Source organism: Homarus americanus, unplaced genomic scaffold, assembly GCF_018991925.1.
Source record: "Homarus americanus isolate GMGI-L3 unplaced genomic scaffold, GMGI_Hamer_2.0 scaffold51859, whole genome shotgun sequence".
NCBI classification, from domain to species: domain Eukaryota; kingdom Metazoa; phylum Arthropoda; class Malacostraca; order Decapoda; family Nephropidae; genus Homarus; species Homarus americanus.
Genome location: NW_024711292.1, coordinates 13,688,615 through 13,755,966, shown reverse-complemented (window position 1 = coordinate 13,755,966; position 67,352 = coordinate 13,688,615). Strand labels below are relative to the sequence as shown.

The 67,352-nt window shown below is 41.9% G+C and overlaps 1 protein-coding gene across 1 annotated transcript; it reads right to left on the bottom strand.

Moving 5' to 3' along the window:
* Nucleotides 1-9,989: 9,989 nt before the first annotated feature.
* LOC121880417 (xylose isomerase-like) lies at nt 9,990-39,954 on the bottom strand (the record flags this gene model as incomplete). The annotated part of the gene is given in 7 exon segments (XM_042387643.1): nt 9,990-10,157; nt 11,334-11,454; nt 14,360-14,570; nt 31,297-31,502; nt 31,653-31,818; nt 39,240-39,353; nt 39,769-39,954. Coding segments are annotated over 7 exon segments (1,149 nt in total), but the record flags the coding sequence as incomplete, so codon positions are not given.
* Between the last annotated feature and the right edge of the window lie 27,398 nt (nt 39,955-67,352).

The window sequence follows — 67,352 nt, the reverse complement described above, 5'->3', positions numbered from 1 at the left end:
TGTTTTCATGTGTGTACATGCGCACCACATCGAGATCTCTTTTTCTTTACCATTATCGCTACTACTTATTGTTCCATTTATTAACATTAAATAACATTACTTTAAAACAACCATATAAATTTACTACAGCTACAACCAAGGTCAGATTTTCTTCAGTTTTATATGTAGAACCAGTCAGTCACTGGTTTTGTAATCAAGGAAACAATGCTGTGTCATTTCCTCATGTGTTTTAATTTTCTATGTATTATTAATGAATTGTATTGCTCATTTTGCACACATAAACATTAATTCAATAAAAAGACATTCAGTAATAAAACAATAATGAATCTTTTGTACATAAGAGAAAATGACGCTGTTTACATGATTATGCCCGCTGTCTGCACGCTAGGCCGCTCAAACCCTTCGAAATTCAAGTTTCCGCCACAAATTTTTTTTATTTATTTATTTTTGTGTGTTCCAATAAAATACGCAAGAATTAAAAAACTCGCGAAATTTCAGAAGCTACTATACGACATTTAACCTTCAATATGTCTTCAAAGAGACCATGACGCAGAGAAAATGGTAGGCTACTAGTGCTTCCAGGCATAAGCATAAGTCACTATCTATCCAGAAAAGGTGAATTTCCATGGTCCGGCACTTCATGGTCCGCACCGTCAGGTCCCGAGGTTGTGGGACTAGAGAGGTACAACCTGTATATGCATATATATATATATTATATATATATATATATGCATATATATATATATATATATATATATATATATATATATATATATATATATATATATATATATATATATATATATATATATATATATATATATATATATATATATATATATATATATATATATATATATAGTTGTACCCTACTTAACGCTAAGTCATTGAACCCAGAGGGTCCTGTTAAGGAACTGCTAAGTGAACAACAGAACATATGGGATTAATTCTAATAGAAACCGGCCTGACCCCAAACTCCACTTTAGGCACATACCTATGTTGTAGTAAAAATAACATCTTAATTTTATGATGGTACATGCACAATTAATACTTAAGAGAAATACAGTCGCTAAGTTAATGTCCATTCAAATAATGGACTCAACCCCCTCCCTCTCTCACACTACACTCGCTGGCTCTTCCTCTCAGAGAAATTTTGGGGAAAACCACTAAATTATTAATAAATAATACCTCAAACTAAAGTTAGATAATACATTGACATTGCTGGATTCTGTTTTGAATATAACAATAGACACAAAAGATAACATAGTTACCTAGAGAAAATTTGTATCTAAAATTTGTATGTTTAATGAAAATATATGATGTTTATATTCAAATGATCACCAATTATAAGAATTCCAGCAGAATTGACTGAGCAACAAATATCAAAAAATAATTCACACTATCTGTCAATCAGCCCCACCTGCCTCCTTCCAAGTCCCAACCTCCCCCACCCCACCAATCCCCCCTTTAAATGTCATATATTTTGCACAAAAGATAACATAGTTAATTTGAGGAAAATTTTATCAAAAATTTGTATGTCTAATGCAAAAATATGATGTTTATATTCAATGATCATCAAATTATAAGAATTCCAATTATCAGTTAATAAAAATAGTAACAGATGGTCGAAACTTCTACCCCCCACCAACCGTCCCAAGGAGATGTGTGGATAACCACTCAAATTTTAATAAATAATACCTCAACTAAAGTTAGGATAATATAATTGACATTGCTGGATTCCTTGTAAGACTAGGAATATTTGAATATAAATGTCATATATTTTGCACAAAAGATAACATAGTTAATTTGAGAAAATTTTATCTATTGTATGTCTAATGCAAAAATATGATGTTTATATTCAAAATGATCACCAAATTATAAGAATTCCAGCAATGTAAATTATATTCTGGCCGGGTAATTTGTATGAATTTTATGAGCTAAAACAGGCAGTCAGGCAGGGTGGGGCAAATTAAAAATAGCTGCCTCCAGCGGACACTCACAGCGTATATGTGGAAAATCCGTTATGAAAGTCTTATATATATATATATATATATATATATATATATATATATATATATATATATATATATATATATATATATATATATATATATATATATATATATATATATATATATATATATATATATATATATATATATATATATATATATATATATAATATATATATATAAATATATATATATATATATATATATATATATATATATATATATATATATATATATATATATATATATATATATATGTACAGTATACAGTCAACCTCACTTTACGCTGTCCCACATTCCGCGCTTTCCACGTCTACGCGGTGCCCTGCCAGAACCCAGGACTACATTCAAGCGGTGGGTGTACCCTTTACACGGGTGAAGTATAATTTTTTTAATTTAGCTCATAAAATTCATACAAATTATCCCGCCAGAATATAATTTACATTGCTGAATTCTTACAATTTGATGATCATTTTGAATATAAACATCATAGATTTTGCATTAGACATACAAATTTTAGATATAATGTTTACTCTTGAGTAAATATGTTATCTTTTGTGCAAAATATATGATATTTATATTCAAAATATAACTGTCTTACAAGGAATCCAGCAATGTCAATTATATTATCCTAACTTTAGTCTGATTTATTGTTTATTACTAAAAGGTAAACAGTCTGTTCCCCACATTTATCTAGTAGGGACGTTGGTGGGGTGGGGGGAGGGACCCAGACCGACCATCTGCCGGTGAAGAATATTTTTCTTATTAACTGAAGATTTTATTTTAGCTCATAAAATTCATACAAATTACCCGGCCAGAATATAATTTACATTGCTGAATTCTTATAATTTGGTGATCATTTTGAATATAAACATCATATATTTTGCATTAGACATAAATTTTTAGATAAAATGTTTAATCTGAGTAAGTAAGTTATCTTTGTGCAAAATATATGACGTTTATATTCAAAATATTCCTGGTCTTACAAGGAATCCAGCAATGTCAATTATATTATCCTAACTTTAATCTGAGGTATTATTTAATACAAAATGTTAAAATCTAAATTTTTCACCCAACATCTCTTGAAGGAGGATTGGTGGGGTGGGGAGGGTTGGGACTGACCGCGCGGTTGGCAGAGGGGAGGCAAGGTGGGGTACTTTGATTGACAGATAGGGTCGTGAAGAATATTTTTTTTTTTATTAACTGAAGATATTTGTTTTAGCTCATAAAATTCATACAAATTACCTGGCCAGAATATAATTTACATTGCTGGAATTTACAATTAGGATCATTTTGAATATAAACATCATATATTTTGCATTAGACATAAAATTTAGATAAAATGTTTAATCTGAGTAAGTAAGTTATCTTTTGTGAAAAATATAGAGATATTATTCAAAATATTCCTGGTCTTACAAGGAATCCAGCAATGTCAATTATATTATCCTAACTTTAGTTTGAGGTATTATTTATTTCTATACCTGGTTTTCCAAAATTTCTTCAGAGGGAAGAGCCAGCAGTGTAGTGTGAGAAGAGGAGGGACGGTCCATTATTTGAATGGACATTAACTTGGCGACTGTATCCATTTCTCTTATGATAATTGTATGATACCATCATGTGTCAGATGTTATTTTATCACTGACGCCGCTGCCTCCGAGTTACACAACTGCAAAGGGAACTGTATATATATATATATATATATATATATATATATATATATACTGTATTATATATTATATATATATATATATATACCGTATTATATATTATATATATATATATACAGTTAACCCTCACTTTACGCGGTTAATGTAACCCGGAGGGTCCCGCGTAAAGTGAGAAACGCGTAAAGTGAATAACATAACATATGGGATTAATTGAAATGGAGTCCGGGCCGATCCCCAAACTCCACTTTTTGACGACACACAACTATGTTGTAGTAAAAATATTATGTTAACTTTATGATGGTATGCACACACAATTAATAATTAAGAGAAATATCAATAATATTAGGTTTTTAACACTTACATTAGTAGAAAAAATGGCTGGGCACACGGGGATGGGCGGTTGGTTCCGAGGCAGAGGGCAGATTATTGGCCCTCACCTGTGTCACTTGTATCAATTGTATCACTATCCACCACAGAGGCTTGCAGGGCCTCTTTGTCAAACTCCCCAAAGTCCATATAAGTCCATATCCTCACCATAATTATCACTATCACTGACTTGGGCCGGCTGTGGTGGGTGGCGGATGAAGAACTGGTAATGTTTTGATGACTGGGCGACCTTGTGCGCACCATGTTCGCGCAGCTTACACAACATGGCGGATGGCGGGAGGTTTGGATCCAAAAATGGGCGGCTCGCCAGCCGCTCTCCGCGTAAAGGGGTACACGCACCGCGGAATGTGAGCATCCTGGGTTCCGGCAGGGCACCACGTAAACGTGGAAACGCGGAATGCGGGACCTCGTAAAGTGAGGGTTAACTGTATATATATATATATATATATATATATATATATATATATATATATATATATATATATATATATATATATATATATATACAGTATTACCCCGCCTAACGCGGTTTCACTTAACGTGTTTTATCATATACGCGGTGCCTCGCCAGAGCTGAACTTTCACTTAACACGGATTTTTTCCACATATACGCGGTGAGTGTCCGGCTCAAGACGCTATTTTTAGATTTGCCCCACCTGCCACCCTGCCTGACTGCCTGTTTTAGCTCATAAAATTCATACAAATTACCCGGCCAGAATATAATTTACATTGCTGGAATTCTTATAATTTGGTGATCATTTTGAATATAAACATCATATTTTTGCATTAGACATACAAATTTTAGATAAAATTTTTTCTCAAATTAACTATGTTATCTTTTGTGCAAAATATATGACATTTATATTCAAAATATTCCTGGTCTTACAAGGAATCCAGCAATGTCAATTATATTATCCTAACTTTAGTTTGAGGTATTATTTATTAAAATTTAGTGGTTATCCCACACATCTCCTTGGGACGGTTGGTGGGGGGTGGGGGGGAGGGAGGGACCGACCGACCATCTGTTACCCAGTGAAGAATTATTTTTTTTTTTATTAACTGAAGATATTTGTTTTAGCTCATAAAATTCATACAAATTATCCGGTCTGAATATAATTTACATTGCTGGAATTCTTATAATTTTATGATCATTTTGAATATAAACATCATATTTTTGCATTAGACATACAAATTTTAGATAAAAATTTTTCTCAAATTAACTATGTTATCTTTTGCGCAAAATATATGACATTTATATTCAAAATATTCCTGGTCTTACAAGGAATCCAGCAATGTCAATTATATTATCCTAACTTTAATCTGAGGTATTATTTAATACTAAATGTTAAAAACCCTGGAAGGGAGGATTGGTGGGGGGTGGGGGGGAGGGTTGGGACTGACCGCGCGGTTGGAAGATGGGGGGAGGCAAGGTGGGGTACTTTGATTGACAGATAGTGTTGTGAAGAGTATTTTTTTTTTTTATTAACTGAAGATATTTGTTTTAGCTCATAAAATTCATACAAATTACCCGGTCAGAATATAATTTACATTGCTGGAATTCTTATAATTTGGTGATCATTTTGAATATAAACATGATATATTTTTCATTAAACATACAAATTTTAGATAAAATTTTTTCTCTAGGTAACTATGTTATCTTTTGTGCAAAATATATGACATTTATATTCAAAATATTCCTGGTCTTACAAGGAATCCAGCAATGTCAATTGTATTATCCTAACTTTAGTTTGAGGTATTATTTATTAAAATTTAGTGGTTTTCCCCAAAAAATTTCTCTGAGAGGGAAGAGCCAGCGAGTGTAGTGTGAGAGAGGGAGGGAGTTGAGTCCATTATTTGAATGGACATTAACTTGGCGACTGTATTTCTCTTAAGTATTAATTGTGTGCATGTACCATCATAAAATTAAGATGTTATTTTTACTACAACATAGGTATGTGCCTTCAAAAAGTGGAGTTTGGGGGTCAGGCCGATTTCTATTGGAATTAATCCCATATGTTCTGTTGTTCACTTAACGCGGATTTCACTTAACGCGGGACCCTCTGGGTTCAATTGACCGCGTTAAGTGGGGTACTAACTTGTATATATATATATATATATATATATATATATATATATATATATATATATATATATATATATATATATATATATATATATATATATATATATATACAGTGACCCCTCCGTTAACGAACTCAATCCGTTCCAGAAGGTCGTTCGTTAACCGAAAAGTTCGTTAACCAAAACCATTGTTTCAATGGGTTTTTGGGTAATTGGTTCCAGCTCACCGAAAATTTCCTAAATTCAACAAAAATGGTAGAAAAGTTCACTTACGTTGAGGTGTGTATGTAGAAGGCTCCTGGATGATGATGATGATGATGATGGGAATTAGAATGGGGGTGGAGGAGAAGGAAGAAGAGAAGGCATTGGGGTGGAAGAGAAGTCACCCCATGGCGCCATTTCACCCATAAAATTTTAGCTCTCTTGGTGTAATTCAAGATTATTTTCTTTAAATCAACACTGCACTGCATTATATTGTCAATATGTAAAATATATTTCAAAATGACCAATAATTTGCTTGGAAACACAGAAAAAAAGCGTTTAGTTGAAGAGAGTCTCAAGCAAGATGTTACCTCCAGTGAAAACAGAGAGAGACTAACTCCTGTTTGCTGTGTTAGGAGGCTGCATGCCGTGCATTAAACTAGTCACTTTACCTTCAATTATGTTCAATAATTGTTAAAATGACTAAAAAATTGAATATTAAACTATTAAAATTATTGAATAGTATAAACTTCTTGATATTTACTAAAATAGTAAGGAATTTAAGCCCTAGAACCGATTAATGTATTGGCGGACTGATACTAAAGCTGGTTGCCCGGTCAGTGCAAGCGAAAACATGTTGAGGTCAGTTCGTAAGAACTTCGTTAACCGAATTTTTTTTCGTTAACCGAATTGAAGATCCTTATGGAAGGCAGTTCTTTAATTGAAATTACGTTAACCGAGGTGTTCGTTAAACGAGGGGTCACTGTATATATATATATGTATATATATATATATATATATATATATATATATATATATATATATATATATATATATATATATATATATATATATATATATATATATATATATATATATATATATATATATATATATATAGTCCCCGACTTACGACTGCTTGGACTTACGACCGTCGGGACTTACGACCGCCGCAGTTGTGACCATTTTTTCTTTTCTTTTCTTCAAATGACGCACGCATTTTCTATACCAAAATGTTTCCAGTTAATGTAGTCTCCATGTATAATTAGAAAATTATGGGGGCCCCATGTGCATTCAGCTGACTACATTAAAGGTAAGTGCTCAGTCACACTGTATCCATTCCTCATTATTTATTACTTTTACTGTACTGTATGTCATTGTAGATTTTTCATTTAAAAAAAAAATTATTTATTTATTTATTTTTTTTAATCTATGTCGGACTTACGACCAATCGGACTTACGACCTGGATTTGGGTCCCTAACCCCGTCGTAAGTCGGGGTCGAGCTGTATATATATTGTGTGACCAACACAGTAACAGACTGGCTTGGCGTCGCTTAGGGACGTTGTGACGTTCCGCGAGTGAGGGCACTGCGCCGAGCCGAGAGAGCGTAGTGCGGCCAGACGAGAGCGGGTGATGCGCCGTAGAAAGTAGTCTACGACAATGCAAAACAAGGTAGTATCGGATCACCGAGACGTTAAACAAATTTTTGGTCTCTAAAGTTCAGCGACGTAGTACCGAAACAAAGTTAAGCTGGACGATTTTAAGAGAGAAATTATTGTATTTAATGTACATTTCACTTTTTCCTAGCAAGCTCAACCTATGATTAGATTGTAACAATAAATGTAAGAAATTCACCGTATGCATGACAATGAGTTTCTTAGCAAAATGTACAGCAACTGATTTATATGGAAATTCTGTCATTTACGAGACTAGCCCTTCCGGCATGTCCGGCACAGACCCGAGTTGCCAAGTAGCTTGCATATAAACGAGTGCACGAGGAGGCCTCACTTTCTAGTGATGCTTCCTCCCCGCCTCTCTCAGGTATGTTTCTCACGCCTGCCATGTTAACTCATTGTGTTAACTCAGTTGAATTTTGTGAATATCAGTGTTCATGTTTTAATACAGTGACAAGTGAGATTAACGTAACATAGAAATCGTCTGTGCCGATGCCAGACGTATGATAGTTTTTTATTCAGTTTAGGCTTTTTTTAACATTCTAGTCACGTTTCCTTCTCGCCCCTCTCAGGCACAGAGTGCGTGTTAGCTGAATACCTGGCAGCTACCGGGGACCCGTAGCTGCATACTAGCTGGTTGCCTTGCAGGATGTCTTTAATTCGGCACGATTAAATTCAGCGAGTCCCGCACCTGAGAACTAAGCTCATGAGATGAACTCCCTTGCACTGTGTCGGACTGCAACCGACCCTAACAACATGCTTCATTTGTTGGTGTAGCACCAGTGACTGACCCTGGTGTACTACTCACAATTATATGTGCAAAGAAATATTGCTGTACATGATTGGGGATAATTAGCAGAAATAATACATTTATCCCACGTTGAGTATTGTAACCACAAATGGTGATATTACAAGTAATAACGTTGTTATGTGGGTTGTGAGTATACATCATTCATATGTACTACCAACTGAGTTCTAGTAAATGTTCCATGTTGTTCATTCCGAAATAACATGAGGTTATAAGTGATGGGTTAATATGTGTTGCTGACACGTGTGTAAAATAACCATCTTATTTGTCAAAGAAATAATATAACTGTTGTTTAATGTTGGACCAAATAATTGAAAATCTATTTTGTTAATTGTAAAATAAGACCTAAGTGTCTAGTCTTATCTGAGTGTGTTAAATTGACATCTTAGTCACTCTTGCTTTTAATAAATACAGTATTGATTTAGTAATTTGAGAGTATCACCGCTTATTTCCTTCTAATAATTGATTCTCAGAAAATACCCAAGGTAACTCACGTGCCTAAGCTTGCTACCACGCTACCTAACAGTTGATGATATCAGTTATATTCTAATAAAAGCCTGGGTGGTGGCAGTCTACTTGTGTAACTATAGTACAGGTAATTATTTTACTAGGTGATGTTAAAGAATGAAATGGTTTTCCCAGGCTAATCCATTTTATAAAATATAACTGAGCCATAATAAGAAATTGAGAGAAAGAATTAAGAGGTAAATATGAGAAATAAATACTGACATTGAAAGAAGTAAACAATAACTAAGAAAAGCAAAGTATTGAAAATAACCAGATAGAAAAATATAAATACATGGATAAATATAGAAAAGGAAAAAATACTGCATAACTCAGAAAATTAAAGGTTATATAAGACAGAAATAACATAGAAAATACAATACTGATAATATAAATAGAAACACCAAGAAGATAAGATAATATATAATAGGACAAAATATAGAAATAAAAAATAAAATTCTATTATTATATATACAGAAGAAAAGGTTAAAAAGATAACTCTTACACAAATATAATAGATAAAAGAAATAAGAGTAGAATAAAAAGGAAAAACCTTAAAACAGCATCCTTACATCGCAGCTCGTTAACTTAGTGTGTGGTTGTTGTGTTGGTGACACTTTCTACACCTTAAACAAATTCACGCCTAGGTGACCCTTCGGCTGGCTATCCTCTTTACACGAGGGACAACCATTATTATATTATTATTATTATATGTGGGGAGAGAAGAAGGAGGTTAATATGGAGTTTATTGGGATAAACAAATTTGTCTTTAAAGATATTACTGATTAAGGATTCAGCTATGAGTCTATGAGACATTCATAACTGAAAGTGTATAAATTAAGTTTATCCAAATCCACAAACATTTCACTTACATTGAGAGACTTCTGTAAAACTCCCTCAGAGATGATATTGGCAGCATTTTTGAGACCTCTGGCAAAAGAATCCATGGCACCAGCATGGGCAATAAAGAGATCACGCAGCTCAGTGGACTCACGACGAACTTTAGCGTCAAAGTTCAATCCACCAGGTGCAATTCCTCCCTGTGAGGTGAGTTGGGTTACATGTAAGATTCTCCATTTTTATTTTTTCTTGTTTCAAGTGTACTTTTTTTAGGACTACATCATCACGATTAAACTTGGTTTTAATTTTATTTTATCCTAAGTTCCTAACACTGTCCACCTACTGCTGTGGCCCCCAACCTGTAGTTTGCAGGCACCTGAACCATATTATGGAGCCTGCAAGGGTTTATTATTTTTTTTTTAATAATTGGGAATCTCTACCAGAGTGAAAATAATGAAAATATGTAATAACGTGATAAGATTTTAGAGAGGAACCCTGTTTGTCCCGAATCTACCATGTACAGGACATGTGTATTTACCATATCCCAGGCCCAGACTGAGAGAGAGCTAGCATGATCCAAGAGTAAATGTAAACAGATTGTAACTGGTAACAGTTAAACAGTTAGACTTGTTTTAGAAAAGCTGCAAATAAATGTATACAAGTTTTTTCTTTTTATCTTGAATGTAGATCCAAGGTTTTGGCATCCTCCACTGTATTTACAATGATAAATGTCGCCCAGAGCCAAATCCTTTATTTGAAGATCTGACATAAATTCTTGAACTAAAGTTGGCAGCATCACTACCGTAACTAGTTATTCACTAAAGCATGTTTAATACTCATCACTCGTATATGACGTTATGTAATATATTAACCATCCATTAAAAAAAATGACACCTAGCATTGCTACAGATTGTTTAAACATGTTGCATTGTTCTATGCATGAGGATACTGCTGAGATTTGGTTGCAGCTAGTTACATAAACAGTTCACCGTACTCATAACTGAAAACACTTACGTAATATGATACAGTTTGGCATGTACTGTGAGGAGCCCACCTTTATCAATGGAATATACATGTATGGAATACCTAGCATAATCCCTGTGGCCAGAGTGCAGTCTCCCTAAGGATACTGTACTTGGATGACTGAGACCAGTATAATTATTGCACTGCACTATCTTCTATTTATAGTGTCTAAATATAGAAGAATATTTCATACGAAGTGTGAAACAAAGAATTAAGTGGTCAAAAAACAAGGTTTGGAACAATACACTACCACCTATGAAAATTCTAACTTTGAATATTTCTCTAAAATTAGCCAGACACCCTCTATAGACATTATAAGTTTAAGACTGGTAAACTAACAACCAACAACCAACCTGTTCTACCACTGTCCTCATGACCATGGTACAGCTCCGAATATCCATTGGGAACTGATCTGTGTCCCAGCCCAAGTCTGGCGATCCAGTGTTGGCATCAACACTCCCAAGCATGCCATACCTGTCACAATGTCCAAATTTTAGATGATATAACTGCATGACTTACATACATCAGGTACACAGTAAAAAGTATCGTAACATTAATTAATAGCCAGTCAGCTGTAGGTTTTTTTTGGGGGTAAGGAGTGCATTTGGATCAGCTGAAGTTTAGCCCTTCAGCTTATTTCACCTTAAGATTAATCACTCTAATGCTAACCTAACCACAAGTGTTAGATTGTTTAATAATCAAGTGAAATAAGCTGGGGCGGCTAATCTTCAGGCGGTCCATACGCAGAGTTGTAAAGTAATGAAATAAATTTATTTGAGTACTGTACTCAAGTAACATTTTTGGGATATCTAATTTTTTAAAAAGTAATAAAAATTGATAGTACTTTTACTTAAGTACAGTATGGTTTTCTAATACTTTTACTCCAATACAATTGAAAAAAAAATCGTTACTCGTTACATGCACCAAACAAACAGAGTTTTAATGTCTGTGGCAAATTAATAATACCGTATATTCTTTAATTACTGAATTAATTATTAACCATAATAAAAGAGTTGTAGGGGTGGCGGGTATGGTGTGGGGAGTGACCACTCGGTCACTTACCTAGAGGTCTCCTGAGGTCAGGTTAAGTCAGGTCAGGTGGCAGTGGCCATGACAGCAGACTTTCCATTTGATCTTCTTGTGCACATTAGCACCTTGACCACCCACCTCACCTAGCCTACCCTCTTACTTTCCCATCCCCCATTGAATCCCCTCTCTTCTCCCCCACCTTTCCACTGGATATCAGTTGCTCTTTGCATATACCTGTACCTAAAATGAATTTCAGAGAGGCTGCTGTGAATTTCAAATTCTGCTTAAATGACTAAGTTCCACCCCCCCCCCTTGCCAGCTCCCACCAGATGTTACGTGGTGCAAAAAATTTAGCCACACCCCAATTAGAGAGACAGTTCACAGTGAGTCTTAGTCAGACTCAGTCTGTCAGTCAATATGGAGGCAACAATCATCCACAAACTCCTCAACTAAAGGAGCTTGATGGCTACTTGGTAGGCCCATGAGATGGAATGGAGCTGCTGAGGTCTTTCCCAACATTGTGTGACTTATCTCTCAAAGCTTAACACCCCACTACCTGCATCTACTGCTTGTGAGCATCTGCTTAGTCATGCTGGGCTTATCATTTATTTAATTAATTTATTACACCCCAGGGGGCAACAAGCCTGTCACAAGACCATGTGGTTAAACATTAATACATTGGCACTTGCGTCTCACAGGACACGCCATGACTTGTAATGTGGAAACAATATTGATATAATTTAACCCTTAGGCCCTGGGAATGTTCCAGAACATCCGCCTAGTCCCGGTATTTTATTTATTATTATTTTTTTATAATTTTGGGGGGAAAAGTTGATTTTTTATCGATTTATCCCTGCAGGGGAGGGAGAAGGGAGGTTACTGCCAGCAGAACCCTAACCCGGGGCTTAAGGGTTAAGGACAATGGGAGTTAGCACCCACCAAAGCATGGGTAGCATACAAAAATTTAATCTAAATTATTACGAATAAGTAGGTGGTGACATCATGCTTAGTGACTCTCCCTGACAGTGCAAAAGTCAAGGCAATAGTGTTGAAGGGTGTTAGTGTTGGGACAGTTACAGAGTTTACAGGAAGAGAAGTGCGGGTCATCCCCCACCAGATAGGTCTATATCCTAACCTAATGCAAGCAGAAACAACATTATGTCTGCAGACCATAAGTCGACGTCAACGATATTTGTGTGGATAAGGAAGAAAGTGATCATAGTGTTGGCCGGATATATTTTCAGCCCATTCACCATCCCTGCGATGGATTGTAGGGCGAAGAGCAGCTGAACGTATTCTCTTTTGGTAGGTCATGCTGGGCTTATATTTAGGCCTAAAAGATTCTGATTGGACAGCCATAATTTTGAAAATCAGTTATTAATGAACCTTAATAGAAAGATTTGCAAATAAATACAGTGGGGTATGCTATAATGAATCTAATTGGTTCTAGAACCTTGTTCGCTATAGCATTCGTTCGTTATAGGATTAATCCGTTCCAGGCCCCCAAATACAACCACTTAACACTGAAAAATATAATATAAAATTGTAAAAATTGTAAAAAAGTGCATAAATATGCATCTAAACCCCTGAAATAAAGAATATCATTAATATTTGTAATAAAAAAACAATAAATTAGAAAAAAAAAAATTAAATAATGTTCGTTGTAGGAGTTTCGTTCGTTATAGCATTCTCAATTTTATAGGTAAAACCGTTCGTTATAGGAATATTCGTAGTAGGATCCGTTCGTTATAGCATACCCCACTGTATGTGTAATGCCATCTTTTATTTTATATTGTATTTAGTTCACTATTTTTGTTTAATTTACTGTGGATTTATTTTAATATTCGAGACAAATAATACATAATTTTGTTGTTACTTTTTACTTTCAGTACTTGAGTATTTTAAGAATGAGATACTCTTTTTACTTCTACTTGAGTAAATTGACATTTGGATACCTTTACTTCTACCTGAGTAACATTTTGCCATTGTAACAATACAGTACTTTTACTTAGGTAACAAAGTCCACTATTTTTTTACAACTCTGTGACCATAAGTTTAATTTACTCTATAAGATATTTACTACAAAAATATTTTGTAAATCCATTTCATTCCATGTTTATCACTTTGGAGTTAAATGTCTCAAATATCGTTCGCTTATCAAAATGTATATGACTGCTCAGCAGGATACTCCAACAATACTGATGAATGATAAAAGTTTTGACAATATACAGTAAAAGGCTATTGTTTTTATGAAAAATCCAATTAATTTATAGAATAGTACAGTATATAAACTACCTAATCATCTTCCACACCTAGCCATCATTCTCCAAGATAATTAAAAGTCACATACGCAGATGAGAAGATAACATCATGTTCGTATGGGTGGCCAGCTAGAGTGGTGTGGTTGGGTTCAATGTTGAGCTTGAAATGTTTTGTGAGTCCATATTGATGCAGGAAGGACATCACTGTCTGGGCATCAAAGTCATACTGGTGACGTGTGGGTTCCTTGGCTTTTGGTTCAATCAAGAACTGTCCTTTGAAACCAATCTTCTCCTTGTAGGCTGAAAAATAAAGCATTATTCAAATTGGGGGAGTCTTCTCTGGGGGATGATATTTACTCATCATCATCATTATATGTCTATTTTCCATGCTTGCATGGGTTAGCCATGATTACCTCATGGCAGATGTTGAGTATAATCTTAACAGGATGCCCCCCCTCCCTCCACAAATTCATTGTCATAAAGATATGCCTTTGATGGTCAGGAATTATGTTTAAAATTTTTATTGTACTGTATTATTTTCTGTATACATGGGGGAACCCCCATGATTTAATCCATGATGTCTTTGATCTTTACAGAAGTAATAAATTTACTTACTTCGTTTAAATACTGATTTAATAGGAAATAAGATTTAAAGTTTGTGGCAATGACAAACCAAAAACTGTCTAAAGAACAAAATCAATGATGTTATTCTAATCCAAAACTTTTCAGGTAGTGCTTCAGTACAGTAATTAGTTATATGCCACGGGTTATCATCTACAATTTGGTCAAGAATTGGAATTAATGATATATTCTATAGTATTTCCACACTAACCTGGCACGTAAGCCACGCCACTTTTCTAAAAAAAATAGTTGATTGATTAAAAAAAAAATGTTCTTGTAGCTGTCCATTTATTCAAACTAAATATGTTCACAATTGGTAAGCAGAAAGTTATTCTTTGAAATAATGTCAAATATCTGGACTATCAAAATGCATATGATTTCATGGCATTAGCACTTCAGAGAGGTTGCTAGAAAATTTTAAATAATTATCACAAAAGGTCAAAATCAAAGATGAAATTCGCTTTCGAATTAAAAGCACAAAAAGTAATGAACAAGAAAAGAAATTATCATAGTAATACTAAAGATTATTATCATTATTATCAATCCGATGATTAGAAGTATTGTATATATCACTTTGTAAATTGGGTTTAAGCCTAAGAAGATTCTTAGAGGTGCTCCAATCTCTCAGGGAAGTCGAGGTACCGAAGCGCAGGCACCAGTCTGTTGGCCCTCCTTTGAACATTTTCAATCAGACGGGGTGACAGTACTCCAGATGGGAAAGCACTTCACTCTTGAAGATCGTTATGAGGGACAGATCGTCTAGATATCTGAACGACCTTCTTATAATACCTAATAATTTATTTGCCCGATTTACCTTCTTCTCGCAATGGCCCGAGAACTTCAGCTCATTGTCAACATACACACCTTGGTCCTTCTCACAAACCGTCTCAAATAGTGCAGTTTCTTCATCCCGTTGGGACATAAGATACGCCTCCTTACCGTTGGTACGCCGCAGGTGCATCCTCTTACATTTCGTGACATTGCATCTCAGCAGCCATTTCTTCGACCATTCTTGGAGCTCACAGAGATCCTTCTGCAGCTCTTCACAGTCCACATGGTTCTTGATTTCCCGAAATAACTTGGAGTCATCGGCAAACATTTGTATGGAGGAGTGTACAACGTCAGGCATGTCATTTATGAAACAAACAAACAACAGCGGGTCCAATACACTGCCCTGTGGTACCACGCTTGTGACAGGTACGGATGATGATTTCGTGCCATTAATCACCAAACACTGCTTGCAGTCATGTAGAAAGTCTTCTATCAACGCTAGGACATTTCCCAGGATTCCGTAACGTTGGTAAGTCCAAGTGGGGTCAAGGGCAGTGGTCACACGGGTCAAAGGTAAAGGTCTCTTCCTTGTTGACAGACTGTCTCTCTCCATAGTACAATATACATGTGTCTATAAGTTGTTTCATTGTAGTTCCTCATGCGCCAAGATTAGCACTGGTATTATTCTGGTGGGTGTGTCTCATAAGTAAGAAAAAATGCTGTAACTGTAGGAAAAATCAATGTATTCACCGACTGCCAAGAAACATTAACATATTACTTACAAAATTATTATGATCGATTTGTTTCATAAATGGGAAAAAGACTGTGATTGTAAACTGAAAATATCGTAAGGTGGACGTGATAATAAACTGCTTCACTGTCCGTGCTAATACAATATTAACATTGCTTTTGGGTTAGGTAGGATATAAATTTGGGTGGGTTGGCCTGCAGAAAAATTCCTAAATCGTAATGCGGCCCATGACTGAAGAAAGATTGCCCATGCCTGCGGTAAAGCATGAAGGCTGTTGCTGGTATTGCCCTAACTGCAAAATCAAAGTAAACGAGGCGTTTGCAGATCACAGGGTAAAGAGATACTTAGAGACAAAAATAGAGGAAGCTAAATCCGTGTTGGTTGCCAAGGTGGAGCAGGTTGGGAGAGATCCACACTAAGAATGGGGAAATAGCTAACAGAACAGAGGAAGTAGTTGCTCAGGTTATAGCAGGTCCCCCCCAGCAACTAGGGACTCTGAAGAAGTGTGTTGAAGAGTTGATAACTAGTAAACCCACTGATACAGGAAAACAGGAGAAACAGGAATTTTCAGAACATAGAAACAAAATAATAGTATTTGGAGTCCCTGAGAGCCAGTCGGAGGAAGCTGAAACTTGGAAAATGCACAAGTTGAAATTTCAGAATATTTGTGATGAGGCTCTAAAATTATTACCTCCTGCTCAGGACGTGAGGAGGCTAGTACAAAGACAAAAGGACAAGCCCTGCTCCCTCAGGATCACACTAGTGAGTGAGGGTAAGAAGTGGGAAGTTATTCAGCATGCAAAAAACTTAACAAGGAGCGATACATTTCGGGCTACATTCATAAACCAAGATTGCATGGTAATGCAGAGGGAACAGCACAAAATGCTCCTGGAGTTCTTGAAGCAGAGGAGAAAAGAGTCGATGAGGAATGGCAACGGACTTACATGGGCTATATACAGGGGGAAGGTAGTGGAGGCGTGTGCACTAGTTCAGAGCCAGGGGACAGCGGGACACCCCCCTCTGCTCTACCTCCCACCCAGGAAAAGTAAAGCACCATGTAAACAATGTCATCTCTGACCACACCCCACAAAATACAAAGGATACAGTAAACGAGTCAGCTGCAGAGAATGGAAGGGGCCGGAGTCAATACCAAGACGTGAGACATTATTGAGGACATTTTTCAGCTTGAAAGTCATGTACACTAATACTGACACGTTCCTTGACAAGTTAGCGGAGTTTTAAACACTACTGAAGGCACATCAACCCGATATAGTAAGTGTTGTAGAACTGTTGTACAAAAACATGAAAATCGAACCGGAGAAATGCGAGTTCAATATACGAATCTAATTGGTTCTAGAACCTTGTTCATTATAGCATTTGTTCGTTATAGGATTAATCCGTTCCAGGCCCCCAAATACAACCACTTAACACTGAAAAATTTCTGTTGAAATTGAAAAAATACGGTACTTTATCTTACCCTAGTGTTGTTCAGCATGCAGGACACCTTGCTTTGCTAAGTCTAGAGATTCCCTTAGCAGCTTGCACAGTTTTTATCTCCTCTTTATTCTTCAAAATCGTACATATACATTAGTCGATTTAGCCATCCCATATTCATCACTAAGTTTAGCAATGCTTGTTCCATTCTCATGTTTATTTATAATTTCTTTCTTAGTTTCAAGGGTTATTAGTTTTCTCACTCGCTTTTGACGATTCATTGTTACAATTGTACACTTGTATAACAAAATAGTTATAAAAATAACAAGAATTTCCACATCAAAAGACAAAATTTTAACAAGTTCAGTGGTGCACTGACTACACAATGAACCAATATGGTGCCTGACGCTCTTGCTGTGAGCCGCGGTGCAACGATATTCATGAGCAGGACGACATAGTCCCGTATTCATCCGCATTCGTTGTAAGTTTCGTTCGTTACAGCATTCTCAATTTTATAGGTAAAACCGTTCGTTATAGGAATATTCGTAGTAGAATCCGTTCGTTATGGCATACCCTACTGGGCATGGATATTAGGGTGTGTCATACGGAGGCGAATTTTTTTTTTTTGAGTTTGAAAAATCGACCCATGGTATTAATGATGTAGTTCTATGTGCAGAATCATGTGATATCTTCAGATTTGAAAAGTTTTCATTTTTTGCTAGGTAAATTTTAACTTGAAATCTTATGAAAATTCAGTATTCCCACCCTTTTACCAACACCACTAAATAGCTTATTTAAAGTAAAGTAAATGTATCAGGTTAATTTATTAGGATGAAAATGATCCAGAATAGTGAAGCGAATGATCTTGACACATTTATTAAATTTAATATTCCTTTAGAAAACAAAATCATCAAATACAAAAACCGGTTTTACTACTACGACCGGTGTTGCTACTTTTCCATAAGAGAGCATGTCTTTCTTGCTTCTGTTTCTACTCATCACCTCCCTGCTGACCACCTGGCAGGCTGGGATGTAGCCTTCCCTCCTCCTGGCTGTACACGTGACTGCTGGCCTCGCTCACTTGCTGTACACAACGCCCTATACTCTGGGTGTGCGAGGGCCAGGCAGGGACATGCATGGGGTTGTCCAGGAAAGCTCTGACTTGAACATTGGTGAGGCTGCAGGTAAGAGGGGGCTCACTGCCAGCCTGGATGTTATCCAGATCTATGAGATCAGTGAGGGTCTTGGCACCTAGATTGACTTCAGGAGTCTTCCTGGCCCTGAAGGAATCGTCACCAACTGATTCGTCATGCCCAGATCCTCTCATAAGTCTGATATCAAAGATCTTTTTGACTGCCACTCTTCTCTCCTCCTCATCCTTACTGCAGAGCATTGTCTGCAGAACTGCCTCGGGATGAGTATACCAGGAAGATCTCCTCACAGTCTGCTCCACAATCTGAACCACCTTCCTTGGCTGACTCCTCAGGAGCTCAAGCTGAAGAAGAGGGGCATGCGTCGGACCTTCGGAGAACGATGACTTGACCTTGGTGTTGAACCAATTTGACAAGTAGACACTCACGATGAATTGGACAATAAGTCTCAGGTTGTGAAGCTGGTTCCCTTTCAGTTTATGATGAACGACCCAAATTCTGCAGAACCTGAGAGCCGTTGTGAGCCACCTAGAATGTGAGACTGGACCTATCTGCAGGTAAGCAAGTCTATCAGGCATGACCCCAGTTTTGATGGCACTGCAAATCATGTAACCATAGTACTGGTCAGTACTCAGGTCGTCAATGACAGTGTGTGCAAGCTCAACGAGTGGAGGGCCAACTGTGATTTTTCCAAAGCTCGGATTTATTTCTAACTCAGTGGCAGAGTCCAGCATCTTGCCAAGAGGACCAGACCATCTGTTGTTTGAAAGAATCTTGCCATCCAGCTCCTGGATCAGATGTCTGAGTGTAGCCGTTGGTGTAGGTCACAAACAATCAGACCAGCTTCCTCCCCAATCTTCCGCTCTATCCACTGTGACCCCCTTGCCACCTGTGTTCGTGTTGGTGCTGTCCCCTCAATGGCCTCTTGAGGGTCTGGTCTACATTCCTCTCTCTGAGCCAGTTCACAATGTTATCTGCCACTATCTCGGCCTGATGTCGCTCTTTCTCCTGGAGTGAAATACAAATACTTCCCTCCTGGTTCCTGCAGCAGGAGTAGTGTTCCTCCTTCACCATGGCGAGAACAACTTGTCCAGAATCTCAACTTTCATGAAGCGCTTTAGTGTCATCCCTTCTCCCATCCAAGAACAAACAATTGATTCCATTTTCTCTTATCCTTATCAAACTCCTCTTCTAGGTTACTGACAAATTTCTCCTGAGCTCTCCTTACTTTGTTATGATCTATCACCAGGTGAACATCATCAGGTGTTATCAAACCACCGTCAATCCAGGCAGCTGTTGCTATCTCTGCAGTTTCTCTGAGACCAGTGTGGTGTCGCATGCTGGCCAGAGCTATGCTCAGGATATCTTTCCTATTTCGAATCTTATGCCTGGAAGGTTTGGGATCATTATTTTCTGGGTTAGGGACAAAGTCACCATTCTCCTGGTCAGCATAGGATCAGCCATGGGGAAGTCATTAAACTCTGAATCAGCTTGACTCCAATCATCGGCCTTTTTTACCTCACCCTGGGCCTTCTCAAGTCTCTTTTCCTCGGCAACTCTTCTCCTCTTCTGTCTCTCTGTGGCAGCCTCCTGTCTCTTGGACTCCGGAATATCTTGGCTAGAAATCATGAGAGCCCCTATACTGCCAGTCTTCTCTCTCTGTGCTTTGACAAATGCCAGTTCGATCACAGGAATCTTCAGTTCACGCTTGCAAATACAGGAGATGTGGGCCTCGGATTTACAGTCACGATCGCATCCAAACTCAGGACAGAGAACAATTGGGCACTTGCAAGTAATTATGTCAAATAACTGGTCCAGTTGCTTGGCAAAGCTGTCCTTAACTGCAAGTTTTCCTCTCCCAAGAGAGATATCTCTTGCCTTTTCCCAACTGGCTAGCAGTCTCTCACTAATCTTCTTCTGACTTGTTATGACTGGAGGCTTGAACTGAGCGTTAGCCAGAGTGTACTGTGCCAAGACAGCTTTGGTCATATCACTGGCAATGTCTTTGTTTGTGTAAGTTCTTTGGTTCTTTTCACTGATTTGCCTGATTAAAACACCGTATCTCAAAGCATCTCTCAATGTAGGCAACTCCGACTTCAGGAGCTCTCTCCCAGACCCAAGATAGTGACTGAGATGGCTGGATTTTTGGTTCCTCGTCCTGACACAAGCAGCCATCGCAAATATTATCAACTTATAAATGCATCAGAATCTGAAACAGAAAAAAATATTGTTAGTTGGGTTGTTAAAGAATGAAGTCAGAAAGCAATGTTCACTATTTAATTGTAATGCACTAATGCAGCTGTACGTTAGATTTTCGATAAATTTCACGCTAAAATTTACCTAGCAAAAGGTTGCAAAATATTGAAACTGAAATTATTTTCTGTTTATATACACTAAAATATACCAAAAAAGTGATGGGCCATTAGTTTTAGCTGATCTTCCCTCCTATGACACACCCTAATGGATATGACTCATTTACGAACCTTTCCCAAGAAACTTGGAAGAGGGGTGTGGTTATCTATGCTAGGCAAGACCTTAGAGCCAGCCAGGCGAGGACACAGAGAGGAGGATGTTTTCGAAGAATCATAGTGGTTAAAAATTTAACTAAAGGGGAGACTCTTGCTCATTGTGGGATGTATCTATAGATCCACAAACTGTAGCGCATTAAACCAGAGGAACCCAAGAGCCTTAATTGACAATGTGCCGGCGCTCAACCCTAGCCACCTTCTTGCCATGGGGGACTTTAATTATGGCGACATTGACTGGAGAAATGAATTCACGCCAAACAACATAAATAATCCAGCCACTCTTTTCGTAGAAACCTTAAGAGATTATTTTCTATTCGAACATGTTAAAGATCCGACTCACTACAGAGGGGAGCAAGCATCCAAACCGCTGGACCTCATTATAACTAACAAGGAGGGTATGGTGGCGAATCTGGAACACCTAGCCCCAGTAGGCACCAGTCACCATGTAAATTTGTCCTTCAGATTTAACTGTTACTTGGTTCATGACAAAACCAGGTCCAGGTTCAAATATTACGATGGAAATTACGATGGGATGAGGGAGGAGATGAGTAGTATGCACTGGCCTGATTTACCAAGGAATAAGAATGCAGATACTATGCCGAATATCTTAGCCAGTAAAGTGAAACATTTGATAGATAAATATCTCCCCAAGACCAAACCCAGTGCCTTCAGCAATTCAAGGAGACCACTACACATGAACCACGTGGTAGTCGGGAAAGTTAAGATGACAAACTCAGGATTTCGGGATGTGGGTTAGGACAAATGATGAGCAGGACAAGAGGGTGTATGCCAGATCCAGGAATCAAGCAAAGTCAGAGTGGAGAAGGGTTGAAAAAGTTCCAGAGGCAGATTACAAATGAGGTCAAGTCAAACCCAAAGGCTTTTTACCACTGCACAAAGTCAAAATTAAAAATGCAAGTAGGCATATAGGACCTGAGGATTGAAGATGGTAGTTTTGCAGATTCTGACCAGGAAAAGATGGAGGCGTTGAACAAATTATTTGCATCGGTGTTCACAAAAGACGATACGAACAATCTTCCTGGGTTTGAGGGAAGACGGTTTGACACAGTGCTGACCTAAATTGTGTTCTTGGATGAGGCTATGAGAAATAAACTGTCAAAGAATCCCGACCCTGATATGGAACACCCAAGAGTGTCTATAGAACTGTGTTATAAGCTTGTGGAGACACTTAAGATCCTGTTCTGCAAATACCTGGATGAGTAAAAGGTCCCCGAAGGGCAATCGACACTCCACAAATAATTATAGTCCAGTGAGCTTGACCAGCAGAGTGTGCAAAGTACTAGAGAGCATCGACGAAACAACCTTGTAAAGGATTGCCAACATGATTTTATGTAGGGACGATCCTGCTTAACACAATTACTCAATGTACTGCATGTTTGGACTCAAATTCTAGAACAAGGCAGAAATATCGACAATATACACCTAGATTTTGCCAAGGCTTTCGACAGTGTACCCCATGAAAGGCTGAGAATAAAACTGGAAGGGTATGGGATTCGGGGAAGTGTTCTAGCATGGTTCGGATACTTTCTACATTACCGCAAACAGCGTGTGTTGATAAATGGTATGAAATCGTCATATGTACCCTTGACAAGCGGGTACCACAGGGCAGTATATTGAGCCCATTGTTGTTTGTTTGCTTCATAAATGATATGCCTGAAGCTATATACTCTTCAATACAAATGATTGCCAATGATGCCAAGCTATTTCGGGAAATTAAGAAGAGTTGCAGAAAGATCTCTGTGAGCTTCAAGAATGGTTGAAGAAACGGCTGCTAAGATTCAATGTCACAAAATGCAAAAGGACGCAGCTGGGTCGAACCAACAGTAAGAAAAGCGTATCCCATGTCCCAACAGGACGAAGAGACTGCATTGAGACCAAATGTGAAAAGGACCTAGGTGAGTATGTCGACAATGCACTCAAGTTCTCGGGCAACGAAACTAGTAGGTCTTATAAGATGGTCGTTTAGATATATGGATGGTCTGTCGCTCGTCACAATCTTCAAGAGTGAGGTGCTTCCCTGTCTGGAGTATGTCACCCTGTCTGGTCCCCGAGATATGCTAGAGACTGTCAATTGATTGAAAATGTCCAAATGAGGCCCACCAGACTGGTGCCTGCTCTACGGAACCTCAGCTACCCAGAAAGATTAGAACGCCTGCAACTACCTAGCTTATACTACAGACAAGCGAGGGGCGACCTAATCCGTGTATAAACCTCTCAGGGGGAACTACTTGGTCGAATGTACATACCTGGAGCTGGCGAACGTTCAAGGGGTCACAGTGTACTGCGCACATCATGGCCATCCTTAATCTCTCTTCTATTCATATTACAGCTGCATAACATTCAAATCGACCGCACTTGTGGACACAGAAATCAGGAAACTTTTGTGAAGGGTAACTCGCATGCTGGTTGTTGTTTTATACGAATTGTACCAATGTACGGGCATATAATATTAAGCGTATGTTCTGATAGTATAAAGGAGAACTCAAGGTATCTATCGGATGATTGGGAAGGTCCAGTTGATACGGACTCGTGTACTATTAGGGAATAAGAGTACTACTGTGTATCACGGTGTCGGAAGATCATCGTCTTTACGTCTGTGTACGATTACCGAACATAGCTTCTTCAGGTATCGGATAAAAATATATATAAGAACAATGATCTGGAAAAAGGATAAATGTATCAGTCATATGTGAAGTGTTGGGGTTGACCCAGAAACTATACTTCAAAGAACATATCTTGTGTTCCTCGGTGTGAGCTTTATACACATAATTACCCCATGTGACCAATAACTACAGAAAGTGCAATGATTAGTGAACCTTATGAATATGTTGAACAATTGCAAAGTGTGGGAAAGTGGCCCATAAATACAGAATAAAGTGTGGGGAAAATACCCACGCCACGAAAGCTAGGCCTCTGACACGTTGGCGGCAAAACCGCCCCAGGCTAGTTTTGAGTTTATGAGATAGCCCAAGTAATTTCCACAGGAACTGACAAACCAGACACTTACCTTAGTATGGAATTTAGAATTAAGGTATGCAATTATAAGGCAGAAAGTCACAATATATAGGAAAGGGTATGTGTGAGGACCAGAATAATGACAAAGTGAAAATTAAATATTGGCAACTTTAGGCCTATTCAGTGTGACACAGGTCACACGTCGCCCTCACAAAGGCGTAGTCTTGTAGTGGATTCCTCCCCTACAAACGCTTGTCGCTGAGTAGCCGACCCCGCGAATTCCCCAGTGTATGCCTCGTGGTCTAGGTCAACCAGCGCCGCCTTACATGACGGAGGTCAACTATTAAGCCACGCCTACCTCCGCTATATAAGACCTGACCTCGTGGTGACCTATCTCACTTTCGACCCACACCAACCAACAAGCAACACCTCCTCCTCCTCCGCCTGCCTGGCGGTCCTCGCTCCCGCCGGCGAGCATGGCGACCCGCAAGCTTGTCCTCCTCTGAGCACCCTCACCAACCAGCTCTCTCTACTCAACGCTTGTAACCATGCTGCCTTCCCAGCACCAAGCTGCATTGTACATCCAATACAACATGTATACAGAGAGCACATTGTGAGTTTCCTTTCTCCATCCCGTCCTGAGTGTGAACCCAAACATCTCGTACCCCACAGTCTCCCACACCGCAGGTTAGTCTTCCCGCTCGTAATACCCCAGCGTATTTAAAGAGGCCTGTCTAGCAGTTATATACATCTTAAAACCTTGCCTAATGTTATAAAGTGAATTTGTAGATTTTATAGTGTTGTTTGGTGATACAAAAGCCTATCAGGCATTTTTCTCACAAAGGCGTCGTTTCCCACACCGCAGATGCACGTGGAGAGGGCAGGTAGAGCACCCAGTGAGGTCGGTGAAATACTCGGCCCAGCCAACACTGCCCTACTTTGAGGCACCCGTGTTATTGTGGGGAACGCTGCTGGCCACCATGCAGCCTCCATTGTGAACCCTGGACCATCACAGATCTCAACACCCAGGATAAGAGGAAATGATGGCGTTATTTGCACCCCCCTCCCCCCACACAACAACAACCATGAGTATGATATGTGGTTACTGCAGGGGGACGTCGGATATGGAGGATACAGGCCTGACTAATGCAATGTTTAGGAAGATACTAACTGCCGTAAAGCATGAAGGCTGTTGCTGGTATTGCCCTGACTGCATAATCAAGGTGAATGAGGGGATTGCAAGCCATAAGGGAACGAGCTCTATAGGGACGAAAATAGATGAAGCTGGAGCCTTGCTGGTTGCCAAACTAGACCAAGTTGGGAAAGAGATCCTTGCTAAGACTGAGGAAGTAGCCGATAGAATGGAGGTGGTTGCTAAGAAGAGTTATGCTGACGTATTAGCAGGGCCACGGAAGGGGGCGGAGAGTAACGCAGGATGAGAACAGGTTCTACAGCAGCTAGGGACTCTGAAGAAGTGTGTCGAAGAAATGAAAATTAACGGACCTACTGTTAGGGGAGAGGACGAACAACAGGAACGTTTCCAGCGCAGGAACAATGTAATAGTTTTTGGAGTTCCCGAGAGCCAGGCGGAGGAAACTGAGAGTAAGATAACACACGATAAAATGTAGTTTCAAAATATTTGTACAGAGGTTCTGAAGATTCCATCAACCCCTCAGGATGTGAGGAGGCTGGGACAAAAGCAGGGGGATAAGCCTCGCCCCCTCAGGATCACACTAGTGAGCGAGGAAGAGAAATGGCAGGTTATTCGGCAGGCAAAAAACTTAGCAAGGAGCGAGGCATTTCAGGGTGTATTCATTCACCCAGATCGCACGGTAATGCAGAGGGAACAGCACAAGAAGCTCCTGCAGGACTTGAAGCAAAAGAGGGAGGAGTCAAGGGACGGGTGTACATGGGTTATATTCAAGGGGAAGGTAGTAGAAGCAAGTGTGCCGGCATAGAGCGGCAGTGCACCCTCCACCCGCTCTACCCATCACCTGGGAGGCAGCACCAGCTCCGCCTACCGGACGGGAGGAGGTGAGCGCCGTGTAAACAATGACATTTCTAACCACACCCTGCAAAATACAGTGTACTTAGCAAATGCTGCAGCTTCTGAGAATGGGGGGGTGGGGGGTCGGGGAGCGGGGTTACTACTAAGAGCAGAGACGTTACCGAGAACAAATTCTGGCTTGAATGTCATGTACACTAATACTGACACGTTTCTTGATAAGAGAGAGGAGTTTGAAACACTACTAAGAATACACCAACCAGATATTGTAGGAGTTGTAGAACTGTTGTACAAGAACAGGAGAATCAACCCAGAGGAATGCGAGTTCAATATTGCTGGATATGACTCATTTACAAACCTTTCTTAGAAACTTGCAAGAGGGGTGTGGTTATCTATGCTAGGCAAGACCTTAGAGCCAGCCAGGCGAGGGTACAGGGACAGGATGTTTTTGAAGAGTCCAAGTGGTGTAAAATTTAATTAATGGGAAGGGACTTACTTATTGTCGAGTGTATCCACAGATCCCCAAACTGTGGCCCACTAAATCAAAGGAACTTAAGAACCTTAATAGACAACACGGTGATGCTCAACCCTAGCCACCTCCTTATCATGGGGGACTTTAACTATGGCGACATAAACTGGAGAAACGCGTCCACACCAAATGACTTGAATAACCCTGCTACTGTTTTTGTAGAAACTCTGAGAGATAATTTTCTGTTCCAACATGTTAGAGACCCGACACATTACAGAGGGGAGCAAACACCCAAGCCACTTGACCTCATCATAGCAAACGAGGAGGGTATGGTGGCCAAACTGGAACACCTTGCCCCAGTTGGCACCAGTCACCATATAGTATTGTCATTAAGATTTAACTGTTACCTAGTTCAGGATAAGGCCAGGCCAAGGTGCAAATATTACAAGGGAAATTACAACGGGATGAGGGAAGAGATGAGAGGTATCAACTGGCCTGACTCATTAAGGCACAAGAACGCAGACACTACGCTGAATATCATAACTAGTAAAGTGACCCATTTGATCGATAAATATACTGTATACCCAAGACCAAACCCAGTGCTTCTAGGAATACGAGGGGATCCCTACACATGAACCATGCGGCGGTCGACAGAATTAAGAAGAAAACCCAGAAATTCAAGACGTGGGTTGGGTCCAACGATGAGCAAGACAGGAGGATGTATGCAAGAGCCAGAAACCAAGCAAAGATAGATTGGAGAAGGGCTGAAAAGGAGTTCCAGAGGCTGCTTGCAAGCGAGGTCAAGTCAAACCCAAAGGCGTTTTACCGCTATGCAAAGTCGAAATTGAAAACGCGAATTGGAGTATGAGACCTGAGGCTTAAAGATGGTAGTACGCAGATTCTGACCAGGATAAAGCTGAGGCATTGAACAGCTTCTTTTCCTCGGTGTTCACAAGAGAGGATGCAATTAACCATCCTGCATTTGAGGACAGACGGTTTGACACAGCACTGACCCACATTGTGTTCACAGAAGAGGGTATTAAAAATAAACTGTCCAGGCTAAAGGCCCATAAGAGTTCTGGCCCTGACATGGTGAATCCTAGGGTGCTAAGAGAGATGTGCAATGAGCTTGCCGAGCCCCTGAAGATCCTGTTTTGTAAATGCCTGGATGAACAAAAGGTCCCCAGTGAATGGAAAGTGGCTTATGTGAGTCCTATCTTCAAGAAGGGCGATCGTCACTCCACGAGCAACTATAGACCGGTGAGCCTGACCAGCATAATATGTAAAGTACGGAATATGTAAAGGTACGGAATTCGGGGGAATGTCCTACGGTGGATAGAAGACTTTCTACATGACCGCAAGCAGTGTGTGGTGATTAATGGCACGAAATCGTCATCCGTACCTGTCACAAAAAGGGGTACCACAGGGCAGTGTATTGGGCCCGCTGTTGTTTGTCTGTTTCATAAATGACATGCCTGACGTTGTACACTCCTCCATACAAATGTTTGCCAATGAAGCCAAGTTATTTCGGGAAATCAAGAACCAAGCGGACTGTAAAGAGCTGCAGAAGGACCTCTGTGGGCTCCAAGAATGGTCAAAGAAATGGCTGCTGAGATTCAATGTCACGAAGTGTAAGAAGATGCACCTTGGGCGTACCAACGGTAAGGAGGCGTATGATTTGTCCCAACGGGATGAAGAAACTCCACTAGTTGAGACTGAATGTGAGAAGGACCTAGGTGTGTATGTTGACAATGAGCTGAAGTTCTCGGGTCATTGCGAGAAGAAGGTAAATCAGGCAAATAAATTGTTGGGTCTTATAAGAAGGTCGTTCAGATATCTAGACGGTCCGTCCCTCGTAACGATCTTCAAGAGTAAAGTGCTTCCCCATCTGGAGTACTGTCACCCCGTCTGGTCCCCGAGATATGCTAGGGACTGTCAGGTGGTTGAAAATGTTCAAAGGAGGGCCCCCAGACTGGTGCCTACACTTCAGCACCTCAGCTACTCTAAGAGATTGGAGCGCCTGAACTTGCCTAGCTTATACTACAGATGGGCAAGGGGTGACCTAGTTGAGGTGTATAAGCATCTCAGGGGGCACTACTCAGTCGAGTGTCCTTACTTGGAGCTGGCGGACGCTCACCCCACAAGGGGTCACAGCTCAAGATTGAAGAAGCCGCAAGTCCAGAAAACTGTGAGGGCAAACTTTTTCGGAGTGAGGGTTGTAAACTCTTGGAACAATCTACCAGAAAGTGTTGTGACGGCACCGAGTGTGAGCTCTTTCAAGACAAGACTTGACCAACACTGGAGCGGGTTCAGGTACATTCAGGAGCCGGTGCATGCCCAGTACTTGCCAACAGTGTGTGACAGAGACGTGACTGATCGCCTGGGCGGCTAGCGAGCCGATCTTTTGGTGAGGAGATAAAAGAAAAGGAAAAGTAATCAGAGACGTGACCGATCGCCCAAGCGGCTAAAGAGCCGATGAGTGGTGAAGAGGATAAATGTAGGTAAAGTAAAGCAACTTACTGATACCAGGCACGGGAACAGTACTGGTAGGGATGCCTGGGTTGGCTCCCATCTACATAGCAAGAGTAGAGTATGAGATGGGTACCTGTCACGTGTACCTTGAGTGCTACAAGGAAACTTATTACCTGTATGTATGGAGTGTAGTCGGTATTTGGCGCTATTTTAATATGCTGGAGCTATGAATTGTTTTTGGATGAGATTGTAAGAAATAATGACCGACGTAATGAGGTCAATGATTTGTTATGAAGAGAGGAGACCTTAATAATTATTTGGAGAAGGTTGGGTATTTTGTGTTTGATGTCATGACCTTAATTACTAATACAGGTAGTTATTTTGGTGAAGGTCAACTATTTTTGTATTGTGACTGAATGTAATATTTTTTTTATTAGGAAATAAATTAGTTAAGTCTTGATTAGTGTTTCACCCTTCCTTCCACTCTTGATCTGGTCAATGAAAAACCCAACCCAATGCCTAGCTTGCTGCCAGCTACCTAAACCAGCTACATACTGTCCAGGGGGTCTGGTGGCAGCGACCTTAGAGCAAGAAATAAGTTAAGTTCCCCCTTGGGATTAGTGACCCCATAACTGGGCAGTATAACAGCACAAGGTTGAAGAAGCCACAAGTCCAGAAAAACTGTAAGGACAAACTTTTCAGAGTGAGAATTGCCAACTCTTGGAGCAATTTGCAAGAAAGAGTTGTGACATCACCGAGTTTGAGCTCATTGAAGGCCAGACTTGACCAACACTGGAGCAGGTTCCGATATATTCAGGAGCCAGTGCATGCCCAGTACTTGTCAACAGTGAGTAATAGAAACGTGACTGACCGCCCAAGCGGCTAATGAGCCGATCAGTGGCGAAGAAGGTAAAAGTATAAAAAGTCACAGTCCGGTGGGGGGTAAAATGTTTAGGGGAACAGCCACTGAACTTGGCAGGAATTTCACTCATCTCGACGTCAACTCTAAACAGATGTCAGCACTGTGGAAATTAACCAACAAAGACATTTCTCACACCCATGAGCAAATTATTAAATATTTTATCCACTAACTTGGCATCTCCCCATCTTAAATAATGTGTTGTAACAAGATTTAAGTCATAATATACGCTACAAAGTATTAAGAAAAAATGTAGAGGTTTAACTTTTTCATCCTGTCATCAAGTATCAAGAAATTTGGTGCAAATGAACAAAAATCTCGGCCAATGATGGACAAGGTATAGTTAATTTGTGTATCATTTTATTCTAATGCAAGCTCTACCGTACTGGCAGTACGAGTTAAGTGTTCAGCTGGTCTGTCACTATCAGTTGATCACCCCGTCGATGTGGCTGCAAAGTCCAGTGGTTGTTCCCCTAAGCATTTTACCCCGCTCCAGGACTGCGCATATTAACATATAGAGTTTTATCAGTTACATAAACGATTTGGGATATATCCAACCGTACAAGCTGTTGTTCATTTGGTATTATTTGTTTCTGTTTGCTTTAAGTTTGGTGCAAAACACAGAAATAATGAAAAAACTTCATTCAAAAGTGAGTTTCATATTTGACTTCAACCTTTCATAAATTTTTAAAAATTCTAACATCCTCTCTGAAGTGCTAATACCTTGAAATGATTTGCATTTTAATAGTTCAGATATTTAACATTATTTTAGAGAATAACAGGTCTGCTTACCAATTGTGAACATATTTAGTTTGAATAAATGGACAGTCACACAAAAATTTTCTATGACCCAATCAGCTATTTGTAGCTACAGATGAGGGGCGTGGCTTATGGGCCACGTTAGCATGGAAATAGTATAGTGCTCTAACCAATAGCCATGTTGTAGAAGGCAGCGAGGTGGTCAAGGTCAGCCTTAACGTCAGTGTTCAGTAGTGAGTGGTAGCCCTCACGACCTCCCCAGAAAACAAAGTTCTCAGCTCCCAGTCTCACAGCAACTTCCAGTCCTTTTTTTAATTGAGCAGCAGCAAAAGCAGTCACATGGGCATCGCAGCTTGTCCCAGCACCATGCATGTACCTTTGTGGATATACACCATATTTTATATGAGCCTTTCAATCCCAGATACACTGTTTGACAGGTCTGTATAGGTGTTTATACACAGTATTCTGAGCTCAAGAAACTAAATTTTGTTTAGAGAAAAACATTTATAATATGGAAGTACAGTACCTCGGATGAGAGAAAAGGTTACAGGTAGCCCACAAGAGCTTAACACCAGTCTTCTTTTGTAGTCCTGCAGCCAGGTCTATTACTTCATCTAAATTGGAGTTGGTTTCTGCTAGTGTTTCACCCTCGGGGGCCAAGTCACGGTCATGGAAGGTCCAATATTTGTTGCCTACGGGGTATGAATGCAATATTATTCTTTGTTAACAACACATCTAACCTATCTTATGAAATTACTCTTATAATGATGCAGTACTTACATTACTGTTGCTATATTTTCATAAATCAGCACTTTGTCATTTCCCTCAATATCAACGCATTATTTTCTTCATGAAAGCTTACTCATTAATAAAAAAACTATATTATTTGGATGCTGATCTTTAAGCAAACCTTACATCTATCAATAGATTTCATTCAGAGATGAATTGAACCATATGATTTTACTGAACAAACTGTCTATTCACTACAGCAGTGATTCCCAGCCTGTAGTTTGCGGGCGCCATTATAGAGCATGCAAGGGTTTACTAGAAAATTATGAATTATTTGGGATTATTTGTAAGAGAAATTAATGAAAATATGTAACAACTTGATATAACTGCCGTGTACAGGACGTGTGCGTTTACCCCCAGACCAAGCCCAGAGAGAGAGAGCTAGCCTTCTCACTGGGGTAAGTACACAAGTCCTGTCCAAGAGTAAATGTAAAAAGTATGTAACTGGTAACAGTTAGGCGTGTCAAACTGCAAATAACTGCACAGTATATATGAGAATTTTTCTTGAATGTAAATCCAAATTTTTGGCGCCCTCCACTATATTTATTGATAAATGTGGCCCAGAGCCTACAAAAAGTTGGGGACCACTGTACTACAGTATTTTGGGAACATGTTTGCAAACCGTGGTTTCCAGTAGCCATGTTTTATAAATTATACACCCAGGTAAGCACTCTGATCAGATCAAGTATAAATCAATGATTATAAAGAAATTGGCAGAAATAGGAAAAGAATATGATATAAACATAAAGAGTAAAATTCTTATCTACAGCATGACAGACCAATACCTAACTGGAAAGAAAGTACTGTGTCCAGTACTTGCCAGCACTGTATAATACAGAACTGCTGACCAACTGCTCGACCGGCTAGTGAGCTGGCCTGAGGCAAAGAGGATAAGTCAAAATAGCTATATAGTTAGAACAACTGATTTATCTAGGGCTGGATAATGGATTGAGCCGGGTGAAAAAGGGGGGTAAATTAGTGTCACATTCGACCAATTGGCAATGCAAGCACCAAAATCTGCGTATACACTTCCTCCGAGTCATTTGCTAAGGAAAAAAAAGTTATCCAATTGAAAATCCAAGATGGTTACCACTGAATGAATAATACACAGTGGCGGATCCAATCAACGAAGATAAGTAAAGTTGGATCTGGTTAGTACTTGGATGGGTGACTGCCTGGCCCCAAGAACACCAGATGCTGTTGGCATAAGGACTCCACTGGAAACAGGTTCCTCATGGCTTTGTTAGCTGTCTTTGGTAAATGATGCATGGCTAGAACTCTGCTCATAAGTAGAAGTCATGTGAATTCATCCCAACTACTTGAGCAACCTTCCTGCAACTTCTAGGCGTGCTGCCTACCAAGTAGCATCAACTAATATTTCTTATGATTATTTTGCACCAGTCTCTCAAAAGACCCTTAACCATGAACGTATTATGTTCTGGAAATATTCCTGCAATTACACCAGCCAAGGTGAATGGAATTTCAGTTTTATGTTGGTGGTGTACCCATGTATCTGTGTTCATTTAATTGTTTATTTAAGTACTGTGAGAGGTTTGAATCATAGACCACGTTCTTTGTGGACTTTATTCTTACAGCGTCAGCTGGTGACTGGCAACCCGCCAGACAAGCTCCCATCTCAACACATCGGAAAACATATGATGAGGTACTCCATTTCACAATCTTACATCTCCCCTCCCAAGTTAAAAGGAAATGACAATGCACATTTGAACTAACAAAAGGAAAACAATGCATTCATAAAAACAACAATAATGCAAAAAAACAAGTCAAACAAAGAAAAACAAAACAACAACAAAAACAAACCTCTAAACTAATTTTACATCACATACGTAGTCGGTCAACCAGCCCAAGGCCCGCAGTCTCTCCTGGGCCTGGCCACACACATACTGGAATGCCCATATAAATAATGTCCCCAAGCAAATAGATTGGGTGTTTAAAAATAGGAAAATAGATGAAATATTAAAGAAATATAGAAATTTTGCATCTAGAATATAACTATGTACTATAACTGATTATATGAAATATTAGGGATTTATGTGAGTCCTGAGAGGGACATTCCTGGACTGGGGTGGGGATGACTTATGTCACTTCATCCCTTTGAGATGTATTAATGTTTTTTTTTATCTCAATAAACGTATCAATCAATCAATCACACCCGACTGGGGAGGGGCCGGGGGTACGAGCGAGGGCGCGGATACGGAGGGCACAGCAGAAGGGGGGCCAGGAGGCACAGCTTGGTGCACCACCGGAGTAGTAGGCACAGGTGTGGCGCCGTTTCGCAGGTGGCGTCTGCTGCGGATGGACACCCTGCCACTGCCAATCAACCTGACGGCATACTGCCTGTGAGGGCGGGCTTCCACCACTATGCCAGTCCTGTCCCAGAGCTTGGTAGCCGCGTCCTGCACACGCACCTGCGCACCCACGGCTAGGGGAGCCAGCTGGCGGAACACCTCCCCCCACGACAGAAGGATCCTGTCCTGGGTTTCGGCCAAGCACACGTCCCTCATACAAAGTGCCTGCCGCCAGTGCTGATCCACCTTATAGTGCTGTCTGGCCACGGGAACGCCGTCACGGAGCTGGCGGCCGGTGGCAAGTTGGGCGGGCGACTTGTTCATCCCCTGCAGAGGCGTGTTCAGGTACCGGAGGAGGGCCTGGGATGTCCTATCGAAGTCCAGGCTACCCCCGGGCCCAGTGTTATCCCTGAGGAGCCTCTAGGTGGCCTTGACCCCAGCCTCTGCCCTGCCATTGGACTGGTGGAAGTGGGTCGACGAGAGCCGCACCTCGACCCCCCATGACTTGAGGAAATCTGTCATCTCAAGGCTGGCAAGGTTGGTACCTCCATCCTTGGAGATCTGCTCAGGTGCCCCCCACCTCGTGAAGTAGGCCCGCAGACGGGCGATGATTTTCCAGAGGTGGCCTCGTTGGGGAATTGGGCGATCTCCAGCCAACGTGCGAGTCGGTCAGCATATACTAGGTATGTGTGACCCTGAGGTGGAACAAATCGGCCACCACTTGTTGAAAGGGATAGACTGGCGCTGGGGTCAGAACCAACGACTCCGGAGGCTGGGAAGGGGCGTGGGTCTCGCAAGCAGCACACCGGGACCGATGATACTGCAGGTCACCCTCCATGCCAGGCCAATAGACAGACTGCCGGGCCCGCCTGAGCATTGAGTCGAGGCCCTGGTGCCCCACGTGCAGGTTAACAGCGACCCAGTGGCGGAGGGAGCCGGGGATGACAAGGCGCACGCAGCCCTGGTCAAAGGTGTAGGTGACCAAACCCCTGACCACAGCCAACCTCTCCCTCACCAAGAAGTACGGGCGCAGACAGGCCACCTCCTGTGATTTATGAGGGCGGCAGTCTCCCGCCAGCACCCTCGACACTAGAATCTGGTATACTGGGTCGTCCGCAGCCGCTTTGCACACTGTGTCTTCGTCCATAGTGATGCACCCATCCTGATCCAGTGCTGCGATTGTGACTGCACACACTGCAGCGCACAGGTCCTCCTCTTGGTCCATGTACTCCGCGTCGGGCGCCGCCCTGAGGGCGGGGAAGCGGGATAGGGCATCAGCTGCACAGTTCCGCTTCCCTGGCAAGCACTTGACCGTGAACCGGTACTGCAGGGTCTTCTCCTTGAGCCTGAACAGGCGCGGATTTGCCACATCCGTGAGGGCTCCGTCCCCTGGCAAGCCAACTAAGGGGCAGTGGTCCGTCACCAGAATGAGGTTCGGGCAGCCAAGGAGGAACAGCCTGGCCTTGCGCAGGCACCATACCACAGCCAGGGCCTCCCCTTCCACTGCAGCGTAGCTGGCCTCGGCCGTGCTCAGATGTCGGCTACCGCACAGAGCCAACCGCCACCGTCCCCTGCAGCAGAAGGGCGTCTCTGGAGAGACTCAGGCACAGTATTGTTGCAGGACGACGAAGCCGACGCCCTCCCTGCTCCAATCCGTGACTGCTGCCGTAGGCCTGAATTTGTCGTAGTACATCAAGCTGTCCTTGGCCAACTGAAAGATGGTGTCCTGGGCCTGGCAGAACTTGAGCCACAGCTGGTCGTCCCAATACACCCACTTGCCCACTGGCTTCTTGAGGAGCTCTCGGAAGGGCTCCATCACAGGTGCAGTGGCAAGGAAGGGAGCCAATTGGTTAACCAGGCCATGCCAGGACCTGATGTCGGTGATTGATGGCTGATCAGGCATGGGGAAGTCCTTGATGGCTGACAGACATTGGGCAGTGGGCTGGTAGAGGTCCCACCACAGGAGGAAACCCACAAACTCGGCTTCTCTCCTGCAGAACAAGAACTTTTCTGGGTTCAGTGTGATACCTGTGCGAGCGCAAGTCTCCAGAAAATCGTAGGTGTGCCAGAACACCCCCTTCACACTGGAGTCATAGGAGAGTATCACCCACGCACTTGTACTTGCGGGACACATCCTGAATAGCGTCGTCAAACCTCTTGGTGTAGGCATCTGATGCTGAACAATGTCCCATGGGCGTCCTGCAGTATCAAAAACGGCCCCACGGCTTGATGAACGTGGTCAGGCGTCTACTCTCCTCCTCCAACTCCACCTGATGAAGTCCCCAAAAGGCGTCGGCGACGGTTTTCAACACGTGCGCTGGTACCCCAGACACCATGTCGAATGGTGCAGGTGTGTGATGCATCTCCCTCAGACAGCTTGCATTGAGGCGTTGGAAGTCTACAGTGCTCCTGGGCTGACTGTTTTTCTTGGCCATCACGACCATCCTGGCGCACCACTCCATAGCCTCACCAGCAGGCACCAGCTGGATGATGTTTCTCCTGACGTCCTCCTTCAACTGGGCCTTCACCTCCACTTCCCAGTGTTTCGGAACGGGAGCAGGTGTGTGACAGGCGTAGGGGGTCGTGCCGGGTGTCAGGTGGATACGGTGAGGGGGACCAGTCATGACTGGCAGTGGGGACCTGCTGGTGTTGAATGTGGTGAATGAAAAGTGCATGAGTAGCCATGCCTCTAACCTGGCCACATTCTCCTCCAAAGGAGGCAAGGGTATCTCAACTGGCCTCGGCAGGACACGACTGCTCTCAGGTAAAGGATTCGGAGGTAGGTCGTCGGCAGTGTGCCGCTCCCCTCCATCGCCCATGGCAGCCACAGCACGCCTATGGAGCGGGAAGTCGACAGTTGAGGCACTTGCAGGCCTCCAATGACAGGTAGAGGGCCTTGGCTGTCTGCACGAAGTAAACCTCCTGGACGGTGGACCCGTCGCCCACACTGAGGCGGCAGGGGGCGGACCCCAGACACTTGAGCTGTTTGTTCGCCACGTCCCTCAGGCCATTACGAGCCCGAAGTTGCCCCGGACACAAACCAATGTCCTGGATCAGGGATGCCCCTGCCACACACACCATAGCACCCGTGTCAGCCACAGCCAGCACAGGGGAGGGGGGGGGGAATTGCCCCCAGCCTGGGTCACGAACACTTGTAACCTGGGGTGGCGGGATAGCTGGGCTGTTGCCACTGTGACAGCACCTGACACATCCACAGAAGCACTTAGGACTGACTTACTCCTACAACACCTTTTGAAGTAACCAACCTTAGAGCAATTGCGACATGTGGCCCCATTTGCAGGGCAGTTACTTTTACCAGAGGCATGTGACACGCCGCAGTTCCCACAGTGCGCGGGAGTGGGTTGTATAGGTCGGGCAGCAGCTACCTCAGACTCACCCGTGACGCCATCACCAACCGCCGCTGCCTCCGTGTCTGTTCCCGCCACTCCCTGGCCAGACGTACGACACAATACACCAGCATCTCTCACTGCTGACTCAAATAACATTCATTTATTTCTAAGCACTTCAACACTATTATAACTTGAGTACCCCTGGAAAATTTCCCTTTTCAACACGGGGTTACTCAGGCCCACCATAACTTTATGTAATAGCATGTACTCAGCGAGATCGTTATCACAGGTGGGACATTTAAATTCACACTCCACTGCCTCTGTGAAGCATTGTTGAAAATACCTTTTCATGGGCTCCTCTTCACCTTGTTTGCTGTTGAAAAACTCGTTCCATTTCACAGCTTGGTTTGACGATTGAAGAACCTCTCCACTGATGGCGTTCAGGGCTTCCTTGGGCGAGAGCTGCTCCCACTGACCGCTGGGATATCTCAAGTCAATCAACCTTTGGAGTGCGGGGACGCAGTTCAGTCGAATGTGGAGTGTGGCCACCAGTTGTGACGATCCGTTCAACAGCACCCACGACTCCATGGACTGCCTCCATGTCCTAAACGCAGCTGCTGGCATTTCTGCCTCACACTTCTCTGGAGCGACAGCTGCTGAGAGCTTCATGACCGGCTTAGAAGCATGACCACCGCCAGCAGCTAGAGACGCCATGGTCTGCTGCTGAGCACGCGTGGTGTTCCCCACCGGTGTAGAGATGCCCTGGCGTCCCCTTGAGGGCGTCGAGAATCGTGGACGTGTTGGGGCCATGTTGGCGTTCTTGTCAGGGCTGTAATGGCGTGTCGGGCCCCGGCATCCTACTCACTGCGCCATGTGAGAGATTTGAATCATAGACCACGTTCTTTGTAGACTTTATTCTTACAGCGTCAGCTGGTGACTGGCAACCCGGCGCTGCCACAGACAAGCCCCCACCTCAACACACCGGAAAACATATCGTACGATGGTACTCCATTTCACAATCTTGCAATTACAGTACAGTATTTCATGTGCTTTGTGTAGATCTTTTAAGTTTTGCCTCTAATATCTAGTTCAGTGAGGCTTAAGTTAGATCAAGATGTCTGAAAATTTGCCTCAGGAATGCATCCCCCAATTACAAATCAAAGTCTATGAGAATGAAGTTTCCTATTTACATCACATTTTCTAGGAAGCATCCCAACATAATCAAAACTTGCTTTACAGCTTTCTCTCCTTTCCGAAGTATTTTTCTAGTAGATGCCTGACCATAAATATTTTCTGTAGTCCCCCTGCCTGGTAAGAACCTAAACTGTATTGCATTAATGTCCATTCGCTCTCATATTAATTTCCTGATCACTTTCCACAACTTTCATAACCTGATCCAACAATTTCAGGCCCCTGAAGTTTTGACAGTCAAGTACATCATATTTTCCTTTGTAAGTATTCACAATCACTCTCTCCTGCCAGGTAACCGGAACAAAGCATTCCATCATAACTGCATTAGTCACTTCGGTCACCATCGTATATATGCCTTGATCAAGTGGAACACAAGCCTCCTTTCATATCCATTTCCTGCTCTTCTTTTTTTTCTACAGTACTGTATTAACACATATGAAAGATAATTAGTATGAGATAATTACGATAACTTACCTAACTTGGAGAAGAATTCAAATGCAGCACGTAGACGACGTTTTGCATTATTTAAAGAGTCAGTATCATCCTCCCAAGGTCGCTTAATCGTTCCAGAGCCAAATGGATCACTACCTGCAAGATTATGTTGCTGTTACTGTTGAATTTGTCAAAAATAGAACTGCAGTACTATCAACTAAGTACAGTATATTGCTGCACAGTGTATGAGACAAAAATGGTCATCATTCTGTACCACCTTCCCATGCTCAGTGCAGAATTCTGATACAGTATTGATCTGTGGCTTTAACATGATACTGTACCCATCTTCTCCATTGTCAATGCCCATTCTTCCTTAGGTAGCATCAGTGGTTTGCAAAATTTCCTTAAAGTCTATCAACTCAGTTTAAGATTTTTAATTTTTTACATGGTGAAAACAAAAGCAAGAATTCCCTTTTCCTTCAGATGGGAGCCAAGAAGGAATATGGCTGTTGCATCTCTCATTTACTAGTTCTTATTATGGGTGTAAGGGTGCAAGACCTAATGAACTCACCCAATCCCCTGAAGGAATGCCAGTAACACACTGAGAAACGAAGCCAGTCCTCCATGGTCTTGCCAAGTATCTCCTGCTGAGAGTCATAGTGGCGGAATACAAGGGTCTCGCTGGCACTGGCATCAGGCTTGTACTCAACTTTCCCAATACCTGGGGGATACATAAAATAAGATGATAAATCCCGCACATGGTCTTACTTTCAAATAAAAGTCATTAGTGATCAATAATTTGTACAATTCACAATATTTGCATTCAAATTCTCCACACTGTTTAGCAGGAAAAAACGAAGGCACAAATTGTAAAATAAACTGTAAACGGTACTAGCCGCACTACATCGGAAAATCCAGGGATTATGGGGTCAAGTTAATCAAGACATTACAAGAAGATAGGCTGAGATCTGAGCAGCTAGTCATGGGACTGGAAGAAAACATGCAACAACTCATTGTTAGCTTTGACACCCACTTGGAACCTGTGCACCACAGGCTTGAGCACATCATAAGTCTTCTCACCACCTCCTCCCACTGTGCATGTTGTTACAATGAGCAAAAGGTTCTCTGCAAACTACAATGCCCCTAGCAACTGATAGTCCCACCCAAATCAAGCCTGCAATAGGGGAGGGGGGAATGAACCTGGATTGAGCATCATGGATTCAGACGCCTAACCTATTCATTGACGACCCTTGGCGCTACCACCCACTGACCAACTACAGTAAGGACACAGAAGAATTTTTGTGCCTTAGTCAAGCAAGGCGCCCCCCCTTAATGATTCTGCTGTCAAGCTACAAGGCTAGAAAACTGTGAGGGCAAACTTTTTTGGAGTGAGAATTGTAAACTCTTGGAACAACCTGCTAGAGAGTTGTGACCAGACTTTACCAACACTGGCGCAGGTACAGATATATTAAGAACCAGTACATGCCCGGTACTTGCCAACAGTGTGGAACAGAGAAATGACTGACCGCCCAAGCGGCTAATGAGCCGGTAAGTGGCGAAGAGGATAAAAGTAAAGTATGACTAGTTATGTTATTTTAGATTAAAATGTCCTATGTATGTGAACATAAAAACACAGTAAGAGGTATATTAAAATTACCCCAGGAACATAGTGACTGTACGGGGAGATACTGGTTATAGGAGCTTCTACAAATACAGTACATAGATAAGACCGCCGGCTGCGCTTATCAGTGAATGTGTACGATGGAGAGGCTGGAGAAAGTAACACTGGAGGTGACATACAATGTACTGTACAGATATATAGTACATGATGTGAAGCACCACCTGACACACTCTTCACGTGTGTCCCCACTTGTATTAGCCTCTGTCACATTAATATTATATAAATATGGGCTAAGGACATACAGTATATCCATTACTGTATATACATTCTATCACCCAGACTATTGAGCATACAGCTACATAAGCATTTGTTCTGTCACACCTTCTCGGGTGTACAGCCCATAAAACTACAGACTCAACCCTCAGTGTGTGGTAGGCTGTTTAGACAATGACCGTGTTGAAGTGTAGGTTACTTTCCAACCACCAGGCACCGGACTCAAGAGAGTACAGCTCAGTTCTCACCGGTTTACAGCCCGGCATGATATCCTAAAGACATGTCGTGAAACTAGCTCTCCAGGCTGTACCTCTCTAATTATATCAGCTAATTACAAGCTAATAGCTAATGCTTAATAGTCTGTCAATACCAAATAATTGTACAGACATGACTACCCAATATAACTAGAAAATCACCACGTGTGTTTACATTAAACCAAGGAACAACGAGTGAAGAGAACATTACCTGTGTGTCTTGTTTGACTTACAAGCTAAGATAATTACAAGTACAACCCAGGACAGCTGTGACAATTTCAACTATCAACCAATCTACGACTGTATCAAAGGTGACACGCCGTGAGTTTACCTGATATCTCACTCAGCTGCATCAAAGAAGAAATGGCTGCTGAGATTCAATGTCACGAAGTGTAAGAGGATGCACCTGGGGCGTACCAACGGTAAGGAGGCGTATCATATGTCCCAACGGGAGGAAGAAACTGCACTAGTTGAGACTGTATGTGAGAAGGACCTAGGTGTGTGTTAACAATGAGCTGAAGTTCTCGAGCCATTGCGAGACGAAGGTAAATCAGGCAAATAAGTTATTGGGTCTTATAAGAAGGTCGTTCAGATATGTAGACGGTCCATCCCTCGTAACGATCTTCAGGAGTGAAGTGCTTCCCCATCTGGAGTACTGTCACCCCATCTGGTCCCCGAGATATGCTAGGGACTGTCAGTTGGTTGAGAATGTTCAGAGGGCCACCAGACTGGTGCCTGCACCTCGGCACCTCAGCTACCCTGAGAGATTGGAGTATAAGCATCTGAGAGGGCACTAATCAGTTGAGTGTCCTTACTTGGAGCTGGCGGACACTCGCCCCACAAGGGGTCACAGCTCAAGATTGAAGAAGCCGCAAGTCCAGAAAACCGTGAGGGCAAACTTTTTCGGAGTGAGGGCTGTAAACTCTTGGAACAATCTACCAGAGAGTGTTGTGACGGCATCGAGTGTGAGCTCTTTCAAGAGAAGACTTGACCAACACTGGAGCGGGTTCAGGTACAATCAGGAGCCGGTGCATGCCCAGTATTTGCCAACAGTGCGTGACAGAGACGTGACCGATCGCCCGGGCGGCTAAGAAGCCGATCAGTGGCGAAGAGGTTAAAAGTAAATAAAAGGAGCTGTTTACACCTAACCTGCACGTCACCGTTACGTATCGGTTCGATTCCGTTCCATCACGTCTCGGTATCTCCAGGAGAATATTTTGATGTGATGTGGTTCGCGGATCTGAAAAAAACTATATGATATGTCCAACAAAAAATATAGCGATAATGTTTATAAGGACAGATAGTTACTCTTGAGCAAAACAGCTTCTATTTTCCGCAACAAATGATTGAATTTGTGCTTGGACATTGTAAAATACTGGTAAAATTTCAGTTCATCATCCACAAGCTCCTTGAATAAAGTCCAGTATTCTTCCTCAGTGTTCTGTTTCTTAAGCACTGGTGAATCCACAGTCTCTTATTTTTTTTCTCTGCTTCTTCCTTCATCCAAAAGAAGTGCAATAACTCCAAATTTCTTCTTGCTAAATGAATATGGCGCCATTTTTACTCCGAAGCTACACATCGACTGACCGATTACTGACGGAACTGTGATGGAAGATGTGAATGCTCGCAGTTTTGACGGACCGTTGCCGATCCGTGATGCTACCGTATGTGATGGATAGTGTGAAGTAAATCATTGATAAAAAGGAGGAAGGGAGTAGGTGAAAGAACAGAACCCTGTGGGGCACTACTATTAGCTCCAAGTAAGGACACTCAACTGAGTAGTGCCCCCTGAGATGCTTATACACCTCAACTAGGTCCCCCCTTGCCCGTCTGTAGTATAAGCTAGGCAAGTTCAGGCGCTCCAATCTCTCAGGGTAGCTGAGGTGCCGAAGTGCAGGCACCAGTCTGGTGGCCCTCCTTTGAACATTTTCAACCAACTGACAGTCCCTAGCATATCTCGGGACCAGATGGGGTGACAGCGCACTCCAGAGGAAGCTCTTTCCACTCCTGAAGATCGTTACGAGGGACGGACCGTCTAGATATCTGAACGACCTTCTTATAAGACCCAATAATTTATTTGCCTGATTTACCTTCTTCTCACAATGGCCCAAGAACTTCAGCTCATTGTCAACATACACACCTAGGTCCTTCTCACACACAGTCTCAACTAGTGCATTTTCTTCATCCCGTTGGGACATATGATACGCCTCCTTACCGTTGGTACGCCCCAGGTGCATCCTCTTACACTTCGTGACACTGAATCTCAGCAGCCATTTCTTCGACCATTCCTGGGGCCCACAGAGGTCCTTCAGCAGCTCTTCACAGTCCGCTTGGTTCTTAATTTCCCGAAATAACTTGGCGTCATCGGCAAACATTTGTATGGAGGAGTGTACAACGTCAGGCATGTCATTTATGAAACAAACAAACAACAGCGGGCCCAATACACTGCCCTGTGGTACCCCACTTGTTACAGGTACAGATAACGATTTCGTGCCATTAATCACCACACACTGCATGCGGTCATGTAGAAAGTCTTCTATCCACGCTAGGACATTTCCCCGAATTCCGTACCCTTCCAGTTTGATTTTCAGCCTTTCGTGGGGTACACTGTCGAAAGCCTTGGCAAAATCTAGGTAAATATTGTCGATATTACCACCCCGTTCCAGAATATGGGTCCAAATATCCAATATCTTGAGCAATTGTGTTAAGCAAGAGCGTCCCGGCATAAAACCGTGTTGGCAATCTTTTACAAGGTTGTTTCGTAGTAGATGTTCCATCGCTGCATCTCTGATAATACTCTCAAGTACTTTACATATTATGCTGGTCAGGCTCACCAGTCTATAGTTGTTCGTGGAGTGACTATCGCCCTTCTTGAAGATAGGACTCACATAAGCCACTTTCCATTCACTGGGGACCATTTGTTCATCCAGGCATTTACAAAACAGGATCTTCAGGGGCTCTGCAAGCTCGTTGCACAGCTCTCTTAGCACTCTAGGATGCACCATGTCAGGTCCAGGACTCTTATGGACCTTTAGCCTGGACAGTTTATTTCTAATACCCTCTTTTGTGAACACAATGTGGGTTAGTGCTGTGTCTAACTGCCCGTCTCAAACGCAAGAAGAAGGTTAGTTGGATCTCTCAGAATACTGAGGTGCAGCTGTTCATCACTCAGCTTTATCCCTGGTCAGAATCTATGTGAATTACCATCTTTCGCCTCAGGTCTGATACTTACTGCCAATTTCGACTTTGCATAGCGGTAAAACGCCTTTGGGTTTGACTTGACCTCGCTTGCAACCAGCCTCTGGAACTCCTTTTCAGCCCTCCTAGACTCTATCTTTGCTTGGTTTCTGGCTCTTGCATACATCCTCCTGTCTTGCTCATCGTTTGACCCAACCCAAGTCTTGAATTTCTGGGTTTTCTTCTTAATTTTGTCGACCGCCGCATGGTTCATGTGTAGTGATCCCCTCGTATTCCTAGAAGCACTGGGTTTGGTCTTGGGTATATATTTATCGATCAAATGGGTCATTTTACTAGTTATGATATTCAGCGTAGTGTCTGTGTTCTTGTACCTTAATAAGTCAGGCCAGTTGATACCCCTCATCCCTTCCCTCATCCCATTGTAATTTCCCTTATAATATTTGCACCTTGGCCTGGCCTTATCTTGAACTAGGTAACAGTTAAATCTGAATGACAACACTGTATGGTGACTGGTGCCAACTGGGGCAAGGTGTTCCAGTTTGGCCACCATACCCTCCTCCTGATTTGTTGCTGAGTAGAGGTCCAAGAAATCGGCTGAGTGTTTGCTCCCCCTCTGTGTGTGTCGGGTCTCTCTACATGAGCCCCAGAACAGAAATTATCCTCCTCAAGTTTCTAAAAAAATGCGCCATAAGATTAATTAAAGTCATTCAGGGTGTTCGTTCTCCAGTCATTAGCCATAGTTAAAATTCCCCCATGATAAGGAGGTGGCTGGGGTTGAGCATCGCACATTGTTTAATGGGTTCTTAAGTTCCTTTGATTTAGTGGGCGGATTTGAGGGATCTGTAGATACACCCGACGATAAATGGGGTCCTCCCTATGTAATTTAATTTTCACTTGGACTCCTTCAAGCTTATCCTCTCCTGTTGCCCTCCTTACACCAGCTGGCTCTAGGGTCTTCACCTAAGCCATCAAATAACACTCCACCCTCCTTGAGGTTTGTGAGTTAGGTTCGTAAATGGAGTCATATCCGCTTAAGCCAGACTCAAATTCTCTGAGTTACCAATTTCCATCCTGTTCACAGCCCCGACGGTTCTACAACTCCATCTCTCCAGTTTGATTATTACTCTTAGTAGTGTTTAAAACTCCTCCCTCTTATCAGGAACGTGTCCAGTATTAGTGTACATGACATTTCAAGCCCAGAATTTGTTCTCCGATAACGTCTCTGCTCTTAATGTCGTACTCACCCACATTCTCAGAAGCTGTATTTGCTAAGTACACTGTATTTTGCAGGGGTGTGGTTAAAAAAATATCAATTGTTTACACGGCGCTCGTTCCTCCGGTCCGGTAAACAGGCTGGTGCCGCCTCCCGGGTGAGGGTTGGTGGGTGGAGGGTGCCACTGCCCCTGGCCCTGTCTTGAAACACCCTCCCCTGGTATAACCCTGCCACCTGTCCCGTTCTCCTCGACTCCTCCCTCTTCTGCTTCAAGTCCTGCAGGAGCTTCTTTGGCGCAGTTCTCTCTGCATTACCGTGACCTGGAGCAGACCAGCTACGTTTGTTATGATGAGGTCAAGTGGCTTGGGTGTTTGCTCCCGGATAACTTGCCATTTTTCCTCCTCACTCCCTAGTGTGATCCTGAGGGGGCGAGGCTTAGCCCCCTGCTTTTGTCCCAGCCTCCTCACATCCTGAGGAGTTGCTGGAATCTTCAGAACCTCTGTGCAAATATTTTGAAACAGCACCTTGTCGTGTGTTTCCTTACTCACAGTTCCCTCTGCCTGGCTCTCTGGGACTCCAAAAACTATTACATTGTTCCTGCGCTGGAGCCGTTCCTGGTGTTCCTCCTCTCCCCTAACAGTAGGTGCGTTAATTTTCATTTCTTCGACACACTTTTTCAGAGTCCCAATCTGCTGTAGAACCTGTACTGATTCTGCATTACTCTCCGCCCCCCCCCGTGGCCCTCCTAATACGTCAGCATAACTCCTCTTAGCAACCACCTCCATTCTATTAGCTACTTCCTCAGTCTTAGCAAGGATCTCTTTCTCAACTTGCTCCAGTTTGTCAACCAGCAGGGCTCCTGCTTCATCTATTTTCGTCCCTAGAGAACTCGTTCCCTTATGGATTGCAATCGCTTCATTCACCTTGACTATGCAGCCAGGGCAATACCAGCAACAGCCATCAAGCTTTACGGCAGTTAGTAACTTCCTAAACGTTGCATTAGTTAGGCCTGCATCCTCCATATCCGACGTCTCCCTGCAGTAATCACATATCAAACTCATGGTTGTTGTTGTTGTGGGGGGGGGGTGCAGACTGTGTCTAGATCTACACCTATTTAAAAAAAGTAAAAAGAGAAAAAGAACAGTACTCAGCTACTCTCTGTTGCCTATAGAGTTGTCGTCTGCGACTGCGTACACTGTATCTCCCTGTGAATGGTGTATTGTAGGCACAGTTTCAGTCCTTGAGAAAGCACACAATCAAAATAAAATGTAAAGTCTCTGTGGCACCTATGACACGAACAGGCTGACAGTGGTCCTTACCAGCTTGATTGCCAATATGTATTCACTTTAAGTTATTTACAGTCTCTTCTGCGGTCACTGATGACACTATGAACTGATTTACCTAAAATCACAGTACTACACTCCCTGGTTGGCCTTTATCACTGCCGTGACCACAACACCTTAAAAAAATAAAATAAAATAAAAACTTTGTCATATGGCAGTGATTTTGTGGTTATAGACCTCGTGACCTTGGCTGTACCTCCAACTCGGTGGATATTGAGTTTTCAAAAATACAATCGCGTCTAGCATTAAAAGTCCTACATCGATTTACACTTTCACATCACTAAGACGATCTTGATGATCTTATGTAATCACTGTCCAATTTCCGCCGCTCTACATCGAAGGCCCGAATGCCGAACACGCTTTGTTACAGAGACGCAACACACACACGACCCTATCTTGTTGGTATGCAGTGATACAGTGAGTCCTGGTTAATAAGACACATATTCCAAGTTTCCCCTCGTGTCTCAGTTATCATACGTTACCCCTATTTCCCAGTTATCCTTGTCTCTCCCCCTCTCCCCTTGTTATGTGAGGGCGGCTGCTGATCATAAACCCGCCCTCACTCCTCCCCCCTGTCACACCCTCCTTCCTCCCGCCTCAGCTCCATCTCATAAGTATACAGAGAATGAAAGAAAGAAAATAAAGAGGAAATAAACAATTAAGAACTAATTAAAACTAAATAAAGAAAATCAAAGGTCAAATAAAAGCTGTTATTACAATCATGAGTGATTCATACAGACACCGAACTTTTTATTAGTCGATCAGAGTACAGGCAAGTCAAATATCAAGTTTCCTTTGAGGTGAGCCAAGAAATAACTTTTGCAATTTAGCTAAACTTCATTGTACCCAGGTTTGGAAAAAAAGTTAGCATGGCGAGCGGGAATGTTGTCCGTATAATAAAGAAAATTGGATCCATTCACGTTATATTTGTTTACCCCAATATTATCTAAATCCACTGTTACAGTCGTCTCCCCTTTCCCAATATTTTGCTTCATTTACCCATTGTATTTAGTTTCTGTTGCTTCCCGTTTTCCTAAGAATCGAATTTCCAAGCATATGGTAAAGACTTTGAAATATGTCTTGATTATTTTATATAAGTATGTATACTAGTATTTGTTTCATTATGTAAACTTTGTAGAATGTATTTGTATTTTTTATACAATTATGAAAGACTAAGAAGTAGAAGTGAAGTATAAAAAGAATTATAAATTATATGTTGATGAAACAAGTGGAACATTGTTTTAGTTTTGGGGATCTCTCTCGGTAGCTAGGCTGTGGAGGATAGGAGGGTCAAGCTTGTGTGGTGCACATTTATCTATTATTATCTGGGTAATCATGGATAATTATGGTGTTAATTAAAGTGTAATATGTTCATTATAGTCTAAAGATTATTGTAGTAGTGAAAGAGCATTGTATTTGGTGGAGATAACGTTATTCTGAGTGAATTGATTTGTGGCCTTTTTGTATGTGCATGGATGGAGAGCATATATTCATTATATTTTGTTGTTAAATATATTTTGGTGTAATTTTAAAGCTGTGTTTTGATTGAATCAGTTTTAATGGGAACAGTGGTATTGAAATAAACACCTCTCAACAGGAGGCTGTTATCCAGAATTGAGGTCAGGGTCTGTGTTTAACATTTAATCTCTCTGTTAACAGAAGCCGTTATTTCAGAGTCTCCTCTGATATAATGGGCCTATGGGCTGACTATACATCTTCTAGTGAGTCCTAGAAGAGGGTGTGAAGGTTGTAACATGGGGGACTGTGTCCGGGAGTGGATCGAGTCAAGTATACTGATTGTCCCAGTATAACCGAGCTGTACCGAAGTGTTTGAAGGTTAGTTACTGTGCTCTCGTGTGGTGTGCTGGTGAAGATTTCTGTAAACAAGTAAGTGTTAATACTTGTATAAAAATTGTGAGGAAGTTGAAGGTGTTGGTAATTTTAGTGGAGGTTATAAACAGATAAGTGAACAATTGGCAATGGAAAACTTAAAATTGCAATTTGAATTTAAGAAAATGCAATTAGAGGTAGAAAAGGATAAGAATAGACAGATAAAGAGGTAGAACTCAGGAAATTAGAAGTACAAGAGAGGACAGGTATAAGGAGAGGAAATGGAGATAAAGATAATAGAGTATGTCATTTACCTAAGGACTTCTTTATTTAGTTTGAAAAAGTTGCAACTATTAAGGAATGGGACAAAGTGACTGGGCAATATTGGTGCAGAGTAAATTTAAGTCAGAGGCATATGCGATTATGCGTGTCTGAGTATGTCAGAGTCTGCGGATTATGAGGCTGTTAAAGAAGCAGTGTTGAAGCCAGTGGAAATGGATCCAGAAGTGTACGAGAGAATGTTTAGGGACATTATAAAAATAAGTGGACAAACTCATCTTGAAGTTGCCAGAGAATGTGGGATGAGATTTGATAAATGGTGTAAATCTGAGGAAGTAAAGACTGTGGATGACATAAGACAGTTAGTCCTGTTGGAATATTTTAAAAGTCTTGTGCACCCTGAGATTCAGTATGAAATTAGTAAGAATGGAGTGAAGAATTTGATGAATGCGGCTTGGTTGGCTGACCAGTTAGTAGTGGCACACAAAATGTATAAGGAGGAGGTGTCACATAATCAAGGTGGAGTAAGGCATAATAGAAGCCAGAATTATGACAGAAATCATAAATATCAGAACTATTCAAATGTTAAGCAGCCTAGTCCAAATTATTCTAAAGAAGGTCCACCTAACCAGGTGTCGCAAAATACTGGAGGGAATAGAGCACAAGGACAAACATAATATAAACATCCAAGAGCTCATTCCACTTATAACCCTTATGTTAGTAGACGAGAGACCACCAATAAAATGTTTTGCATGTGGAGAAATTGGCAATGCTAATTATATTTATCAGTGTCAGAGTGGCCCAAAGTCTGTGACATTAACTGTTGCGGGAAGGCCGCGGAATATTTGTAATGTAAGAGGTAACGAGTACAGTGTGAGCAAGCCAAAATCTGTGAATTTTGAGCCATTTATTACTGAATGAAAGGTTGGGATTAAAGGTAGTCCTGAGAAGAAAATTATAATATTAAGAGATACTGGAGCAAATCAGAGTGTGATTTTGAAAAATGTATTAGAGTGGACAGATGAGTCTTACTCTGGTGAAAAGTGAATTTAAGAGGATTAGGGTCAGGGATGACTGTCCCATGACATAATGTAAATCTTGAGAGTGGATTTGTGAGTGGCGTTGTAAAAGTTAGGGTAAGTGTTGAACTTCCCGTACCTGGAGTACAGACGTTATTGGGTAATGATTTTTCTGGCAACAAGGTGGTCCCATAGCCTATTATGTGTGAAAATCCACTTGATGAAGAGGATACTGTAGAGGTAAACATTGTTGTGAAAAATGAAGATGTGTTGGATGATTCAAAGAAGTGTAAACCTGATGGTGATATACAGTATAATGAAATTGTGTACCCAGCTTGTGTTGTGACCAGGGCAATGTCAAAGAGAAGAGAAGAGTTTGATGATGATTTGGGAATAGGTGATATATTTGGTAAAGAGGATGTTATGACCACAGATAATACAGAAGAGTTGGAAAATAATAAGGAATGTACTGTAGAACTAAATATTGATGTACTGCCAGATTTCGTTGTGGGCAAGGAGGAATTAGTAAGGTTACAGAACAGTGACGAGAGTTTGAGGGAATTTTGGAGTGAAGCTAAGAGAAATGGGGGTGAGAGTGATGTATCAATTGGATTTTGTGTACAAAGTGGCGTGTTAATGAGCAAATGGAGGCCTGCTGATGTTCCAGCATCGGATCATTGGGAGGTTAAGAAACAGATTGTTATTCCAAAGGAATATAGGGAACATGTTATTGCTTTATCCCATGAATTCTTGTTTGTCTGGACATTTCGGAGTCAGGAAGACAACTGACAGGCTAATTAACTCATTTTTATTGGCCTAATATTAATGTAAAACTTGTGAGATAAGTCAGAAAGTGGGCAAGCCCTACCAGATTATACAACCGGCACCACTGAAGTCAATTCCTGCATTTTGTAAACCTTTTAGCAGAATTGTAATTGATTGTGTAGGTCCTTTGCTTAAAACACGGAAGGGAAATTATTATCTGTTGACAATAATGTGTGTGTCTACCAGATTCCAGAAGCTGTACCATTACGTAGCATACATTCTAAAAATATTGTAGGAGAGTTAGTGAGATATTTCTCCTGGGCTGGCCTGCCTGAAATTATTCAGTCAGACTAGGGAAGTAATTTCACTTCAGGAATGTTTAAAAAAAATATTAAAGGTATTAGATATAACGCAAAATTTGTCAAGTGCTTATCACCCGCAAAGCCAAAGAGTAGTGGAGAGGTTCCACTAGACTTTAAAAAATACTTTAGGAATCTATTGTGAGGAATTGTCTGTAGATTGGGATGAAGGTGTACCTTTAGCGTTGTTTGCCATTAGATATGCTGTACAGGAGAGTCTACAGGCTTTATCCCATTTGAGTTGGTATATGGACATGAAGTGAGAGGTCCATTAAGTATGCTGAAGGAGAAGTAGATTGGGAAAAGTGATTCTTATGGGTTATTGAAGTCTGTATCAGATTTCAAAAACAGATTGTTTAGGGCGAGAGAGATTGCTGCAGAAAATTTGAAAGAGAGTCAGGAAGATATGAAAAGGTGGTATGACAAGAAGTCTAGGAGCAGAAAGTTCAAACCTGGTGACCAAGTGTTGGTATCATTGCCACAAGCAGGAAATCCATTGAAAGCCAGATTTTGTGGTCCCTGGGAGATTGAGAAAAAGAGTGGGAGAATTGAACTATTTATTTTTTATTTTTTTTATTTATTGGGCACTCCCCTACATCCTTGTGTAAGGTGAAGCGCAGAAGCGTTTACAGCGCCCAACAGGGAAGCATGCTAAGTTCATGCTTGCCTTTATGTCTCATGAGTTAAGGGCATAGAAGCCTGAAGAGTCAAGGGCGTAGAAGCCTGAAGAATCAGTGGTTTATGTCATCAAGTTATTGGAAGCTCCAACAACTCCCTGAATACGAATGACTAATGGGGACTAGGAAGTAAGTCCAAACAACTTCCACCGGCCCGGGAATCGAACCCGTGACATCTCGCTTGCGAGGCAAGAACGGTACATTGAACTATATTGTAAATACTCCAGGATGACGCAATTCAAACCGATTGTGTCATGTAAACATAATAAAACCATATTATGATAGAAACTCTACAGAAAATTATGTGAATAACAAGGTGAATTGTCTATGTGTGAGGTCTGATGATGAAAAGATGATAGATGAAAGTGAAGATATGAAGTTGGGGAGATGTGAAAATAAACTGTTAAATAATTCAGGTGTGTTGAATAATTTAAAAAAGAAACTTGATCATTTAGGAACTGAGAAGAGAAATGAAATCATACAAATTGTACATGAGTTTAGGCCTTTGTTTTCTGATGTTCCTAGGAGAACTGAGGTATTACAGCATGATGTTGGGGTTGAAAATACAACACCCATTAAGCACCACCCATACAGATTGAATCCTAAGATGGGAGAGACAATGAGAAAAGAAGTACAGTATATGCTTGATAATGATATGATTGAAAGAAGTAACAGTCCTTGGAGTTCACCGCGTGTATTGGTGACTAAACCTGATGATAAAGATTTTGTACTGATTACAGAAAAGTAAATAATGTAACCAAAGCTGACTCATATCCCATTCCAAGAGTAGCCATTAGGAAAGATCCAATGCCTGTGAGCGGCATTCATTTATTATTGGGTAATGACTTGGTAGGAGATCTAGTGGTTCCCAACATAAAGACAGTCGACTCTCCCTTACCTGTCAACTCCACCACTGACCTTAAAGAAACTACTCCTCACCTTTTCCCATCTTGTGCTGTCACCCGGTCACAGAGTGTGCGAAATGGGCCCTCTTCATCAAAAACCACCTCCAATATCTTCCTACCCACAGAAGATCTGTACAATAAGACCATTAGTAAGGATGAGCTCATTAAAGCCCAACAATCTGATCCATCTTTGAATAAACTTCATCATGCAGCAGTTGAGGGTAAAGATTTTAACACCCTTCCTTGTTTTTATTATCAGGAAGGGGTTTTAATAAGGGCCTATAGACCCCCTGAGCTTACCCATCTAGACACGTGGTCTGAAATACATCAAGTGGTAATTCCCTCCTCAGTCAGACCAGCATTAATTGCCCTTGCCCATGATGGTATTTCAGGACATTTGGGAATACTGAAAACATATAAAAAGCTCCTCCAACACTATTACTGGCCTGGACTTAGGAAGGATGTGTCAAAGTACCTAAAATCTTGTCATATTTGTCAAATGGAAGGAAAACCAAATGAAAGTATACCAGCAGCTCCCATTAAGCCCATCCCAGTATTTTCTACACCATTTGAAAAGATTGTTGTGGATTGTGTGGGCCCATTACCAAAGACTAAGAGGGAAATCAATTCCTGCTCACAGTTATGGATACCAGTACACGTTATCCTGAGGCTTTTCCCCTTAAAAAGCATCACTTCAAAAAATGTAATCAAACCTCGTTTGCACCTTTTCACTTCAGTGGGCATTCCTAAAGAGATCCAATCCGTTCAGGGCACCAATTTTACGAGCAATCTTTTCAAACAGGTGATGAAAGACCTCAGTGTGGACCATTGTATATCTTCGGCTTACCACCCACAATCCCAAGGTTGCTTGGAACGGTTCCATCAAACTTTCAAATCAATGCTAAAAAAATACTGTATAGAACACCAAAAGGAATGGGATGAAAGCATAATCTTGTTACTCTTTGCCATCAGGGAATGTCCCCAGGAGTCATTGGGTTTCTCCCCGTTCGAGTTACTATATGGGAGACTCCTACCCTTTACCTTTGATTGAAGATATATTAGACAGCATAGGCTGTGCAAAATTTATAACTACGGTGGACATGTTGAAAGGATATTATCAAGTGGGACTCACAGATACGGCAAAAATAATCTCTGCATTTATAATTCCATTTGGTCTTTTTCAATGTTTGGTTATGGCGTTTGGCTTTTCTAATGCTCCGGCTACATTCCAGAGGGCAATCAATTACCTGATTCAGGACCTAGATGGGACGATCGCGTACCTGGATGACTTGGTGGTGGTGTCGGACGGCTGGGACGAACATTTGGTTCGTTTGGAGATACTGTTCGCACGACTGCAAGAGATTGGATTCACCATAAACCTGGCTAAATCTGCTTTTGGCCAGGCCTCAGTGACTTACCTGGGACATATCGTTGGGCATGGTATGGTGAGACCCAAGGACGCAAACGTTAAAGCCATCTTGTCCTTCCCCACTCCAAGGACGAGGAAGGAACTCATGCGCTTCCTAGGGATGTGCGGCTACTACCGTCGGTTCTGCAGTAACTTCTCCAGCGTGGCCGGACCCCTCACAGACCTTACCAGTTCTGCGGTCCCTTACATCTGGAACCAGAGGTGCGACCAGTCTTTCCACCGCCTCAAAGCCTTCCTTGCCTCCAAGCCTGTAGTCCACCCCCCTGACTACACCTTGCCCTTCCATCTGCAAATCGACGCTAGCGGTGTCGGAGTGGGGGCTGTGCTCCTACAACCCGACCCAACCACTGATGTCCTTCACCCTGTGGCATACTACTCCGCCAAGTTGAAAAAACATCAGACCAACTACTCGACCATAGAGAAGGAGGCCCTGGCTCTGGTGTTGGCAATAAAGAAGTTTGAATGTTACCTCCAATCTCGCCCACAAACCACCCTAGTCTTCACCCACCATAACCCGCTCACGTTCATCCAAACCAACAAGACCTCCAACCAGCGAATCCTCCGCTGGGCTCTCCTCACCCAGCCCTATACTCTACAAGTCCGGCACATAAAGGGGGTGGACAACCTGATTGCGGACTCCTTATCTCGATCTCCAGTGGAAATGCAGCAGCTACTCTCCAGACGCACCAGGTGATCACCTCCTTCGCGCCCGCGCTACGGAGGTCTTTGGAGGTGGGTATGTTACGAACCACGCCATCTATTGTCATGATCTACCTACCTAGCACCACGAGCAACGCCATCTAGGGACGAAACCCGAGTATGACTAGTCTTAGTTATCACTCCGGGGTTTCCCTTCTCCATATCCTGGTTGTTGCTTCACCTCCTCCAAGTCTTCCTCATCAGCTCCAGATCGAGGAGAGTTCAGTTCACTCTGGGAAGTGACCACACTAGGATCACCTATCCTGGAAACCTACGGCACAGTGTCTACCTACCATCTTCTTCAATACTCAGCCTTACTCGTCAGACATTTCAGCTCCGCACTTAAGTATTTGTTATCCTATATTGCCTCCCCCACCTCCACTTGCTTCAAATTGTTGTATGTTGTATAAATATGTATATACTGTTAAGCCAATGTTGCATATGTTTAGGTTAAGTATGGTTAAGGGTAAATTATAGAAAGCTGAATATTTTGTTAAAGAATTTATGGTACTTTATTATACACAACAAAAACTCTCATCCTTTGTCTACCCTTTTATAGTCCGATTATCTTTGTTTGTTTAAGTTTTTTTTATTGTTGTTGCCTGTTGGGATCTGGGTAGACTTTTAACTATATTCTAAATCCCCAACTCGAAACACATGTCACTGGTAAAGGTATTAGAACCAAGCGCCAAATGAGGTTTACAGAGCCAGATTCCGTACTCGTTCCTGTAATCGGGGTGAAACACTGCAACAGCTTGCTCAAGACCTGGAAAGTACAGCTCACAGGGCGTACCCTGGAGCATCACCTGATCTGTTAGCCGTGTTGTTAAGGGACCAGTTTGTGGACGCATTGAACAGCACTCAACTCAAGATTCAGGTGAAAGCAGTCCCAACCTGTAATTCAACAGAAAGCTTTGGCTAGAGCCTTGGAGTTTGAATCTTACGTGAGGTCAATTTTACCAAGCTTCAGGACGGAGTCTAGTTTTCGGTTTAAAGCACTAAAGCGCCAAGTACAAGAGACGGAGAGATTTTAATGAAACTTGCTGGTATTGTGAAGAAATTGGGCAAAGACAGGAGGACTCTTACAAGCGGAAATGAGAGCGAAAGAAGAGCAATACAGAAAAGAACGTGGAGAAGAGAGGATGTTGGACGTGTGGAGAAGAGGGACACTTCAAGACTAAGTGCCCACAGAATTCCAAGAGGGGGAAAGAAGAGCAGCCAACTAAGACGGCAAACTAGAGATGGGTGGTGCTGAGGGGCAACGACCAGCCTGTCTCACCAGAGCCCCACTATTGACAAAATGCAACCGAGCCACTGTAAGCAGTGTTCAGGTTGAAGGTGAGATCGATGGCGCAAGGTGTCCTTTGGTTATCGGAGCAGACTTTTGTGAGACCAGAACTGGTTAATCATCGAAAACTACCTGAGACGTCGCAGCAGCTGTGTGGGACAACTGGACACTGCGCAGTGCTAAAGGGACCAATGGATATCAGCATCAAGCTAGGAGGGGGATAAGAAACCTAACAGGTATATGTAGAGGATATCGATGCAGTTGAATGTTAAAGGAAAGTGGGTACCGCTGAAGACTGTGAAGCATGCAAGTGCTAAGGTTACAGCTAGGCGGACAGTAGTTATTCCCCCAAAATCAGGTGTGCTGTTGCCGTGAAAGGTGAACGGTACCTTGCATACCCGTCTGGGAATGGTGGAGTCTGATGAGCAGTGTGGAGTCGAAGATGGAGTGATGGTAGGAAAAACTTTAGTCGAACCATCTGTAGAGGAGGTACAATACCTGTAATTGTGGCCACTTTCTCTCTCCGACCAAAGAAAATACAGCAGGGAGTGGCAGTTGGACTGTGCCAAGAGGTGGAGCGGGGGCCCAGAACCTACAAGAGGAGCATAGTTAAGCAGAGGAATTGTTTGCCCAAGCATTTGCAGGACTTGTTTGCCAGGAGCTCCCAGTGCCTGGATGAGGCTCAAGTGATACAACTGGAATAGTTGTTATTGAAGTATACGGACGCCTTCTCTGCAGGGAACCTAGACCTGGGTTGTACAGACCTGGTACAGCATCACATCGATACCAGCTCGTCGTCAGGAAATGGAGAAGGCGGTAGAGGGCCTTATTCACCAAGCAAGGTCTGGTCGAAGAGTCCAGCAGTCAGTAGGCCTCCGGAGTCGTCCTAGTGAAGAAGAAGGATGGCCCACTGTGGTGCTGTGTGGACAACCGCGCCAAGAAACGATGGCACACCGGTTGCGCTAACAGGCGCCAAGTGGTTCTAAACACTCGACATGAAGTCTGGGTATCATCAGGTGAAGATGGACAAGGAAGACAAAGAAAAGACAGCATTTTCATATGGACAAGGTCTATGGCAGTTCAAAGTTATGTCATTAGGCCTCTGCAATGCACCAGCTACCTTCGAACACCTCATGGAAAGGGTCCTGGAGGGCTTGCACTGGAAAACTGCCTTCATATATCTGGACGACGTGATTCGAGCAAGAACTGGGGAGGCTATCGGAAATGTCTGACCGGTTCCAGGCTGCACACCTTAAACTGAAGCCAAATAAATGTGACTTGTTCCAGAAGGAAGTTCACATCTGGGACGTATAGTAAGTGAAGACAGAGTACGCACAGACCTAGAGAAGGTGGCGGTTGTGAGAAACTGGCCAGTGCCAACTTGTAAGAGGGAGCTGCGTTGTTTCCTTGGCCTTTGTAACCACTGCCATCGATTTGTGAAGAATTTCGCCACGGTCGCAGTACCGTTGCACAAGCTGACTAATGTAAGAAGGGGCAGAAGTGTGTGTGGACTACTGAGTGTCAAGGCTCCTTCAATGAGCTAAAGGATGCCTTCGTTAGCTCCCGTATCCGGACCCAACTCAACCATTCATCTTGGACCGTGATGCTAGTGATGATGGTAGGGTGCTGTCCAAGAAGAAGGATGACACCGAGTACGTATTGGCATACTACAGCAAGAAGTTAAGCCCTCCAGAGAGAAATCATTGTGTGACCACAAAGGAACTCTTGGCTGTGGTAAGAGTTTAGACTTTTTCCATCCCTGTATGGATCTAGCTTCACCATCCGGACTGACCACGTAGCATTGAGGTGGTTTAAGACCCTGAAGAATCCAGAAGGACAACTGACACGGTGGATTGGAAAGCTGGATCAGCACAAATATACTATCAAATACAGGCCTGGGCAAAAACATGGGCATACTGACAGTCTGAGCTGACGACCATGTGATTCCGATTGTCAACAGTGTTGCAGGAGAGAGGCAGTTCCTAAGAAGTGCCGTCGCACTACAATGGTGGAGGATCCAGCCGTTGCTTGGGAAGGCCTTGAGAAGCTGCAGATGGAAGACCAAGACCTGCAACCAATGGTCGAGTGAATGAACCAGAGCTCAGTGCGGCCAGCGTGGGAGACGATCTCTGGAGTAAGTCCTACGACTGAAAACTACTGGGCCCAGTGGGATGTTCTTCGGCTGCAGCGCCAGTGGGTGACTACCAATGGCCTCAACAGGTACTGGCAGACAGTACTTCCCCGTAAGATGGGGTCAGAGATCATGAGGGAGATACACAACAATGCAATCAGTGGACATCTGGGAGTGAAGAAGACCGTGAGTCGCCCTCGGCAAAGGTTTTACTGGGTGTGGCATGCGTGAGGATGTGGAAGAATATTGCCGCTCATGTGATGTCTGCTGCACCAAGGAAGGACCAATGCTACACACGCGTGCCCCACTGCAGTTGTACCTTGCAGGTGCACCAATGGAGAGTGTCGCAGTGGATATTGCGGGACCTCTGCCACTCACTGCAGATGGGAATAGGTATATCTGTGGGTATCCGGTAAATTTCTCGAAATCAATTGCTCAACAGTAAATTGCTCGAAATCAATTGCGCGAAAAATATTATCTCGAACGATCAATTGCTCGAAAGGCAGATTGCTCGAAAATAGTGGTTTAATGAAGAATATCCAAAAATAAGATAAGAAAATACAACTTTATTATTGTTAATTGAACAGTTAAAATTAAGAACGGGTACATTTCTATTATACACCAGTTCTTAAATATTCTTCTACATTGTTTGTTTCGTCATAGTTTAAAATAAGAACGGGTACATTTTTATTATTTTTGTTGTTCTTCATACTTAAAAAAAATAAATAAAAATTTATTATTGCCAATATTTACTCTATTAGTATGAAATATTGTATGCAACACTTCTTAAATATTCTTATACATTGTTTGTTAAATAATTGATTTCGAGCAATTTACTGTCGAGCAATTGATAGTTCGAGAAATGATTTTTCGAGCAATTGATTTCGAGCAATTTACTGTCGAGCAATTGATTTCGAGAAATTTACCTAGATTCATATCTGTGTGACCATGGATTACTTCACTAAGTGACCAGAAGCTTATGCCATCCAAAATGAGGAAGCTACGACTGTTGCCAGGGTGTTGGTAGACCAGTTCTGCCGGTTTGGTGTGCCCCACGAGTTGCACTTGGACCAGGGCAGAAATTTTGAGTCAGCTGTGTTCAGCGACTGCTGTAAACCGTTGGTCATAAGGAAGACTACGACCACTCCACTTCGGACACAGTCAGACGGAATGGTAGAAAAGTTTAATCGGATCTTGGGACAAGAACTAGCGGATTACTTTGTTGAGGGGCAGACAGAATGGGACCAGAAGCTGCCTGCTCTTCTGATGGCATATCGGCCGGCTGCCCACGAGTCAACTGGATGCACACCGGCAAAACTGATGCTGGGTCACGAACTGTGGCTGCCAGTGGACCTCCTGACTGGAAAACCAACTGATTAAGAACTTCCTGAAGAAACTACCAGTTACGTCAAAAGCCTCCAAGAAAGGTTGGAAGAGGTCCACCATCAAGTTCGAGGAGCTCTGGAGTTCTCGGGTGATGTGATGAAACGCAAACAATATGGCAAAGCAAGCCAGGTCTGTTACAAGGACGCTGATAAGGTTTGGTTGTATAACCCTCTGCGGAAGAAGGGTCAGTCACCGAAGTTGCAGAGTCCATGGGAAGGACCATACAATGTGGTGGAACACATTTCAGATGTGATATACAGGATCAGGGGAAGAAGAAAGGCTCAGCAGAAGGTGTTCCATGTCAATCGTCCGTGGCAGTATCATGGGCCAGGGCAGTACACCTGGGAAAACTCTGAGGAGCTGTCACGTACCACCGACGAGGACCTGACCATGAACAAGGAAGAGGAGCACTGTTATCTCTTAGCAGAATTGGACGTGATAGGAGGAGGGGACCAATCTAAGGATGTGACTGAGGTTGCTGCGCCAAGGGAGGACTCTGAAGACATCCCAGTAAGTCAGCGGCAGCAGCGGAAGAAGAGGAGACCTATCACGACCACGTTATAAAATTATTATTTATATAGTGAATAAGTGTGTAGGGACGACACAAGGATTAAAGAGGGGTTGTGTTATGCCGAGACATAATTTGTTATTATAGTATTTGTGAACTCGGTGTTTTAATTATTTTCTTTTCCAAGCATCAGTTATTTTGAGAAGTTTAGGGAGATTTTCTTGTATATATTGATGTATTACCTATGTAAGAATTTTCTAGAAGGTGTTGCATCATCTTAGTTATGATTTAAATAAGTATTGTAAGACTAGATCATTCTCGAGCTCTCCGGGCATTATCGTTCCGACGTGCAGAGCCTGGGTGTCGCTAGAATGTTCTAGGCGTCTGACGCGAAGTATATAAAAACTTGGGAGCTGCCAAGGAAGTTGGTCTATTGTTCCTGCTCAGAGTGTAAAGGACTACAAGCCTGGTAAGACAACTGAAAGTAATTGTTGTGCAAGTGTTGTGGAATCGTTGTGTTCAATATAAAAGGAAAATACTAAGGAATTGTACACTGGTAGTGTGCTGACTACAGCATATATTCGAAGTGAGAAGTCCAGCTGTGAGCCATTGTCCTGTTAACAGAGTTGTGAAGAATTAGTGGCTATTAAAGCAGACTGTAGTCCACAAGTGTGTTTCTTTGACGTGGTGGAAATCTACCTGCCTGTTGTTTGTCTGTACACTAATACTGATCGTCTGGAAATTACCGGAGACTGGCAGGACAGCCAGTGGTAATTCGACGACACTTGGTAGATATCTACTGCTTCTGTACATACGACCCTGGCCGCTGGTAACCAGTGGTGGAAGCTAGGTAAGCGGTGAAAGGAGGGTCGTAAAAATATGAACAAAAATATCGTAGATAGTTAACCAATGCACTTTATTGTAGTTTTTTTAACATGCTACTATTATAGCAGTGATATAAAAAAACATCGCGGTATTTACAAGTTGAGAGTGACACCAATGTTTCAAATCTTATATTGGGCTCGCTAGTTTATTGATGACCCAAATTTAAAAAAAAGCACGGTACAGCTGAAAAACTACACAACTACCAATGTGTTGCTAGAAATTTAAGACTAAGTTTTAAGATTAGGCTCCTACTGTGGATAAAGTTTGAAGATCAGGATACATTATTCTATTTTGGAATAATAGCATTAATAATAATAGCATTAATAAAAATAATATGCAGGTGCAGTATTGTATACAGGTATGCAGGTATACAGTTCAGCATGAATATAAGGTCCTTTGTTTTGGCTACATAATTTCCAGTGGTTGTACTTTACCGATTCTTAACCGTTTGGTTGTTTACGAAATGACACAACATTGTCAAGACAAAGGTAAAGTTAGGTTAGGTTAGGTTAGGTTTGTTTTTTGCGTGTTTTTACCACACAATTTGGGTTGGGGTGGTAAGGTTTCCATGAATTTCCCAAGAAATTAATGTAAAATCTATTCAAAATACATCGAAATATGCAGGAAAAACATAATTTCGTCCGAAAAGTGGTGGGTGGACCTAAAACGAACAATGACCCACAACTTCCAGCTTTCATTTTCGACAATACAACAGAATCCTGTACATTTATGTATTCTAATGGTAATCTGATGTTAACTAGCAATTCTGAATAGTGGAACATTATCAGTATTAAATGCATTAAATATAGAAGAGGTTATAAAAATCTAATGAACAGTGAACAGTCAACTTAGACATAAAGCTTGGTATACGACTCGCCTCTGGATCTTTCGGAATCGAGAGAAAGCCAGGTTTGGGCTCCTTACAGAGTTGGTAGAGCACTTATTAGCTGCAGAGTAATGGGGTTTCATTGTAGTTGCCAATAAAAAAAATCAGCTAAACAATAGAAAAACGGAATTTCGCCGAATTCTTCGTCTTCCTCCCCTTATTCTTTGCCTAATATTTACTTTCCGGCTGCATGGCCCAGTGAAGTAAGCTATCCTCCTATAGTCTCACATAATCCTTGCAGTAGGGGAATTCTACTCTGTGTTGACATCTCCATATTATTGAGGGGAAATTCCAGCATCAGAATGCTCTTTACAGCATATTAAATTTATCTGAATCCTATTTACATGAATTTGGAAAAAAATTGGTAAATATAATATAAATTAAGTTTCATCTTAAGTCTGGCAGTAGCATATAATTTTCCCCGCAAGAGGGCGGAAGAGGATACTGCAAATCCAATGTCGAGTATTCGAGCGAAAGATTTTCAACCGGCAAACACTCTTGTCTTGCAAGTTTCCAAAGGCTGGAATCCATTTACAGCAGGTTTAAAATTTCTGAGACCTAAACAACAAAAATGAAGAATGCTATATACAATTGAATAATACGTTCACCAAACAAAGAGATGCGTAAATTTTCAAGGGAAGAATTTTTATTGGGTAAGCAATGCTTACCCTGGTTCTTAGGAACGCCCCTGCTGTTACCAGAACTGAAATTTCACGACTAAGAGAACTCTCAAGACCTCTCCCCCAGGAGCTACCTTTTTTTTGTGACTGTAAATATTCCTAATTTAGATTGACACACATAATTGCCCCATAAATATCCCTAAAATGGTAGGCATTTTGAACATTTTATCAAAGATATAGAAATTACTTGATAGATATGTTACACCAGTCACTTCTGTGAATCCTATCATTTCTGTATCAAAATCTCATATAAATCATCACTGCAGATTGTATTTATGATCCATAATGATTTTCTTAGTTTTCAGGTGGCCATTTTGTTTGTTCCCTGAATTAAGCTTTGTATCCAATTCCCAAACTCTCAACACATGGGTTTTCTTGACAGATCATATTCAACCATGTGAACCTTCGTTCACTTTCCAGTTATTGTTTATGTCTAGATCTCCATCCCCTGTGAAGTAAACCTGAAATCTGTCGCTGAATCAACCAAGTGTATATTAAGAAAATTTTCTCTCTCGAGTCAAGTGTGAGAGAAACTTCTCATGTAGACGTACGGTACATACTCTACCCCCAGTAAGGAGAGATAACAAGATCGTTAGTGTCGAAAAAGTATCATGGACGACACGAACCTAGCTTACAGTGTGTATCATCCTGACGAGCAAACGGTAGAATGGTTATGTTAAAATAGGTATCGCTGTTCTTGTCCTCCGAAAAAGAAACGAGTTAGTCGTTCTGCATTGTTTTTCATTTATGTTTTATTTAATTCCTTTTTCCTCGGCACAGAATGAAAATAATCAATAAAATAGGAAGCAAATAGAAAATAAGAAAACATCCCCCATGCGAAAAAATATCTATCAATCAGGTCAGGAAAGGCTCGCAATGTGAAAAATAAACGCAGGGGAAAAATGTAAGTCATCCTGTGGGCCTAGAGTCGAGGTGTTGTGTCATGTTTCATGATTTACGATGCAGCTTGCAACGAAGAAAATTGTTGGGAAAGTGAAGGCGTTCATTAATCTAACCTGCGGTTGGTGGTGGAGGTGGTTAAGGTGTTCGTGCTGCATGCAGGATATTTCACCAAACAAATCCCCCTAGAAAATTTATTTCGAGACAAAATCTCACTTGACAAACTCTTTCAGGACAACTTCTCACGGCACAAAATCATACTGGACAAAATATTTCAGTACAAAATCTCACTGGGCAAAATATCACGTCTAATTTTCACTGGACAAAATTCCACAAGCCAAAATCCCAGTGAAATATATCCCATGAGACAAAATTCCACCAAAAAAGATTTCTCATGACAAAATAAGACTGGACGAAAATCAAACCAAACAAATCTTGATTTGACCAAATCTCACAAGAGAAAATGAAGCTAAGTGAGGATAGTTAAGGTTAGATTAGATTGGGTTAGTTGAGGTATGATAGGATTAAATTTTATTACGTTAAAGTTATGTTACTGTTATGCCAAGGCATAATTTGGTATTATAGTGTTTGTAAACTAGGTATTTTGATTATTTTCTGTCCCAAGCAGCAGTTATTTTGGCAAGTTTAAGGAGATTTTCGTGCATACATTGATGTATTACCTATGTAAGAATTTTGTGGAATGTATTACGTCATTTTTGTTATGATTTCCTTCTGATTGTAAACCTAGATCATTTTAGAATTCTTCAGGCGTGTCCCGAGCCGACCTCCAGTGTCTGGACATTTCTAGAATGCTCTTGGCGTCTGACGAGGTATACTGTATATAAGCGGCAGCGAGCTGCCAACAGTCTAAGTAAAAAGTATACTAAGCAGCACTATATAAATAAACCAATGCTAATACAAAGGTCTGACGACCCAAGGGAGCAAAACAAAGATAAAAAAAAACAATAGAAAAGATGAAGCGATCTGGTTGAGCCCAGATTCTTTCTACTCCTACTGTATTTCAGTTTCACCACTTTTCTTCAATCCTAAATAATCTTCTTTCACCTCTTAACTCATGACTCCTAAGCCAACAGTCAGTCAACCGTTTCTGCTCAGAGTGTAAAGTACAACGAGCCTAGTAGAACAACTGAAGATGACCTGGTGGAAATCTACCTGCCTGTTGTTTGTCTGTACACTGATACTGATCATCGGGGAATGACCGGAGTGGTAATTCGGCGACACTTGTGATGGCTACTGCTTCTGTACATACGAACTTGGCCCCTGGTAACCAGTGTTGGAAGCTGGGTAAGCGGTGAAAGGAGGGTTGTAACACTGGTGTCAGGAGTGGGTAGCCTAGCAGTGATATATTAGGTAAAATGGAAGGTGAAGGTCTCCAGACCAGAAGCCAGGCCAGGCAAGGGGAGATTTCCATGGCTGATTTGATGAAATTCTTACACGCGCAACGAGAAGAACAGAACGAGCAACAAGCAAGGTTGCATGAACAGCTACAATAAGCAACGAGAAGAGCAGAGACAGGAAAATGTGCAGCTGCAAGTGAAAATTCAGGAACAACTGCAGGAAAGGGGCGAAGAGCATAAACAACTACCGTACGAAGAGAGAGAAGAACAGAAGCAACAACTACAGCAGCTGCAGGAAGAGATCGACAAGAAAATTCATGAACGGGATGAGCCTCTGCAAGTGATGTGTAACAGACGGAATGATGCATTTCATGAGGTGCAAGTTGAAGTGGGTGAAAAATTGAAACAGCACAAACAAAAAGTGAGAAGTGAGATCATAGAGGTACTTACGAGAGGAGTTGACAGTGGTGAACAGTGAGCAACAGAAAGTCAGCAGCAGGATGGAAGTTCTGGAGAATTGTCTAACAGCAGGGTATCAGCGAAGGTCTACTGACCCCTGTAATTGTGATGGTGTGCGTGAAACATCGTTTATGCACGCTCCGATTGCAATGCATATTGGGTTCAGAGCCCGATCTACGTCAATTGAAGTGGTGAACAATCCAAGAGAGCCAGTGAAGAAGAACCCAGAGGAATTCGATGGCAAGGTCTCCCGGGAAGCATACCAAGAACAGTTTGAGTTACTAGCTGAACATAACGGGTGGGACGACAAGCAGGGTGCGGCTATGGAGGTTCTCAGCCAGTTGACAGGAGCAGAGTGTAGCAGTTACATGTCACTGGTAAAGGTATTGGAACGAAGCAACAAAATGAGGTTTACAGGCTCAGACTTCGCACTCGTACCCGAGGTGAAACACTGCAAAAGCTTCCTAAAGACCTGGAAAGTATGGCTCATTGGGCGTAACCCTGGAGCATCACCTGATCTGTTAGCCGTGTTGTTGTGGAACCAGTTTGTGGCCGTATTGGACAGCATGCAGCTCAAGATTCAGGTGAAGCAGTCCCAACCTATAACTCGAGAGGAAGTTTTGGCTAGAGCCCTGGAGTTTGAATCTTATGTGAGATTAAGTTTACCAAGCTTCAGGACGGAGTCTAGCTCTGGGTTTAAAGCGCGAAAGGGCCAAGTACAAGAAACGGAGAGATTTAAAGGAATCTGGGAGAAAAAGCCAATACATAGAAGAACGTGGAGAAAAGAGGATGTTGGACGTGTAGAGAAGATGCACACTTCAAACCTAAGTGCCCACAGAATGCCAAGAGAGGGAAAGAAGAGCAGCCAACTAAGATGGGAAACTACAGATGGCTGGTGCTGAGGGGCAACGACCAGCCTGTCTGACCAAAACCTCACGATTGACAAAATGCAACCGAGCCATTGTAAGCAATGTCCAGGTTGAAGGTGAGAACGATGAGGCCGGACGTGTTTAGTCATTGAAAACCCGAGACGTCGCAGCAGATGTGCGGGATAAGTGGACACTGCGCAGTGCTAAAGGGACCAATGGATATCAGCATCAAGCTAGGATTACATCAGATTAGGATATTTTGATTAATATTAGGCGAGTTAAATTAGATAATTACGAATAGGATTGACCAATGATTTCGTACTATATGAGGATGGAGAATTCAATATAAAAAAAAAAATTGCCTCCCTCGACGGTGGTGTTTTGTGCTATAACCGACACCATCTGCTCTAGCCTTGTCCTTCAGGCTTCCATTAAGTATGAGAGAGAGAGAGGGAGAGAATGACAGTAATTTTGAGTAGATGAGGGCGCGTTTTGATATAATTATCCCCACTAAAGAGTTCGCCGGAATTATTGTACAGTATTAAAAATGTCGACTTAACGCATTACAAGTCAATATTCAACACAGCTTTTCAGTATCTTCCTACAATACTGTCTTCATACGGTCTTCTTGCTATTTACTTATCTCCGGCTGTTAAATTATCAGCCCGATTTTCTCCACCGCAAAATCCGAATAAATTCACAACTGATTTTCGCCAAACTTGAACCGTTAACAGTTTTTTTTTCGTTAGTTCGTGATCCGGGGTTGCAATTTCCTAAAAAAAATATTCTTTTTTTCCAAAAATTCCTAGCTGCAGTTTCAATCGATTTATTCATTCCGATGAGGCAATATAAACCTTGGCGTGCGCTTATCATTGTGGCAGTCAGCCTCAGTCATCATTACTGTCAGCGACGGTACGATAATATCTGACTCGACGTACGAT